This window comes from Abramis brama, assembly GCF_963993115.1.
Source record: "Abramis brama genome assembly, chromosome: 3".
NCBI lineage: Eukaryota > Metazoa > Chordata > Actinopteri > Cypriniformes > Leuciscidae > Abramis > Abramis brama.
This window is the reverse complement of record NC_139965.1, coordinates 4,770,097-4,832,620: the sequence shown is the minus strand read 5'-3', so window position 1 is coordinate 4,832,620 and position 62,524 is coordinate 4,770,097. Positions and strand designations below refer to the sequence as shown.

General features: G+C 38.7%; 1 long non-coding RNA gene and 1 pseudogene across 2 annotated transcripts; one reads left to right on the top strand and one right to left on the bottom strand.

Annotated features, from left to right (window-relative positions):
* Window positions 1–2,712: 2,712 nt before the first annotated feature.
* On the bottom strand, window positions 2,713–39,666 carry LOC311079863 (ATP-binding cassette sub-family C member 12-like; annotated as a pseudogene). Its single transcript has 29 exons — window positions 39,521–39,666; window positions 38,019–38,165; window positions 37,630–37,777; window positions 36,684–36,920; window positions 36,334–36,507; window positions 36,086–36,233; window positions 35,842–35,990; window positions 35,096–35,203; window positions 34,547–34,753; window positions 34,390–34,461; window positions 34,182–34,306; window positions 31,651–31,723; window positions 31,291–31,494; window positions 27,788–27,913; window positions 27,558–27,654; window positions 25,346–25,411; window positions 25,139–25,228; window positions 24,927–25,030; window positions 24,631–24,819; window positions 23,598–23,824; window positions 23,356–23,493; window positions 22,123–22,312; window positions 19,644–19,733; window positions 19,343–19,532; window positions 8,090–8,249; window positions 6,688–6,766; window positions 5,074–5,187; window positions 4,841–5,005; window positions 2,713–2,805 (listed from the first exon to the last, which is right to left on the bottom strand). The product of its transcript is annotated as an ATP-binding cassette sub-family C member 12-like (transcript).
* Window positions 14,589–18,864, top strand: LOC311079148. The gene is made up of 3 exons (XR_014605338.1): window positions 14,589–17,717; window positions 17,789–17,859; window positions 17,937–18,864. It is a non-coding gene; the product is annotated as an uncharacterized lncRNA (long non-coding RNA).
* Window positions 39,667–62,524: the final 22,858 nt, after the last annotated feature.

The window sequence follows — 62,524 nt, the reverse complement described above, 5'->3', positions numbered from 1 at the left end:
ATTTTATTTCCTGCTTGTGCTCGTCTATTTAATGGTTGTGAATAGTCGACCAGCATACATTTTTTTCAAAAAGACACAACGATATCATAGAATAATCCAGCCCGTTCTCATCCCAAGGCGTCATATACTGACGCTTTTGACATTTCGTCTACATCCAACGCACATGGCACCCTTTAGCGTCAATATGGCACCCTTTAGCTTTCCCTACGTTCAGTGAAGCGAATGTAGCCGGCAACTTCAACTCAAAGAAAAAGACTCTCTTGAAATTCCTGCGACCGCGTTCAGCTCCTCTTCCTTAAGGAAGCACGCCCGAGCACTTCGTCTGAGGGAATTTCTGGTTCCATGGCTCCTTAGGGAGCTCTCATCTCCGTTTTTCTTTTCTTTACTAAGTTTTATTTTCATATTCGCCTCTCCCTCCACAAGGGAGATGAACTCTTTTGTTTCGTTGGTAACTTCACGTTTGGTGAACCTTTAAATCTTCACGCGACCGCACTCGCCCGGAAGACACAAGAGAACTAGCTCCAAGAGAACGACACGCGCGCCTTCTTTCCTCAAGCAAATACAAAGAGAACCATACGCAAGTATTGATTTGATTTGATTGATGTGATTCCTTGTTGTCTCTCTCAAAGGTTATAGTGTCTGTGATTTTTGCCATACTGCGATCTCTGATCGCATATTTTGCTTTCACTTTCGCTCGCTCATCCTCTCTCCCTCTCTCTCATTCTTTCTCATATCTCTCATCCTCTGTTAATTCGTGTTCTGTTATCTTGTATTGTTTAACCGTATGTACATAGACATATAATCCGTGCATATTGTGTAGTTCGTATATATGCTGTAGTTTTGCATTTATTAAAACCCAATATTCCTGATTGATTCTGTCTGCCTGCTCATGTTACGAAGTCAATGAAAATGTTCGATCTTAAGCTACAAAGCTGATTTGTTACTTTTCAGTAACCTAAATTTTATAAGGACAGGAGAATGGTTTCATGGCCAGAAACTGTTCTTCCTGAAATTATAAGAAGTGATAACTTTATTGAGAAGTTGATAAGTTAATCTTACGGCCGTTTTGCTGGACAAACAACTGTTTGATAATTACATTAATTTCCATTAAGGGTTATCTCATAATCGATCTGAAATAAGATTATTGATATATGAATGAGGAATTATAATTCGTTGTGATTGATTATTCATACAATCGATCTATTTTCAACTTCGATAATTTAATGTAACTGTAATATGCAATATATTAATCATATTCATGATTAATTATTAAAATTCCCTATAGATCATTTGAGCTAATGTTAATGTACTACCCAGTGCGGCTACAGTAACTACTTTCTCAGGTGGTTTTCAGTTGCAATTACTAGACAATTATATAATTGCAAATATTGTTTACTGTATACAATATTATTATTTTCTGTAACATTTTGGATGCTTTGTTCTCCTTTTTTATGTAGCGTCTAATGAATGATTTTATTTTACTGATTCGTGTGTATGATCTGAAAGCATTGTTTGATTTTTAGTACAGCAATTGTTTGACTTTTTAAGGAGAGTCAATGGGTTTGTGAGTTTAGTTTGAAAATTTGGATTTGTGTTTACAGTTTGCTAAAACACTGAACCCAATTATCTGAACCAAATTCTCAATAGCCTAAACCAATTTTTATGTAAAAATACGTTCTTTTTTTTTTTTTGGCAGGGACAATGGACAGTAAGAAACTGTCCCAGAATTAGCCACAGAGCTAAATTTCACCTGCAGTCCCAGGGCAGAAAGTATCAAATCACATTACTGTAATGTGATATCAATATCAAGCTACTGGCCTAAATAAGTGTTTAGATAAGATGTTGCACCTCTTAAAATTATAAATACAACAACAACAACAACAACAACAACAAAACAACACTTTTTAAAATACAAGCGTCTTTGAAAGAAAGTCTCTGTTTTCAAAATGATGCATCTTTTGGGTGAATGAGCATCACTGCACAAGTTGAAGGACACAAGCATTAAAAACTCACTGATATCTGATTAATGTCTTTCACGCCGTCTCTTCACTAAGTTAAAATAATTCCCTCAATCCCTCATCAGTCTGAGATGCACACTGATGCTGAAATTTCAACATTTCATCAGTTAGTGTCTCCAGTGAGTAACCGTGGCCCAGTAAACTCTGGTGCTGGAGGAGGAGAGAGACAGCTGGCGTCCAAGATGAGAAACACACACGGACTCACCTTGAAAGTTCTTAAGCATACAAGCCTTATATACAGTACAAGACAGAAACGAGACTTTATTATGTGTGAAACAGATATAATATCAAAGCGCAATACATGCACAAACAATCAAATAAATATTTAAAATACATATCTGATGAATCTATGAAAACTGAGAACATTTAAAGCTTAGTCTGTAACTGTTGTGTCTAAATGACAAAATATGAAGATAGACATATAACGCACATGAACAAAAATGTGCAGAGCCCTCTGAATCTTTAAAAGATTCAGTTGACTGTAAAAAAAAAAGTGCAAATCCATGGGCTTTTAGGCTACCTGTAAATGTAATGTTAAAGAGAAGTGTGGCAGTGTGCTATGCTGTATTCTTCATATTAGTGATAGCTTATAAGGTCACACACACATTCTGCGAGATTCATGTACATATAGATGTGGTGAACCACTTCCGGTATCGATCAAATTCTGCATTCTGTGAGAATGTTTCTGAGCGCTTCACGAGTTGGCTCGATTAGCTGCTGCTAGAAGAGAGGCAAACAGAGAGTCCGGCCTCTGTACCAGGTCCTGCGGCGGGTCAAACTCCACCACCTGGAGAAAACACAACAGGGCTTATGTTCACCTCACTCTTAAAGCTCCAATATGTAATATTTTTTCACCACAAGAGGGCGCAGTTTCCAACAATAACAAAAGCGAAGCTTGATGACGCTATGAAGGAGGTCACGATGGGAGATGTCGTTTTTAATGCGTTTTCACCATCTAGCGATGTATCTAAATGGAATTAATGAATCATGATCACGGATGAGGTAATTTATTGGTTTTTGTATTACCTGTATGTCTGATCGAATTATTTTATGTCATCATAATTAATGAACTGCAAGGAATGTGAAATGTTATGCTATATTATCCCGTTACAACTTACAGCTATTTGTCATTAATTTATATCTATTAAAATCATCTTCACTGTAACTATTACGTTACTTGTACAATAAAAAAAAAAATTGATTTACACTATCAATACACTCGCGAGAGCAGAGTCTCTGTCAAGTCCAAGATTGTCGCGCAGCTCTCTCCATCTCGAAAACGCCTGGCCGATATTTATCCGGTTTTATTCCTCCGTTTGTCACACAGTCTGCGTGTATCCGATTATGGACGCTTTCGTTTTGTTGGCACTTCAATACTCGCCAAAGAGTAATCGTGATCCATAACAACAATAACCATACCGTCTATGGCTATAACGCTATAACCACCACTTCCGCATTTGACCATGTGATATTCCGGTGTGGTGGAATATCACATGGTCCACAGCGGAAAAAAAGGATAGTGCGGACATTGCGTCACTGAGAGGCAACATTTCTTTTCCGGGACGGACAGTTATTTAAAATCGGAATTTCTCTGAAATAAAAAAATCTTTGGAGACTTTTGAGATATTGTAAGTACACAACTGGAGGAAATATATCACACTGTGCAAGTTATTTTCGGAAATTTTATTACAAAATTGTTACATATTGGAGCTTTAATGTAAGAGCGATTGTGTCGAGGCTTTCCGTTCTCATCCACTTCCATTTAGTTTAGCTGCTGTACAAAAACTGCCTGTTATGCTGCAAACTATGGAAGATTGTTTCCGCCACTAAATAAAACATTTTAAAAGATCATTGCGACTTTTGATCTCACAATTGCGAGTTTAAATCTCACAATTCTGACTTTATTTCTTTTGAGAATTGCGAGATATAAAGTCAATTGTGTGAAATAAAGTCGCAATTGCATGTTATAAAGTCAGAATTCAGACTTTTTTTCCCGCATTTGCGAGTTTATATCACGCAATTCTGACTTTATAACACGTAATTGCAACTTTATATCGTGCAATTCTGACGTTATTTCTCAGAATTGCGACTTTATTTCTCACAATTCTGACTTCATATCTCGCAATTGTGAGAAAAAAAGTCAGAATTGTGAGATAAAAAGTCGCAACTACTATTATTTATTTATAGTGCTGGGAAAAAATTAATCGCGATTAATCGCATCCAAAATAAAAGTTTGTGTTTGCATAATATATATGTGTGTACTGTGTATAATTATTTTGTATATATAAATACACACATATGCATGTATTTATTTAAGAAATATTTGCATGTATATACTGTATATACATTTATACATAATTTATATTATATATAAATATAAATAATTTATATATAAATAAATAAAAATCTTAAATATATAAATGCATGTGTGTGTATTTATATATACAAAATAATTATACACAGTACACACATATATATTATGCAAACACAAACTTTTATTTTGGATGCGATTAATCGCGATTAATTTTTTCCCAGCCCTATTTATTTATTATTCAGTGGCGGAAACAAGCTTCCATAGCAAACTGATATTTGTCATCATATTATTTTAATTTATAATCATAATCATTTTACCATTTACATCATTCTGTTATTCTTCCGGTTATTAGCTGCGAATGAATCGGAAGTGCCCACAAAATCACAGAAAATAGCTTATGCGTTGCTACACAAGGGGAATAGAGGTCTTCAATAATGCTATCAGACAGTAATGTACTGTATTTAGTTGAATGTAATGTCAATTTATATATTAAAAAGTAGTGGATTACCTTGCCCTGCTCCATGACGAGTATGCGGTCACTCTCCAACACGGTGTTAATCCGGTGGGCGATTGTGAGCACTGTGCAGTGCTGGAAACCCTCTCTGATGGTGCGCTGGATCATGCTGTCAGTCTCGGAGTCTATAGACGCCGTCGCCTCATCCAATAGAATGATCTATGAACACGACTTGATCAGACCCATGTTAAGAGCAAGGGATTCTGGTGTGTGTTTTGTAGTCTTACTTTGGACTTACGGAGCAGTGCTCTGGCCATACACATGAGCTGCCGCTCTCCAACTGAGAAGTTCTCTCCGTTCTCCACTACTGGAGAGTGTAACTTGTCTGGCAGCTTAGCAATCTGCAAGAGAGAGAAAGAGAAGTGCGGATAACACCTGAATGCTTGAGTCTTTATTTTATATACTATGACCATTATATTCAATTACTGTTTCTCCTTTCTTTTTTATGTTACCGTGGACCAAAGTGTGAAAGGTACGGAGAAGAATTTAAGCAGATGTTACGTCTGTTTCATCACTATAGTGCAGCTCACAGTAACTTATTACTTTTACTACACACTCTTATATTGTGTGTTTCTTTCTTTTTTGCTCTCTCAATAAATTATATCCTCACATAAAAGGCTAGATTAACTTCATGGGCCAGTTGTTCAAAAAATTTAATCTGGATCAAAATGATCTGGATTTGGAAATCCCATGTTTTGCTATCCAGGATCAGGTAATCCATCTTACTTTTGTGCCGGTTTTTCAAAGCAAAATTGGATTGGATCGCCCTGATCTGGATGTAGACTTTTTCCGATTACCAAATCTGGATTACTGGTGATCTACAGAAGCCCCAAAGGGACATGGTCATGTAAAAAATATGAGATAGGGAAAAAATATATTTCAATGCTTTTGCGTTCTCTCAGAAAGGTTTTGTATAGCGTTCACCAAAAGAACTTTGTGTTAGCTTGCAAAGATCTTTTGACTGGTTCATCTCTTATGATTGTGCCAATGTAGTTTAGAAACAGTGATAAAACACTTTGAATTAAATATTATTTTTTTGTTTGATTTTTACAGCTGTTTGGGGACTATTTAATGGCGCCAAAATCTCTTTTTAACTTTACAGTAGGCTACCTAAAGTCTTTAGAAGTAGACATTAGGCTACATATTATGTAATACTTTAACAGTTAAGCTAATCAAAAGCAAAATAAAAATATAAGTGTGTATATTACATGATACAAATGTTGTATGTTTGACCAATTTTAAAGTTTTACTACATTTTATTCCTGGAATTGACTTGAAATCCTACCCCCTGTTGGGATCAGGATAATCCTGTTTTTTTGGATCAAAGTTATCCAAATCCTACTGACAAGTTTTGAACCACACAAACTGAAGGTTTGATCCAGATTAAAACTAGGATTGGATTCCATGATCTAATCTGATTTCAGATTCCTTCTTTCCCTTTTGAACAACCCATTTTCAAGATTTGATCCAATCCGATAACCAAAATCCGATCAGCTTACCTTTGAACAACTGGCCCCATGATGTTTGAGCTGCTCCTATTAGAAACCATGAGTGGTGAAATAATGAAACTATGGCACCCCGCTGATCACCTGAAAAGCTAACTTTATCATATACAGTGAAAGAAGTAGAAGTGCATCATTATTTAAAACAGGTAATGTTGATCAAGTCTGAAACCTGTAGCTGAAAAAGAGTGAGCATTCAGGCTGTGTTCTACTATTTGAAAAATGAGGAACATATTTGGAGAAGCCCTCTGACACAAGATCTAGAGAAGTACGTACTTGAAACATAATCAAAACTATATCCAGTATTGCTTGCGGGCCTTGTGTAGAGCGAGTCTTTACCGTGTCCTTCATGAAGGTCTTTTCTAACGCCAGCCAGAGCTCCTCATCTTTGTAGTTGTTAAACGGGTCCAGGTTATACCTACACACAGTAAATCACACACACACACACACACACACACACACACACACACTGAAGGCACAGTTCCTCAATCTGCACATTACAACATGTACAAGAATACAATACACAAAAATGTACACAAGATTGAGGGGTAACACTTTATAATAACTGCACACTATTAATCATTAGATAAGCATTAGTAAACAGTTAATTCGTCATTTATAACGCATTAATAGACATTAATAAGCAGTTTATAAATACAGTTATAAATGCTTTGTTCTTGATTTATAAACATATCTATAATGTGCTTAATAATTGTATTTTCATACTTTATTAATGATCAATTTATCATTTTCAAATGAAATGTTGCATTATTTACAAACCAGTTATTAAGGAGTTGTCAGTGGTTCATAAGATCACTTAGAAAGTGTAAGTAAAAGATTAATAAACTGTTTTAAAAACATTATAATTTCACACATACTGTATAGTAATAGTTACTTAGTGTGTTAATAAATGCTTTATTAACATGTATTTCTACTGTAATTCAGGGTTAATTCAGGTAGTTATAAAGCATTTATTAGTGGTCAGTTAACTATGTTTGTGAGCTCATCTAAAGTGAGGACTAGTTATGCCTTGTAAAGCATTTATAAAGGAGATTTAAAGACTGTTAAATATTTTTATGTTCTGTATCACTGTGTGTGTTTCTTTCTTTTTTTCTGTTTTGAAGAAAACTGAGCCTTTAAATCTCCTTTATAAATGCTTTACAAGGCATAACTTTAGATGAGCTCACAAACATAGTTAACTGACCACTACTAAACGCTTTATAACTGCCTGAATTTACTACATTTACTTACACTTTCTAAGTTATCTTATGAATCAATGAATCAATCAAACACCTAGTTTGTAAATAATGGTAAATAATGTAACTAGTTTGTAAACAATGCAATACTTCATTTAGAAATGTTAAATTGATCATTAATAAAGTATGAAAATACAATTAATAAACACATTATAGATATGTATAGCTGTATTTATAAACGCTTATTAATGTCTATTAATGCTTTATAAATGATGAATGAACTATTTAGTAATGCTTAACTAATGATTAATAGCGTGCAGTTATTATAAAGTGTTACCGATTGAGGTTATAAGTATCGAGGATAATTGCCATTTTATTTTTCGATATCACACAATGAATGTTGCCTTATTTCAGTTCAGGTCATTTCAATGAATAAGACTGCTAGAATAAGTACTTATTGTGAATTTAAAAAAAAAAGGAGTAAAGTAAATTGAATCATCGTGACGTAATGAATAGAAGTGTAGAGTTGGTCGGTGAGAGGTCACCTGACAGTGCCGATGAAGAGTACAGGATCCTGTGGGATGACGGACAGTTGGCTGCGAAGATCTTTCAGGCCCAGCTTGCAGATGTCCACATCATCTATCAGAATAGTGCCCTCAGCCGGCTCTGCCAAACGGAACAACGCCACACCCAGAGAGGACTTCCCTGAGTCAGAAAGAGAGCGAAACTATATGAGATGCAGAACATCCTCATTTATATTACATGACTTTACTTCTTCGGGGAATCTGAGATTTTACGACAGCGGACATGGAGGGTGGCTGGCACCGGAAGGAGGGTCCCAGCAAACACAGAACGTTGGCACAACGTAGCCAACTTTCTAACAACGTTTTAAAAACATGGCCAAAAGGTTGCTATAACTACGTTGTGTAGTGAAGGTTGTTACAGCGTTGTCACAATGTTGACATTAAACCACCATTCAGGGCCATTGCTTAAGGTTGTGTCAACGGTGTCTGGACAATCACTGGACTACATATGTACTCGTCACTGCCCTGAAGCGCGAAAATCAGCCTTTTAAATTCCAACCACCTGTTGTTGAGCTCATTGTGATCTCATTCATCATCGAGCAAGGATACGTGAGTATTGCGTTTAATTTAGCCTACCTCAGCTATCAAACACTAGCCTGGTTCTACCAGACTCTCGTACATTTCATTTGTACAGAGAGTCTGGCCTCTCTCCATTGAGAAACGTTTACTTCCTTGAAGGCGGGTTCTCTGTTGAAGTTCAAAACTATTGGATCTGCCCAGAGTCACTCAGGATCTGCCATAGCCAATCGCTAACGTGTGGTCGTCCGAATGATCAGAGGATTATGTTTAGAATAAGATGTCTGTCTTTTATAAAGTTTATAAAGCGACGAGAATACTTTTTGTGCGCAAAAACAAACAAAAATAACGACTTTATTCCACTATTCATTTCCTTCTCTCTGTTCCTCGAGTCTTGATAGAGCAGCGCGTCTGTGTTGTACGTCACACGTAGGCTCACTATTGGCCGACGCTAGTCATGTGTGTGATCACATCACCGTCATCGTTCTCAGCCACTCCCTCTATTCGCTGATTGGTCCTACAAAAAATTGATTTCTGGAAACCTAAGAATATACAGCAGTCCCAGATGTAGTACTGAAGGAAAATGAAATTGAGCGGAAGTACGTAGGAGGGCGGAGCCAGGCTAATCAAACACAACCTACAACTTTAATTTCTAATGTGATTAACGAAGCATCGCTCGCACTGTTTAGTTTTTCGTTTGATTTTTCCGCTATTTAGTCTCATTCGTTTCTTTGCTCCTCTGGATTTGTGGATGTTTCCCCGGTGACACCTGCTTTCGGCTACTGTCCGCCATACAGACCCGGTTTTGTTCATTAAATGTTCTGATCTGCCTTTGCTTTTTATATTTTATTTATTATACTTGAAATAAATTTGAATATTCGTTTATTTCTTTTTTTCACAAATGTATGACTTTTGGAAGTGCAATTTGATTATATGCAGTTTAATTAACGAAACCTTCTGTCATTTTTACTCTTCAAAGTGTAGGTTACACTTGCAGGTGTTGATAGCCCCATTAAATAATATAGATAAACAATAAATGATAAAAAGTATATAATTATCTAACAAAATACACCATATAAAAATATTGTCAGAACGTCGTCTCTCAGTTGCTGAATGTCGCTGTCACGTCTTAAAATTATACGTTGTTACAATGTTGCGAGCACGTAGACAGCGACGTTGCCATAGCAGAAATGCAACGTGCCACAGACGTTGCCACAACGTAAATGTGTTTGCTGGGGTGTGTTGGACGGCAGGTGTGTGGTAACGGAGTCAGAGGAGAAGTTGGAACAACAAGCCGGCAAGCACGTGGAGATCGCCTTTCTGTGGGAGCAACAGTGGACGGCTCAGTAGAACCCCGGCGGGGGAAAGTTTCGTTACCATCGGACAGGCTGTGCCAACCAGTGTTGCCAACTTAGCGCCTTTGTCGCTATTTTTAGCGACTTTTCAGACCCCTTTAGCGACAATTTTTCAAAAAAGCGACTAGCGACTAATCTAGCTACTTTTTGAACAAACCTCAGTAACCTCCAAATGTTGCCAGCATGAGTCCTGCGAGCGCGAGATTTGCTTTCTCCTTGCCGTCACACACCTCTCTCTGCATCTACCCTGTTCTGTGAATGGCTGAGGGCAGCAGCACGGCAGCTGACAGACGTGAATGAGCAGTGTTGTTTCCGCGGACGGACTTATCACTTATCTTTTGTTTTATATTTAAAGAATTTAGTTTGACCATTTTATTTTCCTTTCTTTTCTTGTGCTTATTACTTGTAATACTCACTATCACAGTGCTTTAGTTCACCCAGTTCCCGAACTCTCTCAGTTCAGATAATTTTACACATATAAAAAATAGTCATTCAATAGCTACTCGTATTGTCTGACAAAAAAATATAGTAAATGAGAACAGCTTTATTGGACATTCGGCTATATAGCCTATTATATTATGTTATGTTATGTTATGTTATGTTATGTTATGTTATGTTATGTTATATTAAAATACAGTATGTAGGCATGATTTTAATGAGAAAAAGCATTAGGCAGGCAGAACGCAAGTACGCCAAGATGACGTCATGAATATGCTAATTGATGTATGACGTCATCTAGCGACATTTAGCGACTTTTAGGGGAGGCGTTAGCTACTTTCCTTTGAAAATAGTTGGCAACACTGGTGCCAACGGAATGGTCAGCAGAAGCTGGCGGCAGGGGACACACAGAAAGGTCTGCACAAACTCATACTGACGCTTCCGTGGTAGAAAAGCTACAAGCAGAGTCTCCGTTCCTGGACTTCAGTTTCACCAAAGGTCTACACATTATGCACCTCAATGTTCGCAGTCTTTTTTCCAAATTAGATGAGATAAGATTGATGATGTGTAATAGTAAAGTTGGGATTGTGTGCTTTTCAGAGACTGAAATTGAAATTGAAAATTATGTTGTTTTAAGAAAAGATAGAAATCAGAATGGGGGTGGAGTATGTGTTTATATTAGGGCTGATATTTGTTTTAATGGCAGAATGGATTTAAATCACGATCTTATTGAAGCTGTGTGGTTTGATGTACGGTTAACTAAAAGTAAGCCTATATTAATTGGGGCTCTGTATAGACCTCCTGATCAGAATAATTTCTATCAGTTGTTGGAAGAATCTTTTGTCCCCTGTAGTGATTTTAAGGATGAGGTTATAATGATAGGTGATTTTAATACTGATGTCTCTAACAAGGAGCATGGGATGTACAAAGCCTTAAATAGGTTTTGCCAGGTTTTCGATTTACAGCAATTAATTCAAGAGCCCACACGTGTGGCTAAAATGAGTCAAACGGTCATTGATCTCATTTTGGTATCTGAGCAATCTATGATTTCTCAGAGTGGGGTTGTAAATTGTACTATGAGTGACCACTCATTTTATTGTACAAGGAAAAAGTATAAAGTTGTATTGAAGAAACAAAACACAATTAAGGTCAGGTCATTGAGAAAATATAGTCGTGAGGTCTTTATTGAGTGTTTGAATTCACTGAATTGGCCTTTAGTGTTATGTTCGGATGTTGATGAAGCATGGGGGCAGTAGATAAAGTTGCTCTGATAAAAACTATTAGAGTAAAACTGAGGTCAGAGCCATGGATGAATGGTGATATTTTAGAAGCAATTAGTAAGAGAAATAAAGCCTTTTCTGTATTTAGGAAGAGTAAAGAGCGGGATGACTTGGGTAATTATAAGAAGTTAAGAAATATAGTGCAAAAGATGATTAAAACGTGTAAAAGGGACTTTGTTCGTGATAAATTAACTGAGCATAAAGTTATCCCAAAGAAACTTTGGCAGTCATTGAAACAAATTGGGTACAGTAATAGGCTTAAGACAAAGACAAAAAAATATTTGCCTTAACATCAATGGGGAGCTCTCTTCTAATCAATTAAAGGTTGCGGATAAATTTAACTCCTTTTTTTACTTGAAAAGTAAAAGCTACCAAGAAAACCTGGGTTATATGATGGTGAGGTCATGTTTAATTATTATTCTAAGCTTGGAGTGGTAGCAGACTCTTTTGGCCTTTCTATGGTTTCACAGGACGAGGTATTAAAGTTATTGAACGAACTTAAGTGTTCGAAGGCAATTGGTCTAGATGAAATTTCTGCCAGATTTTTAAAAGATGCTGCAGAATATATTTCTCCATATCTCACTCATATTTTTAATCTTTCAATTATGTCAGGTAGAATTCCGAAAGATCTGAAGCTTGCTAGGGTTGTTCTGCTATATAAAAAAGGGAGCAAATTAGAAGAGGGTAATTATAGACCAGTTTCGATTTTGGGGGTTGTATCAAAAGTTCTGGAGAGAATAATCAGGGATGCAAACAGCGCACTTTTTTTTCACATCAGTTTGGGTGACTTTGGGTGACAAAGTCATCTGAAGCCATTCTATAGCTTAATGTGAGGGACAGAAGTCTATTTACATCATTAAAGTGTACGGAAACTCGTTTTCCCTCATTCTCCATTCAGTAAAGTTATTCAAACAGCGCGGGCGCCTCTTCCGGTTACAGCAGGATTTTTTTTATATACCTAGCCTGCTCAATACATTTAAAATAAGCATAATTTAATTGTGTATTATTTCTGTGTAGTGTAACGTAGGCTATATAAATATATACACTTCTAAATTCTTGACATTAATGTATAAATCTAAAATTGAGAAATGATTGCCTGATTGAATTTTATAAGAGTACTAATAGCAATTTGTTTTTATTAACATGTTTAGATTTTATACAATTACTGTGCAGATTTTTTTCAAGAATTACTTTTTGTTTAATAGTTAAGTTTAATAAAAATACATAATAATATATTTATGTAATATTTAAAGGTGTTAACCGTAATCTTACACTGCAAAATGATAACTTACAAAGGATTAAATTCATCACAATTATATAAGTATCTGGATATTTGCCGCGGGGCTAGGGCTTCGATAACCTCTCTCTCTTTTTTGACCATACACGTGTTTGCATCCCTGAATAATACAAGAGCAAATAAATAATTACATTAGTAATTCTGATTTGTTTTATGAATTGCAATCTGGTTTCAGAACATCTTATTCTACGGATACGTGTTTATTATATTTGACAGATTATTTAAGAAGAGAGATCGACTTGGGTAAACTTTGTGGCATGGTATTGTTAGACCTCCAGAAAGCATTTGATACCGTTGACCATCAGATCTTGCTGATTAAACTAAAAGCCCTAGGTTTTAACAGTATGGCATGTGAATGGATTTGATCATACTTGACTGAGAGGTATCAAAGAGTTGATATTAACAGCACTCTGTCTGAGGCTAGAGAAATAACGTGTGGGGTGCCTCAGGGTAGTGTCCTGGGTCCATTGTTGTTTCTCTTGTATATAAATGATATGAAATCTGTTTGCAATTGTAATCTTTTTCTCTACGTGGATGATTCAGCCTTGGTGTTCTCCCATAAGGACAAAGAATTATTGAGAACCATTTAAGTGATGAGTTAAAGAACATAATCTGGGGAAAACTGAATCTATTCTATTTGGTTCAAAAATAAGGTTGAGTAGGACTCCTGAGCTCAAAATGTCTGTGGGTGGCACCCAGATTGAAGTTAAAAATTGTGTAAAATATTTAGGCTGTGATTTGGATAGTCAAAGGGTTATTATAAAAGTGAACCAAATAATTAAATTCCTGGCACGTAAGGCTCAGTTTCTAAATAAAGAAACTTTAAAAATGTAAGCAAATGCTTTAATTCAGCCACACTTCGATTATGCCCCCAAGAGGATAAAAGTTCAACTCCAAACGGCACAGAATAAATTAGTCAGGTTGATTTTAAACCTCAACAATAGGAACCATGTCGGCTCTCCCGAACGCAAGAAATTAAAATGGTTGACAGTTGAAAACAGGGTGAGACAGTTGAAACTGAGATTAACATGAAATATTTTGTATAGGAATGAGCCAATGTATTTTAAAGATTATTTTAAGCTTATTAGGAACTCTCATAGCTACTCAACTAGAGGTAGTGCCACAGACATAGTCCCTTGTAGATTTAAGAGCTGTTCTGGGCAAAACACCTTTTTGTACACGGCAGCAATGGAATGGAACAAACTTGTAGATCATTCTGGTGAATGATCGTGTTTGCATACTGTATGGACACTATGAGTCACCGTACTGGAGGAAGCGCACATGCGCATTAGTTCTGCCCGCGCTCTTTGCATTCCCCTGCGGAGTTGAAGTTGCTAGTTTAGCATGTTGCCTGTGGCCGTATAAGTTGATTTTATGCAACAGAGGTTTATATAATAAACATATCTTGCTTGGATTCATGGACTCCTCACTCATTTCTACAAAACTCCCAGTTGAGATTAAGTTAAGCCAGTCAGATCGTTGTTTTAATAGAGCATGTGGTGAATGGTTGCTAAATGCTAATTAGATTACATTTTTTATGTGATCTTAAGGAATATTTATTATTGCAGTTGTAGCAGGGTGAAGTGTATCTGTGTTGATTATTGGCCAGTGTCATGTGAAACCATTGAACCTATCAACAGTCTGGTGTCATGGTATAAAATGGGGAGGTTGTTTGTCACTTGGGATGCGTCGTCGACACCCGTACCGCCCCTTTACGGAGGCCGCCATTTATGAATGGAGAGTATGAAGTGCTGTCTCGGCTCTGTGCGGCCGTGCACAGTCTGCCCCGGGCTTTGAGGTTGGTAACCTACGTCTGTTTTGAGGATTTTCATCAATGGAATGTGTATTTACTATTTTGAGTCTGTGTAGTTCATTGACGAGCAACCGGCGGTATGTTGAGGCCAGCGAACACGCATAGTGCTGCGCTGAGAACGTTTCCGGTATGTATGAGAGCCATTCGCGTGGTTTGTCCCTTTTATTGTTTTATTAGTAATTTTTTCTGTTTCATGTTCGACAGATTTGAGTGACGAGAGCAAGGGTTTCACCTCTATATTGCGGGAAGAGATGCGCGTCTGTTGACGTAACGCACTGCTGTCTTGCCTGGGCTTAGTTTTGTCGTCTTTTCGTTGGAGCGAACTTGAACTTGCATAACAGCGAGCTGGGACGATTCCTCGCCGCAGTGTGCGAATTAACGTGGAAGCGCGGCTGTTTCCTCGCTGACTTGTTCTGCTCTTTGAGTGTGTGTGCGGCCGATCGTGGCATGTTTGTTTTATTTTGATGTGTCTTTTGGTTTGTTTCGAATTTTAATTTAGATTTCTTTATTTTTGTCTTGTGCTCATTTTTGCGTATTTTGTATGTAATTTATTTTTCTTTGTTTAAGTTTAATTAGTTTATGTTTTGTTTGTGTATTTTTATTTATTTAATGTTTGTGAACTGACGGTGTCCTTTCTTTTTTTTCTCGTAAACAACGTGACGAAGAAAGTGTATTGAGGAGGGGTTTATAGCTGCTGTTTAACGGGGTTTACATTGAGTGCTGTGTTTGAGTGACCTGACTTCACCAGAGCGGGTGTGTGTGGATATTAAGTGTGTTGTGTGAATTGAGGGTCACAGCAGGCCATCTCCCTCCTAATTAAGCTTTCTTGTGTATTTGTATTTTTGTATTTATTTCTTTATTTTGAAGTTTTGTAAAGTGGTGTTTGTTTCTCTTTTCTTTTTGACATGTGAATATTGAGCCCTTGTTAATGTATTGATGGTTTTAAATTTTGTATTTGAATAAAGCTGCCTCATCATTGATATTCCCTGGCCTATGTCTCTCTGCTTACCCATTTCTTTTGGTAACGAACCTGTGCGCTCCCTGATTTGGGGCTGATAGTTCCCGGTATATACCGGGTGGCGTAGTCGAACGTTATATAATAGTTTCATACAGTTCCCTCAAGTACCTGACGCCACTGGCTACATTTGGCGTAGTCGGCAGGATTTCCATATTTTGGGTGAGCTTATTTTGAGAAGTGGGTCTGGGAGTAGGCTACTTGAGGCAATATTTTATATATTTTTTTACTGTTGGTACATTGTATGTTTGAAGTTTAATTTCTTTTTGTTTTTCTTTTTTTTCTCTTTTTTTCCTTGTTTTCTCTTTTCTTTTTTTTCTAAAGGCAAGGCAGCAGTGTGTTTGTAAGTCCCCTCTGTTGGTGACTCCCTCTGCATGTGGTAAGTGTGTAGCAATGGAAGCATGGGAAGAGATTAGGCTTCGCCCTAGTGTTGAACGGGGGGATTGCACTAGTTATATTTGCATTGCGGGAATTATTTGGCTGTTCTCAGTCATATGTAGCCGTCATGGCAGAGCACTGTAATCAGTGTCTCGTGTTTCCCGTTGTGTGGCCGTCATGGCAGAGCACTGTAACCAGTGTCCCGTGTTTCTCGTTGTGTAGCTGTCATAGCTGAGAACTTGTGTATCACTTGTTCCTCATCGTATAGCCGTCATGGCAGAGCACTGTAACCAGTGTCTCGTGTTTCCCGTTGTGTGGCCGTCATGGCAGAGCACTAACCAGTGTCTCGTGTTTCCCGTTGTGTAGCTGTCATAGCTGAGAACTTGTGTATCACTTGTTCCTCGTCGTATAGCCGTCATGGCAGAGCACTGTAACCAGTGTCTCGTGTTTCCCGTTGTGTAGCTGTCATAGCTGAGAACTTGTGTATCACTTGTTCCTCATCGTATAGCCGTCATGGCAGAGCACTGTAACCAGTGTCTCGTGTTTCCCGTTGTGTAGCTGTCATAGCTGAGAACTTGTGTATCACTTGTTCCTCATCGTATAGCCGTCATGGCAGAGCACTGTAACCAGTGTCTCGTGTTTCCCGTTGTGTGGCCGTCATGGCAGAGCACTAACCAGTGTCTCGTGTTTCCCGTTGTGTAGCTGTCATAGCTGAGAACTTGTGTATCACTTGTTCCTCGTCGTATAGCCGTCATGGCAGAGCACTGTAACCAGTGTCTCGTGTTTCCCGTTGTGTGGCCGTCATGGCAGAGCACTAACCAGTGTCTCGTGTTTCCCGTTGTGTAGCTGTCATAGCTGAGAACTTGTGTATCACTTGTTCCTCGTCGTATAGCCGCCATGGCAGAGTACTTGTAACAAGTATCTCATTCGTGTTTCTTGTGTAGCTGTCATAGCTGAGAACTTGTGTATCACTTGTTCCTCGTCGTATAGCCGCCATGGCAGAGTACTTGTAACAAGTATCTCATTCGTGTTTCTTGTGTAGCTGTCGTAGCTGAGAACTTGTGTATCACTTGTTCCTCGTCGTGTGGCCGTCATGGCAGAGTACTTGTAACAAGTATCTCATTTGTGTTTTTCGTTGTATAGCCGTCATGGCAAGAAGACTCATAATAAGGTTCCCCCTTAGTGTTTGCTGGGACCCACGGCAGAGGTGAGTCTCTTGGGGCTGGGGACTAATCGTCGGGGCGACGATTCATAATGTGGGGGTGGAATGTAGCAGGGTGAAGTGTATCTGTGTTGATTATTGGCCAGTGTCATGTGAAACCATTGAACCTATCAACAGTCTGGTGTCATGGTATAAAATGGGGAGGTTGTTTGTCACTTGGGATGCGTCGTCGACACCCGTACCGCCCCTTTACGGAGGCCGCCATTTATGAATGGAGAGTATGAAGTGCTGTCTCGGCTCTGTGCGGCCGTGCACAGTCTGCCCCGGGCTTTGAGGTTGGTAACCTACGTCTGTTTTGAGGATTTTCATCAATGGAATGTGTATTTACTATTTTGAGTCTGTGTAGTTCATTGACGAGCAACCGGCGGTATGTTGAGGCCAGCGAACACGCATAGTGCTGCGCTGAGAACGTTTCCGGTATGTATGAGAGCCATTCGCGTGGTTTGTCCCTTTTATTGTTTTATTAGTAATTTTTTCTGTTTCATGTTCGACAGATTTGAGTGACGAGAGCAAGGGTTTCACCTCTATATTGCGGGAAGAGATGCGCGTCTGTTGACGTAACGCACTGCTGTCTTGCCTGGGCTTAGTTTTGTCGTCTTTTCGTTGGAGCGAACTTGAACTTGCATAACAGCGAGCTGGGACGATTCCTCGCCGCAGTGTGCGAATTAACGTGGAAGCGCGGCTGTTTCCTCGCTGACTTGTTCTGCTCTTTGAGTGTGTGTGCGGCCGATCGTGGCATGTTTGTTTTATTTTGATGTGTCTTTTGGTTTGTTTCGAATTTTAATTTAGATTTCTTTATTTTTGTCTTGTGCTCATTTTTGCGTATTTTGTATGTAATTTATTTTTCTTTGTTTAAGTTTAATTAGTTTATGTTTTGTTTGTGTATTTTTATTTATTTAATGTTTGTGAACTGACGGTGTCCTTTCTTTTTTTTCTCGTAAACAACGTGACGAAGAAAGTGTATTGAGGAGGGGTTTATAGCTGCTGTTTAACGGGGTTTACATTGAGTGCTGTGTTTGAGTGACCTGACTTCACCAGAGCGGGTGTGTGTGGATATTAAGTGTGTTGTGTGAATTGAGGGTCACAGCAGGCCATCTCCCTCCTAATTAAGCTTTCTTGTGTATTTGTATTTTTGTATTTATTTCTTTATTTTGAAGTTTTGTAAAGTGGTGTTTGTTTCTCTTTTCTTTTTGACATGTGAATATTGAGCCCTTGTTAATGTATTGATGGTTTTAAATTTTGTATTTGAATAAAGCTGCCTCATCATTGATATTCCCTGGCCTATGTCTCTCTGCTTACCCATTTCTTTTGGTAACGAACCTGTGCGCTCCCTGATTTGGGGCTGATAGTTCCCGGTATATACCGGGTGGCGTAGTCGAACGTTATATAATAGTTTCATACAGTTCCCTCAAGTACCTGACGCCACTGGCTACACAGTGTATGTATTTGTTTATTTTATTTTTATTTGGATGTGGCTGAATGTACAAGGTACCTTTTAGTCATCTGTAACTTGCCTGGCCATCTTTATCAGACTACAACGAGGACCACAATGGAAATAAGTTTGTAACTTCCTTGTGTTATCCTCGACAGTTCTGATTAATGTATAATGTCACTGTGATGACTTCTTGTTATGCATTTTTTGTTACTGTCTAATAAATCAAATAAAAATAAATAAATAATAATAATACTGAAATCCACTAGCTACTTTATGCATTTTTATGATGGCAGCCACATTTGGTCATAAAGTCGAATGACGACTTTAACATTGATTCCCCCCATCTCTTAATTTAATCCATTATGCATTACTACATCAATCTGAACTCATAACAACAAGCGGAAATGATTCGTAACATTTAAAAAACATAAAATTAAGCTTTGAATAGAACATGTTCTCTCTCACCAGAGCCAGTACGTCCCACAATGCCAAGCTTTTCCCCTGGATTAATATGAACGTGGAGATTACTGAGGACCATGGGCGTGTTGTCCCTGTATCTCATACTGTAGTTTTTAAAGGTAATGGCGCCCTCCTGTGGCCAGCCGGCGGGGACGTGAGCACCTTTGACACTTCGTGGACCCTCTGATACACAACTCTGCAGCACACAATGAAGCAGTGATAAAACCATGTTCATGATTATCTGAACTGGCTAAACTGAATATGAATGCATGATGACCCGAAGGTTGACCTAATGTTCGTCTCTTACCGTAATATACTCCAGCAGTCTCTCTACACTGGTGAACTTCGCCTCCAGCTCAGTGGACAATCTCACCACAAACTGAAGGACTCCAGTCAGCTGAAACGGCATGAACACAAAGTGCTCAGATATCCTTCAGTTGTTCGCCTACTGTTTTAGGGGCCGTTTACACCTGGCCACTTCATGTGTTTCCTCAGATCGGATCTGATTTAACGCACATCTGTAATCAGTCACTGATTACACCTCTAACGCACATCTGTAATCAGTCACTAAATGGTTGTGTTCCCAAGAAAATGAAAATTGCAAAAGTTATTCCACTGTTCAAAATGGAAATAAACATAATTTTACCAATTATAGACCAATCTCAGTGCTTCCTCAATTTTCAAAAATTCTAGAAAAAAATATTTAATACTCGATTAGAATTTTTTTTTGAAAAATATAAACTGATTAATGAAAGTCAATATGGATTTAGAAGCAAAAGATCTACATCCACGGCTATAATTGATGCTACAGAAGAATTATCAAATGCATTGGATAATAAAAAAATTACCATTGGAATATTATTGATTTGAAAAAAGCCTTCGACACTATCAATCATGCAATATTACTCAAGAAACTAAAGGATACGAGGGGTGGCTGGAAACTGGGTAAAAAGCTATTTGAGTGACAGAACGCAATATGTGCAGATGGGTGAGTCCTCTTCTGACTGTCGTGTAATTTATTGTGGTGTCCCCCAAGGGTCAGTATTGGGCCCTAAACTATTCAACTTATACATCAATTATATATTTCATGTTTCTAAATTACTCAAGGGATTCGTTTGCAGATGATAACAACATTTTCTATTGTAATGACAATTATGATAAGGTAAATACGGAACTAAGGAATATAAAAAAATGGATGGATAGTAATAAATTATCTTTAAATTTAGATAAAACTAAAGCTATATTATTTGGCAACGGATAAGATGATTGAGATAGATGAAAAACTTGGAAAACTCGCATCAGACACATAAAAACCAAAGTCTCCAAAAGCCTTGCGATAATAAATAAAGCCAAACAGGTTCTTGATGAGAATACACTCCGTATATTGTATTGTTCCCTAATTCTACCGTACTTAACTTACTGTGTTGAAGTATGGGGAAATAATTATAATAACTTAATACAATCACTATTTTACAAAAAAGGGCTTTACGTACCATACACAAGGCTGAATATCTTGAACACACAAATCCACTTTTTCTTAAATCGAAATTATTAAAAATATGGGACCTAGTTAAATTTAATACAGCACAATTTTTATTCAAAGCATTTCATAACCTATTACCTGCTAACATACAAAAATTATTCACACAGAGAGAGCAGTTGTATAGTTTGAGGAGTTATGGGAACTTTTTAATACCAACGATCAGAACTAGGAGGAGTTTTTGTGTGTCTGTATGCGGGGTTAAACTATGGAATAGTCTGGGACTGTTACCTGCAGTAATATATGGATTATATATCTTAAATATTGAAGATATTTTTGTGTTGTTTTTTTTTTTTTGTCATTTTCTTTTTCATGTTTTTTTCTCATACGTATTTATATATACAATTAATTGAGTGTTATGATAATGTTAATAATTAAGGAAGCAACTACCTTTGTTTTTGTTTTTTGTTTTTTCCTGTTAATTGTAACCGGGGTGGGTTTAAATAAGTTTGACTTCTACCCACTCCGTTTCGAGCAATATATGGAATTATGTTGTTAAATTATGATCAATTTAACTTGTTGTATAGATTAATCAAAATGCTTCTTTATTGCCTTTGTTAGGTGTCATTATATATTGCTCGAAATAAATACATTAATTCAATTCAATTAATTCAAATTTATCAAAACGATTCCATTTACACCTGATCACATAAATGTGTTTTTGCAAAGCGGATTTAAATCCGATCTTCAATTCCCGCACGATATGAAGTTTTAATGGAGTGCACGTCACCGAAATCAACAGATATGCTTTTATTGATCATCAGCTAAAATTTCAAAATCAAAGACCGCAATAAGAGAGAGCGGCAACAGCCCTGGTAAGATCATTTCATTTCTCTACTTTTAATGAAGATGATTGTGTTAAGCGTCTGCGACTTACTTTCACTGTGATTTGCGATAGTTTGCACGTTGGCTTAATGAATAAAGTTGAGCGTGTTCCAGTAGCATCGTCATATTTGTCGATAACATATAGCCTATAACACGCTCTCACACGTTTATTTTTTTAAGCATTTTTGGGAGGAGCACAATTTCCATATGTGGTTTCAACAACCAGATGCATTTACACTTGTCCAGTTTCGTCTGGAATGCGTCTCAGATCTCCTCCTGAAGTGGTTTGAGCGATCGGATTCAAATCCGTCTCGAATGCGTTTTGGAGGGCATTTACACCTGGTCTTAGTGCTATCCGATCTGAGAAAACGCATGAAGTGGCCAGGTGTAAACAGCCCCTTAGTCTAGCTGTGAGAGTTACCTGTATCGTGTAAGATAAGGCCAGGCCCTTTAGAGAAGGGTTTATGGCCTCATTGGGGCTGAGCACTACGAACAGTGCCACCATTAGAGTCACAGTAGCGGACAGGAAGCCTAGCCAAAACGACAGCCAGCGAGTCCCACAGTTAAACAGCAGGAAGTGGTTTGAGTTGATGTCACTCAGCGTCTTAAACCTGTTATTGGAAACACAAACAATTTGAGGCTTTGAATTCATTGGATGTTTGCTACATTTGTGGGGGCAACGCAGGCTCTGAGCTTATTAGTGTTGGCTTTGCGTGAAGAGAAAAAAATATTTCGTACGAGTTCTCTTAAAGGAACACTCCACCGTTTTTTCATATTAAACTATGTTATTCCCTTAACTAAGACGAGCTGATACATACCTCTCTCATCTCAGTGTGTGCACTCAATCGCGCGGCGACACTTTGCTAGCACTTAGCTTAGCCCAGTTCATTCATTAGGGATCAAACAGAGATGAAGTTAGAAGCGACCAAACACATCAATGTTTTCCCTATTTAAAAACAGTTACACGAGTAGTTACACGACCAAGTATGGTGACACAAAATAAAACGTGGCGCTTTTCTAAGCGGGTTAAAAAGGATAACTATAATGCATGGCGGAATAGCACTTGGAGCACTTCGACTCGGCGCAGTAATAAGTCACGTTGGTTCTAATGACAGAAGTGAGAGGGAGAGGATTTTTCAGGAGTGATGATATTACTGCGTCGAGTCGAAGCGCTCCCGAGTCCCAAGTGCTATTCCGCCATATATTATAGCCACAGTTCGCATGGCCTAAATGTAATTTAAAACGATACAACAGTTAGTTCTGATCCTTGTTTGGCAGTATACGGTACACTGGGACTCTTTTTGCAGGTTACAACATTACATCAGGAGTGATTCAACTGATTCAGTCAAAAGTAGTTTCATTCAGGAATTTGGTGGAGTTTCATTGGTGGAGGAAAACAAAGAATTGTGTTTTATTGTGTTGCCATTCAATTTCAGTTTCAATATTAACTTTGTGTTTATTAGACTGTTGCATAGAAGCAATATCACACTCGTAATCGTATTGTTGGTTTAAATATTAACACTTCTGCTTGTGTGTTATAGCTTAGGATAATTACTGGGGAATGATTCATGAGGGTCACTCATTTCAAGTGCAACATGTAATGTCTTTCTTAAATATATTCTAATATAAAATTGTATTGTCAGTAATATCTTACCGTTCAATGTACTGCTTTCTTTTGTCATAGGCATGGATGGTGCCGAGTCCCTGTATGGTAGAGGTGGTGAGAGAGATCCAGGGAGAACGGCTCACATTCTCCATCCTCTTCATCTGACGAATGCTCCTTTGGAAAACACTAGGGCAAAAGAAAACGCCATGAATCTGTGATTGAAATCTTTATATTCCACTTCTGATCAAAAACACATCTTATGATGTTAAGGTGCGATGTTCGTGTCTTACTATAGGATTGAGGCGAAGATGAGTCCGAGAACTACCACGGCGATCAGGAGGAATGGGAATACTGCGCAGATGATGAGAACGGTGAAGGTCACGATCAGACAGAACTGCAGAAAGTTCTCCATGTTGTACGGCAAGACTGTGTCGACCTCATCTTGGTCTTTACTGAAGCGGTTCACCAGGCGGCCGGTTGGAGTCGTGTCGAAAAAACTCATTGGGCTGCCAAGGATCTGATGAAAAATATAGTCAAATGGTATCACAATTCTTCTCAAATGGTTTTCATTTTACTGAACAAATATTAGCACAATGCTCACTAAACAAACTCTGTCCTATTAAACGTCATCACTTGCATTCAAAAAGGAGTTTGTGTCAACCATGAGGCTGCAGGATGAATAAAAATTATTTAAGTTAATAAATTATTATTAATAAAGAAAAACAATCTCTCTCTAATCTAAATTAAAATAAAAAAAAACAGTTCAGTTTTTTAAACTTCTGGAATCACAAAATGAATCATGGTTAATCTAATATATCACTAATATATTATTATTATTATTATTATTATTAATAATAATACTACTAATAATAATAAAATAAACATTAAAATAAACATTAAAAAATTCACCATGTACATATCTGAAAAAAAGAATATATAAAATAAATAAATAAAATTATATATGTGTGTCAAATGTTTAAAACAGATTATTTAATCAATTTTTTTCTGTAATTAATTATTATCGAGATTATTCATACCTAACATTGCAGATTTTATTTTTATTTTTTTATATTGTAATACTTTCACATTGAATCTCCAAAATAATGTAGAAAAAATAAAGATGGTTTATTTTAAATATTTGTTTTAATGGCATCTTTTTACAATGCACTATGAATGATTACTGATCAGTAGTGATACTGATGTCTACTAAATATATATATTTTTTCTTATTTTAGACATTTGCGTGGGCCTTCGGGTCAAAAAGGTTGTGAATAATATGATCTAAAAGCTAAAATTCAGGGAGTGTAAATCTGCTAATCTTACCTGTCTGAACATTGTGTCGTGGAGTTCGGAAGAGGCACGCAGTGTGACTTTAGTGAAGGTGTAGCCCTTGGCAACACTCAGCAGGACCATGACAACAATAATAATGCCATAAATCATTTGGTAGAATGGCAGGTCTGGATTCTCTGAGATATCACCGCTGTTTGCTGTTAGATTAGGACTGGAATTGTTCTACAAGAACACAGAGAGAAAACAGTTTGAAAAGGGATGGTAAGGTCTTGATGAGTGTGTGTGTGTGTGTGTGTGTGTGTGTGTGTGTGTGTGTGTGTGTGTGTTACCCCTGATCCCTGTTCTAACCAGTAACTGAGCCACCAATTGCTGAAAGCAGTCGATCCCACATGAAGAGTGAAGACAAGTATAACAACTGCCAGCAGTGTATACCCTACAGAGATAGAAGTAAAGAGAAAGACAGAATGTGAAACAGTGTTACAGCGTTTATAACGTACGGACAGAGAGACCGAGATGGAGAGAGACAGCAAAGAACAGAAACCTCCAGCAGCTTTGCAGTATTGGTGGTAAGTCCTCCACGTAACTGAACCTTCAAGGGACACTTCTTGTGTTACCAACTGATCCTCTTTCCCTGAATCAATCAATCAATCAATCACACACACCTATAAATCAGATTAAACTGAACACACTGAGTGAACATAATGGACTTATTCATAATTATATATTGTGAAGATGTTTATACATCTACCTCTTGTTTCTGTGGAGTCTTTGGGTAATTCATTTGTTACATGTTTCTCATCAGACATTTCAAAAGCTAGAAAGATAAAAGAAAGATAGATGTATGTTAGCAGATGTTTGTCTCACCAAAAGTGCACACACTGTAAAAAATCCAACTTACGTTTTGTATGACAAATTCAGTTTTTAAAGTTTATTCAACTATTTAACATGAAAAAAGTTGAGATAACTCAAACACGTAAGTTGAGAAAACTCAAAAATGTCCTGCAGCTGGTTGCCTTAAACTTTTAAGGTTTCTCAACTTTTTTTTTTTTTTACAGTAAGAGGATGAATTGCTTATGAATGCAATTCGATCAATGTGATGCGATCAATTACGAGAGTGATTAGGGGCGGATACGGTGCGTTCAGTGAGTATAAAAGGAGATGAGATTGACATCTCATTAAGCGCATCTTTCTGGTTCCTGGGAAGTGACGTCATTTCTGGCGCACCGTGTTTATGTCCAGGAGTGTTTGGCTGAGGAGTATGTTAGACATGTCAAACAACTATTTGTCAATATGAGGCCACAATTTGCACGCCATCGAGTGCACTGGGCGGTATGAGTTACCAGACGCAGTGACACGGGGGCCAGGAGGTGTTGCAGCAGGCTTCGTGGGCGCTGTTAGGCTTTATGTGACCCATTGTTGGTCCTGTGAATCAGGATTGCCTGCAGCTGGAAGTCATTATTCGAACTGGAGGCTTCGGAACGGAGTTGTATTCTCCTCTGCAAGCAGTCTTCGACCATTCCTTTGCCTTCTACTGGAACGACGCATTTACTGCCGATCTGTACTTTTACTCTAATTACTCGACGATCTCATTTCAGTGAACGAGGGTCTCCCTGACGAATGGAACGATAGTGCGTTAACAGCCTGTAGTGACGCATCTAAATTTAGTCTTTTCCAGAATTGACATTAAGACTTGAGTAACTTACAGTGGCGAGAAGCTACTGGTTTTTTTTTGTCACTACTATTGTGTTTTATTGTGAATATTATGTCTCTTTGAATGTTGGTTGTTTGTGAATGTGCTTTTGAGTATTCTATTGTATTGCAGTCTGAGAATATATTTTTATAGGACGGCCGCTGGGCTGACAGAGTTAACTAGTATCAGCCAGTGAACGATTGCGTTATTTTGACAAACTGATTATTTCTGGTAGCACGTGACAAGTGTAATTGATAGACCATTTGGCTACATGGAATTTGTTTGTATTATATTGTCTTCTCTTCCACTCAGAATTGGGGTTCCAGATTAGCCAGAGTCCTGTGTGTGTCCTATCGATCTGCAGTGTTCACAGCGGGTGAATTTGGTGTTGTGTGAGAGCACGAGTAGTTGCTGTGTTTATTGGATAGGCAAGATGAACTCCCCGTGTGTGTGTGTGTGTGTGTGTGTGTGTGTGTGATGCTCCATGACTGATGCATTCTCCTTTCTTTAATGTTTCTATATTCAAAAGATATCAGTTTGTATTTTATTGTTTGTATTGAATAAAATCTGTGAATCGTGTCTGACTCAGCCACTGCAAATCTGTGTGCTTTACAGTTTATGTAACTGTGGGTCCCCGGCCCATTTCCGGGGTGGCGTAGTCAGTTTAGTGCCATAATTGGCACTGTAGTAAACACTTGAAACCCAGATTGCCACAAATGCATGATCATTACATTTAATATTTGGAAGATGTAGGGATTGCATATGTAAACTGTAATTCCTCCAAAGGCTATCAAGTTAGGTGAAAACAAATTTGGCTCACATCTGTAACACAAAATGATGTGCTTAAAATGTTCACGCTAAACGTAAAGGTGTTTATAGAAACTTCTATGGAAGCCTTCATGCTTTGCTTTGATAAACCTTAGCCGTCTGTGCTTTGATAAACCTTTCTTTTATAATTCAATTATTATTAATTATGTTATTTAATTATATTAAATAATTGTGATATTGCAAAAATGTATAAATAAATTACATATTTGCATAGTGAAGAATTTAGTCTTTTTTAATTTATTACAAAATAAAATAATGTCAGGAAAAGTCACTGCAGTTAATAATGAAAACATCATATATTTTTAAATCATTTAAAAAAATATATATATTTGAAAAATAATAATTTATTTAAAAGGACTGCTTGAAAAAGTTTACACTTGGTCAGCTCCTAAAGAGATCCAAAATGAGATAACACCCTGAGATAACACTTTCATCCACTAACCTGGGTTTTCTATGCCGTTGACTTTGGGCTCATCTGCATTGGTCTGTTTAGAGTCATTGTGTTTAGTGTGTGTGTTGGAATCAGCTTCTGTATTTTCCTATATGATACAAAAGTGAAAAATAAGAGGAAATGTGTAGTTTAGTATTGGAAGCCAATACATGTCAACGGAGTAAATGAGTTGTAGTGTTTGAATGGCTCATGTCATGTGTAAACTAATCGAGAGTGGTTACGTTGCTCTGGATGTTGTTAATGAGATGAGCGTAGTGGCCTTTAGCTTTCATCAGATCACTGTGAGTGCCTGCCTCCATTATCTCCCCATTATCCAACAACACCTCCTCATCACAAAACTCCAAATACTGCAAACACAACAGAGCGGAGCAGCTGAGGACACATACACATCTATAGCTGCCAACTTTTGAGTAAAAATTTTAAAAATTAAATAAAACAATTTTGCATCACAATAAGTGTATTATGATTGTCAAAACATTTTAGTAACTAAACTGAATTTTATTAGGTTTAGTGACAACAATGTTATAATGTTTACATGGTACAATTACATGGTACATGGTCCCGAGCGCCGAGGTCGCGATCAGCCATGGTCTCGTTCACTCCGGCTCCAACACGCCACCACGAAGCCTGGATGGTTCCGCAGCGGAAGACGCGAGTCAGGTCTAGACCAAGAAGACTCTCTCCGCCCCTCCCGGTTTTCGAGTTATCCACACAAAACCGCTTCTCCCCTCTTCGCGAAACCGAACGCGATGCTGTGATCATCGGCGATTCCATTGTTCGGCACGTACACGCTACGTTAGGTAAAAGTAAGGTGCACAGTCACTGCTTTCCTGGTGCTCTTGTTTCTGAAATTGCTGCTCGCGTTCCCGAGATTCTGAATGATGCCGAGCGCGTCGGAACTGTGGTCTTGCACACGGGAGTGAACGACATCAGGCTGCGCCAGACAGAGGTTCTGAAGAAAGACTTCAGGAATCTGATCGATACGGTACGCAGCACATCGCCTGATATAACGATCATTGTGTCAGGACCGCTTCCCACGTACCGACTAGGACATGAAAAGTTTAGTAGACTATTCGCGCTAAATGAATGGTTAATGTCATGGTGCAATGAGCAGAAACTGCTCTTTGTAAATAATTGGAATCTGTTTTGGGAGCGTCCCGTGCCGATGGCTTACACCCAAGCAGATTCGGATCGGATCTTCTGTCAGATAACATCTCCAAAATGTTAAATACCATTAAATGACTAGTAACCAAAAGTCCAAATCATAGTCTCTCCTGCACCAATTTAAATGATATAAATACTAGTGTAGAACATTGCATAGAAACTGTGTCTATTCCTCGTTTAGTGAGATCAAATAATAAATCTACTGCAGGATCTAGGAAAAATCTAATTGTTATTAAAACAGAAAATGTTGCTATTAGTAAACAAAAACAATTTCTAAAGCTAGGTCTTCTAAACATTAGATCACTCACACCTAAGGCAGTTATTGTAAATGAAATAGTCACAGATAATAGCTTCGATGTACTTTGCCTTACTGAAACCTGGCTTAAACCAAATGATTATTTCGGTCTAAATGAGTCTACTCCATCTGGATACTCCTATAAGCATGAGCCCCGTCTGATTGGTTGTGGCGGCGGTGTTGCAACAATCTATAGAGATATTCTCAATGTTACTCAGAAAACGGGTTATAAGTTTATTTCGTTTGAAGTACTTGTACTAAATGTTACGCTCTTAGATGTTAGAAAAAAATCCATATTATCTCTAGCCTTGGGTATATAGACCGCCTGGGCCTTACGCTGATTTCCTAAAAGAGTTTGCAGATTTTCTCTCAGATCTATTGGTCAATGTAGATAAAGCATTAATTGTTGGAGATTTTAACATACACGTAGATAATTCAAATTATGCGTTAGGGGCTGCGTTTATAGATTTATTCAATTCCTTTGGGGTCAAGCAAAACGTCATCGGACCAACTCATCGTCTTAATCACACACTCGATTTAATTATATCATATGGAACCGATCCAACCGATATAGATATCATTCCACAAAGTGATGATGTCACTGACCATTACTTGGTAACTTGCATATTACGTACTGCTGTAATATGTCATGCTGCGGAACAATCCTTCCATCCACCATAGATAATTTCTCAAATTGCTTATCTAATCTGTCTCAGCTGCTGCCTGAACCCAAACAAACATATGAACTAGAGGAATTAACTAGCACTATGAGCACCATTCTCTCTAGAACATTGGATGTTGTTGCACCCATTAAATTAAAAAAGGTCACAGAGAAAATTAAAGCACCATGGTACAATAATACTACGCATGTTCTAAAGAGAGAAACCCGTAATTTAGAGCGTAAATGGAAACAAACTAATTTAGAGGTCTTTGGAATCGCGTGGAAAGACAGTATGTCACGTTATAAAAAGGCCCTAAAAGTGGCCAGGACTGAGCACCTCCGCAAACTAATAGAAAACAACCAAAACAATCCTAGGTTTTTATTTAACACCGTGGCTAGACTAACAAATAAACAGACGTCACCCGAACAAAATATCCCGTTACAGTTTAGTAGTAATGAACTTCTTCACTGAGAAAATAGAAAACATCAGAACCACAATTGTAAATGTTCAATCCTCAATCGCGCCTTATAATTCAGCCTCAATTATCCCCCCGCAAGAACAATTACAGTGCTTTACAACTATAGAACAAAAAGAGTTAAATAAACTTATCACTTCATCTAAAACAACAACATGTTTATTAGATCCTATACCAACTAAACTACTGAAGGAAGTGTTACCTGTAGTGGAAGTTCCAAGAACATTTAAACTGGCAGTTATAAAACCTCTCATTAAGAAACCACAATTAGATCATAATAATCTAGCAAATTATAGACCCATTTCAAATCTTCCATTTATGTCTAAAATACTAGAAAAAGTTGTGTCCACTCAACTGGGCTCTTTCTTGCAAGAAAATGATATCTATGAAAAGTTTCAGTCAGGATTCAGGCCGCATCATAGCACTGAAACTGCGCTCGTTAAAATCACAAATGATTTACTTTTAGCATCTGACCAAGGCTGTATCTCAATACTAGTTTTACTTGATCTTAGTGCTGCATTCGATACTATAGATCACACAATACTCTTAGATCGACTACAAAATTATACTGGTGTTCAAGGACAAGCATTAAGCTGGTTTAGATCATACTTATCTGACCGCTACCATTTTGTCTATTTAAATGGAGAAAAATCGATCATAACTCCAGTAAACTATGGAGTGCTGCAGTAGCGATCTCGGGACCAGACCCGCTCAGTAGCGATCTCGTGACCAGACCGCGCAGTAGCGATCTCGGGACCAGACCGCGCAGTAGCGATCTCGGGACCAGACCGCGCAGTAGCGATCTCGGGACCAGACCGCGCAGTAGCGATCTCGGGACCAGACCGCGCAGTAGCGATCTCGGGACCAGGGGCGCTTGGTCGATATTATGTATGAGGAATATACATTTCGGTAAGTTGTACTGTATCTTTCAACAGTGTTCATTCGTGTTTATTTACTATTAGCTAGAGATGATCGGTTCACATGCCGCTAGAGATCTGTCACGTCACATTTACAAACGCCAAAACGGTATTTATTGTTTGAATGTCATACAAAAATTGACACAATCTGAGACAGAAATCCTGCAAAGCAAATGATTGACATTATGGATTATGTTGTGAGAGAGATTACCTGCAGCTGATGAGTGACCAGAATGACGGATTTGCCCTTCAGCTCTTTCTTGATGCATTCCTCAAAAATGTGCTTCCCAACGTGCGCATCGACAGCAGACAGAGGATCATCCAAAAGGAAAATGTCTCTGTTAGAATACACCGCCCTGGCTAAACTGACTCTCTGCTTCTGCCCACCTGAAAGATTAATACCTCGCTCGCCAATCTTGACACACACACACAAGCAATATTATTATCCCCATACGTTATATGTATTCCTTTCAACTGTACTCCTTAGTATTATAAACATTTAATGGTTAAATAAAATAAAAAACAAATAGTAGTATCCAATCAGAGTGTTGGTGAGTATGTGGAAACGGACCTCTGTCTGGTCCCCATATGGAAGTATTGCCAGATCAGGTTTCAGACAGCAGGCATGAATAACACGGTCATATCTAAAACACAGCAAACACATAACCGCTTTTCTTTGGGATGCAGCAGTTCATCTCAGTACAAAGGATCAATGTTCAACAATTTGACAGATTATAAAGCAGCTGAGACTGTGACCAGAGCCAGAAATTTACCCCATTACAAGCAATTAAAAAACACACCATAAAGCGGTTCACTGTCTTCATGGCTATAAAACAGGATCTGGCAGATTACATGTGTTTGAAAGGTGAGGGGCAGCTTCATAGGAGCATAGTAGGACTGACACTGAGGTTAATTAAAACTTGCCATTTCAAGACGAATGGGTTAGTGGTGTCTAAAGAGTCCTTGCTCACTAAATTCACACTTACCATGGGGAAATAATGTCAAGTTTCATACAAAACTACTCTTTTACACTCTAATATGACATTGATCTGCTTACTATTTAGATAATATTTACATCTATCAGAGAGGCTATTTACGACAGTGCAAGTATTCCACAGCGACTCTAGGGGTCGCTGTTTGACAAAAACACAATTTCTACATAGTGTGCCTTTAATGAATAATCCAGCAAACTCACTCTCCCAACAAAGGCCTGTGAAACTTCCCCCACAACTAACATCACAAATGAAGCTAACACACTGGCAGGACGCGGTGTCTTGTTACAGGACACATTGAGACTGATAAGAGTTTTACGACCCAAAGGAATTTCCAGAGAACCGCGACTCTCACTTAATTCTTGCCGAGGAAGAGAAATAAACCCTGTTAATCCTATATATTCTATATATAACCACTTGAGAAATGTGTAAACATGTATCTAATTTTCCCATCTCATGATTTTCCTTTTATGTGGTTTGGCTTTTGTATTCTTGTAAACTCTATTGGGTTAATGTTTCAGACTTTGCATATTATGGTTAACCACAATCATATGTGTGGCATGTTTGGTATCTATAAAATCCAATCTTCGTTTCCCATTTGTTAATTTACATTACATTTTCCTAACTAACTTTGTGCTACGCATTAGTATTATAAGCATCTTAAAGATTATTGGGTTAAACCTCCAATCAAATTACATATTCAAATGCCCTGCTTGAACAATAGGTCGTAAAAATTCCCCCCCAAAGGGAAATCTTCTCATTGGCTCTGACACTCCTCCATAGGGTGATACTTCTTCACATTTTAAAAACCCAAGATCAGCTCTTAGCTCTTTCTTACTCTTTTCTGGAATCCTGACGTGAAGATGATGCTGAACTAGGAGTTTCTAAGGACCACCAAACTTGTGCCAGGCTGCGGCCTTGTCTTTCCATTCACCAAAGATACTCTGACTACCACTGGTTCTCTCTCATCAAGACCACATTCAGCAAAGATCAACTGGAGCCTCAACAAATTGCATCAGGACAGTTTAATTCAAATGGGCGAGACATGCAAGTATCAAACTTAGTCTCATTATTTGATACATTAAGTATCCTTACCCCTTTTAAGGAAGGGCGTGTTGGAACTAAACTGATGGTTTGCTCAAGGCTGTTGATCTGCTGAATTTCAAACAATGCTATAACTTCTTGCTTTCCTGTATTCTGCTTCAGTTCTCTTTCCCTTGGTAAACTGTATGCATGTATGTGTGTGTATGTTAGAGTAGTTTAAGTGTTCAGACTAGTTAATAAAATCTTGTTCATGTCACACGTAAAGTTGTCCGTGTCTCAAGCTCATAACTGGAGTCACTAATCATTTAGATTGTTGCTACTGCTCTTAGTAGTACTGTAAATTAAGAAAGACATTTCCCATGCCCCGGAAATGTACATTTCTTAGTAATCTCTCAATAATTAATCCTGAGTGTTCACGGGACAAACAGGTAAATTGATTGTAATATTAATTTACGACAGTAAGTTAATTATATTAACTGATCCAAATATTCATAATCAATTATAACCAGTTATTATTGATTATTAATATTTAATATGGCTCATTTGCTACACCTCACTAACTGTGAGATATATTTATTCATCAGCTCAATTTGTGTTACACATGAGATTTGATTTTTAAATCACTATATCTTCATGAAAGTTTTCCTTTTACCTTTTTACGTAGGTCAGGCTGTAGAAGATTTATCAAGATCTATTGTAGCTAAACAAAAATGTCATGTGTAATTTCATTGCTTTAGCACATGACTGTACGTTTTCGTCTTTGTTCAGTTTAGTGCCATTTATCACTCTAAATCATCCACTGTTCTCCATTAAGCTCTCCTCTTTTGGCCAATAAAGATGATAATATGATAGACGTTGTGTTGGCATTTGGCCTCCAGTAAAATGTTATACTGTAACGTCAGATGTTGGTTTAAAAGTAAAACTCTGGCAACCGCAGTGCCCGTTTTTGATTGTACATTTTGGAAATCATTTTACTGTGCAGAAGTGAACTCTCCCGACGCTTTTCAACAGAATGTTCAAAGAATGTGCTTTGACCAGTTTTGTTTTTGGTGTTCTCTAGTTTTACCTGGTTTGGTCAAATGGTTCTTCCATGAGGATATTGTCCCTTACAGTCCCGTGGAATATCCAGGCTTGCTGGGAAACATATGCAAATGTTCCATTAGCTGATACAGACCCACTCACAAGATGCATCTGCAGGAATAAACAATTATACTGTCAGTCACACCTCATCACATCATGTGTCTTGGACGTAGAAAAGACAGGAGGTGCCACACCTGCTCAAGAATACTTGATATCAAAGAGGTTTTTCCACTTCCAACACTGCCACACACTCCAAGCAGACTTCCCTATGATTGAAAAGAGAGAATCATTAGTCTCTTGTAGTGTCAGGACACATATAGTGCCTCACATTATAATATATTCATATCACACCTTTGAAAGAGTGAAGCTGATGCTTCTGATTGAAGGTTGGGAGTGTGACTGGTGTGTGGCGCTTTGACAGGGATCTTGTGGTCTTTCAGTGGTGTTCATGTCATCTGGCAGGCTCCAAGAGAATGAGGCCTTTTCCATGACCAGTGCCAAATCCATATTTTTATTCTGGGTAAGATAACCTTTGGGGTTCTGTACCAACATAAGTTTCTGTAGAGATGCATTATCATTAAATATTCTGTTATTTGCATCGTACCGCAGAGGCAAACCAGGAATTCAATGTAAAAGACGTGACTGACGCATTTTAGAGCATCAAGTTACAGCATGTGTAAAATACAGCACATGAAAATATATTTTCCACACACTTATCTTTATTTATAAATTACACATATGAACAATATTTACATCTATCGCAATATGTCCTAAACCAATGCCTAATTAGAGCAGATATTGGGGCCAAAGGTACAAATTCGTAGAGAAAAGGAGGAACTCTTTAAATGAGAGAAAAGTATCTTTGATTTTGATTGAGAGAAACCCGTGAATGAGTCCAACCTTGAGTCTCGCAAGAGCCACTTTAGCCTCAGCAACAGCTTTAACAGAGAAAGGCAACAAGCCCATAGATATCTTCATGCAGTTAAATACAGAGATGATAGTGTACGCCTGTGGGGAAACAGAAAACTCACCTCTTTCATCAAAGTTTCAAGTACATCAGAGTCATTTGCCAGTTTACGTGATGTAGGGAATTACAACAGTTAAGCCAGTTAGGACAGAACAGTGCTTTGAACAGAATTATTCAAATACAAAATAAAAACAATAAATCGATCAATCAATGTATAAGTAATGAAGTTTTACACATGTACACTACCATTCAAAAATTTTGGGTTAGATTTTTATTGGATTTGAAAGAAGTCACTTATGCTAACAAGGGCTGCATTTAAACAATGATATTGTGAAATATTACTACAAATTAAAATAGCTTTTTTTGTTTTAGTACATTTTCAAATGTAATTTATTGTTGTGATGGCAAAGCGGTTTCAGAAATCATTCTAATGAGCTGATTTGGTGCTCAAGAAACATTTCTTATTATCATCAGTGTTGAAAACCGTTATACTGCTTAATATTTCTGTAGACATTTTTTTTTAGGATTCATTGATGAATAGAAAGTTCCAAAGAAAAGCATTTATTTGAAAAAAGAAAAAAAGTAATAAAAGTTCATTTCTTTTTGATCCCTAACTTTTGAACGGTAGTGTAAACTTATCCATTTTAAAGCAAATTATAAGCCTTTTTTTTGCACTCACAGTAGAAGGTTGAAGAGGCAGATTCAGTGCAATGTGGACAATGAAGGTGAGGACGGTTGCCAGTGTGGGGGCTATCGTTGTTAAGACTCTGTTTAAACTCTGAACATAACCAGCCTTTTGTAATAGCAACTTCTCATTTTTCCTAATATCTATAGCCGAAAAAAAAAAGAAACAAGGAAAGAATGGGTAAGAGAAAACGCAGCATTTCACAGAGTCATGAGTAAAATACGGACGGACGGACAACCTGTGATTGTTTTCTCAAAAGACTCCTCCCACGCATACATCTTAATGAGCTTGATGCAGGTCAGAACCTCATTCATTGTGCGAACACGTCTGTCTGTCACAGATACAGTCCGCCTTCTGAACACACCAATCAGCCTGGCAATTGATAACTATAGCGCGCACATACAAACAGACAGGGAAAATACTAAATATTACCGAGACGGGTGGATCTCGAAGATGTGTTACACAAAACAGAAAAGACCATCACACCTGTATTGGGAGGAACACCAGGTAGACCAAAATTCCAATTAGTGCCGTGTATCCCAGAATAAAGCAGGCATATATGACACATATGATCAGCAGAAAAGGAACAAACAGCAGAAATGTTCCAAACAGGACCGCCTCAAACATCCGATGACCATCACTCGTCAACACGTTTATAGTCTGAAACAAAACACAGAAATAATGCACACAACAATTTATGACAAACACTATTTGTATTATATATAATTTAGGTAATTAAAAAGTGGTTGGAGTACTAGAGTAAATAAATACTAATTACTTAGAGTACCAGTAAAAAGATTCAGCAGACAGTAAAGTGGCAGTGTTCATTGGTTTACCTCTCCTACACTGATGCTGGTGTGATTCCTGAGAGAGATGATCTTCTTGAAAGCAAGCATGTTGAATGCTCCCTTCACTCTCACAGCGGTACGCAAATTCACAGCCCACATGAGTGACACAAAAAATGCCTTGCTGAATTCAGACGCGAACAGAGCCACGCACACGCCAACGCCGTGCAACAGTGTGTGTGTCTCAGGCTGTTCCACGTAGTTCAGGATTTCATACACTAGAACTGACTAGAAGACAAACCAAATGTAAAAATAACATTCAAAACAGACCCATGATGTGAGGCAGGAACAAAAACAGCACTGAATGCAAGTTCAAATTTAATTGGAACTATTTTATTCTACTTGACAATATAAATGATTTAATTAAGGAAATAGCATGCCTTTATAATTTCATGCTTCATATTTTTCTCATGGTTATTTATACATGAAAATACGAAATATTACCGAGAAGGGTAGATCTCGAAGATGTGTTACTATTTTATTCTACTTGACAATATAAATGATTTAATTAAGGAAATAGCATGGTTATTTATACATGAAAATATACAGATGCTACTATATTTTTACAAGTGGGTCCCTCAAAAGGGGATTGACTTTATAAACTAGAAAGCACTTTAAAGCATTAGTTCACCCAAATTTTCCATTCATATCAGTTATTAACCTGGATCCGTATGGATTACTTTTATGATGGGTGGATGTGCTTTTTGGGGCTCAGTTACCATTCACTCCCATTATAAAGCTTGGAAGAGCCATGATATTTTTTGAATATAACTCTGATTGTGTTTGGCTGAAAGAAAAAGAGACACATACACCCAGGATGGCTTGAGGGTGAGTAAATTATGGAATAATTTTCATTTTTGGGTGAACTAACCCTTTAAGGAAAATAAAACAATATGTTTTATTGATTATTCAACTGAATGATACAAATTTTACATACCGGCCCAATAAATACAGCAAAAGTAAATAGGATTGAAGCCAAGAATGACACTATTAATCTTGTCTTCTGAAAACGAATGACCACAGCAGGAAGAGATGCCTTCTCCAGGCCCACACGGGCAACTTCTTCATCCCACAGTCTCTGGAACCTGAACACAACAGAAATCACAACATCTTTTCAATTTTTTGAAGATAGTTGTTTTTTTGCCCACAAATACTGTACATTCTCCAAGACTCATCCTGGATTCAGAAAAACATCCTTAGACCTCAGACAACAAGTTAACGTGTGACCAGTGTTTTTTGGTTCGCCAAGTGCTACACTGCAGCAACTCATTCTGTCGAGACTTCCTGAACTAAGCTAAGATTTAAATGAAAGATTATGAAGAATACCTCTCTCCATTGATGTGGGCTCCATCATGAGGCGAGAGCGAGGGGAAGTCCTCATTTAACCGATTCCTAAAGAGCCTCCACATCATGGGTGTCATCCATGCAAATGTTGTGAAGGAGAAGAAACCAGCGTCATCAACTGGGTGTGAGCTGTGCAAAGTTAGAAAATGTACATTTGACATTACATTATGAATTTATCAGACATATATATTCAGACATGAATAACAGACTTGTTGAGAAAAACAGAAAAAAACTGAGCATTAGCAATCATGAAAACAAAGGATCTTTTGTTTTTTCTCAGATCTCTTGATGAAATGGACAGATCACTTTCATTACTGAAATCAAAAATATATGCTTATAATATGTAAAGACCACCCATTGGCCCAACAGTGTGGACGAAGGTATAATGCGTGTGTGTCTTTTCAGCGCTCCAGTGAAGTTCACTTAATTTATTGGAATTTAGTTTCAATATTTCTTTAGCTCTGCATTTAATCTGACTCCATTCAAATGATAATCAAATTTAGATCGTGTTTCTTATTAGAAAATATTCATAAATATTGATTATGAAGTAATTTAGATCTTTGATTATTCTGAGTATCCCATATTTTCAATTATTCATTCGTGCCTAATGCTCTGTTCATATGCACCTTTAGTTTGACCTATCCTGGACACAGAGCTGCGGTGGCACCAGCCTCCTCATAATCTACTAAAATAATGAGTTCAGAAAACTTCAGAATAAATCAAGATGTAACATTTATTTGTCAGGTAAAAATGTGTCATGCCAATTACACAAGTAAATGATTAAAAGCCAATTCAGAAATAATAAATGCATGACATCACTCGCTCAAATATTACTCCAAGAGTAAGAAATGCATTCCTGACAGAGACACACAGTGGTGTGTGAGTGTGGAAGACACGGACACAGCACTGCATGGGGTTTTCCTGGTTACAGGTTCCCCAAGACTGCTCTGCCACTTCCCCTTATATACCCAGACCAGAACAGAAGGGTTATGCAAATTTGTTTTTGTTTTTTAGAGTTTGTTTTGGGTCAATTCATGTTCCCCAGGGGGTAACACCTGGTTTCGGGGGAGGGGGAGATATCACCCAGAGAGGAGAACAAGATTCTCCTAAGTTCTCAATCTTTCTCATAATACCAATGACTGCAATGAAATTAAGACCATTTTACCAATCGCACTGAGACACTTAAAATGATACCAAACATGAAAAGGAAAAAACAATAGATTCACAAGATACACCATATGTGATATATAGACAATCTCAGTGAACTTTTGGTGACTTGACTCAGGTGGAAAGGAAGGAGGAGGGAGAGGGGGATGCAGAGATAAGGAAGGAGAAAAGTTTGGACAAGACAATGTCCTGTGCTCTTACCTTGTGATCTCCTGTCCAGGGTACATTTTGTTGCTTTATTGCAGGGTGAGTTTTATCTCAGTTTTTGTCTTAGCAGGAAATTCAAGTCTTACAAATATGTTGAGAATCTGTCTTACTGTGAGCCAAAAAGGAACGGAATGAGGGCTTTCAAGCTTTGCTGCTACATGTGCTTCTTAGGGGGAGGTTCTGGTTCCCTGTAATCTAGAACTGGAGGATCTTCAGGAAAGGCACTCGTGACTGAAGATGATGCTGGTGCCCCCATAGCACGGTCTCTTCTTTGTTTCTGCACAATAATATAGATATGGAAAAACAAAGAGATAAATATCATAAAATAAAAGGAACTGTGAGATAATAGAAAATGAGTCATATATCTCATAACAGGACAAATGTTGTGACAGTGTGAGATGGCCATGATGGCCACACAATTCTTATATATTCATCTTTGCATTTGATCAATAAATAAAAAGGACATTACTATATTGGTTTGGTTTAAGATCTGTATTTGTCATTGTACTGAGTCAGTGCACAGGCTAAGTTATTTGGCTTAAGGTTAAAACATTAAAACCAGTTAAAATTCCTCTTTGGCTAAAATGTGATTTATAAAAACATAGCTCAAACTGTTAAAGTTCATTTTGTAATTAAGATGACTTGAAATGTTTAGTACCTGGTGTGTTGTGGGAGTGGACCAGCCGAGTGACAAAGAGATCCAAACAGGAAGTTGATCTGTTTATGGGAATTCTAAAGGAAATGAGACTGTACCAACTTTGATGTCTTAGAGGGGACATAGGGAAACGGGATGTCTTGATCAATGTGATAAAATTCTTTTGCATTAACTAAAATGTATCCATGGCTCTAAATTTAGTTAAATGTATTGTGTTCATTCCAGGGTTTGTGTTGTTATTGTTGTGAAAATTTGTATGGTTTTGTTTCCCCTTTTTTGTTTTCATGGTGCTGGTGAGAATGGTTACTTATTGTACTTATTACTTATTGTTACTTATTACACCTCCTACAATTTCAGTCTAGTGAGAATGGTTGTACTCTGTGAACGGTGGTGCTGAATTTTGTTCTCTGTTAGTTTGAGAGGCTCAAGCCCAATTATGTCCTTTTTGAATACTGGATTTTTCCTGTGATGGAATACAATTTTTTGCATTTTTCCTCTCTAATGAGGCTTGATCACTTTCTATCTTGCATAAGCAAGATTTAATAAACTGTCACAATTGAAGACCTCTTTGCTCCCTGTTTTTGTGGCGGTGGACTCGTTTTTTTCGTTGTGATTTGCTAAGGCTCATGGCAGATCCATCACAGACAGAAGAAAAGTCAAATATGCAGTCAGCATCTCACTTAAGAAACAAACTCCTTTCACATTCTGTTTTTCTGTGGAGGATGACAAGTTTTCAGCAGCATTTTTTCAGCAGTTCCTGTAAGTTATGAATAAGATCTTCACATGAACATGAATCATTAAATATAAAATTTAAAATAAATAAATGAATAAACAAATCAATAAAAATAGTAGCCTTCAGGTTGTAAATGGTAACAATAGTGAGATGTTAATTAATCACATAATTACCTCACTAAGTTTAACAATAGCCGCGTTTCCACCCTTCAAATTTTGCAAATTGAAATTGCGAATTGAAAATACGCCCAATGGAAACACGTCATTTTCGCAAAAAAGTTTTTCCGCTCGCATGAGGAGGTTTTTCAGGCAATTCGCAAAAGAAATATTTAGCAAAACTGCAATGGAAACAGTTTTTGCGCATTTACAGGTCACTTGACGTAGATGACACGTGTGTGTTTGGACAGAATACGAGACAGAGTTCTTTATTAAATTCATAAAAGACAAAATAATTACAGGAATAATGGATTCTAAACCTCAAAAAGCCTCTCACAAGTATAAAGGGTTTTTCCTTACCATTAATGCTTGGAAAACACACATACGTCTCCTTCGATTAATAATAATGGCCAGTGCAGTGACAGACATAAACCTACCAACGTCCATCGATTTTTGGAATTACTTAATTATCGCGAGAGGAAAAAGTTTTAGTCATATAACATTGGTTCATGGAAACGCTGTCATTTCGCAATAGTTTTTTCTCGACATTTAGAAAAAAACGCAAAACTTTTGCGCAAATCTGTAATGGAAACGCACCTACTGATTTAAAGTTACTTCAACACTCTGTATAGTGGGACATAGGCTATGTACTTTTGCTGTGTATAATAATCAGTTAAGTGTTCTCTTTAAAAAGAGGCCAAACTTAAGTCTGTTCTTTAAAGTATTCAATATTTGGTAACACTTTAGAATACCATTCCTTCATTAATGAATAACTACACAGGAACAAATGAGTAATGCATTAGTAACACTCTAGTAACTACTATTAACTAACAAGAAACTCTGATTAACGAATTAATAAGTAATAGTGCACAGTCGAATGTGGTAGTTCACTATTAGCTACTATATACAGGTTCATGATTAATATTAATAATGCACAATGTTTAATATAAGGTAATGGTAATATGACGCAGCGCCTGAAAGTAGGTCTAATAGGTTAGACAAACTTAGTCTCGGTCACGTTGGAAGTTACTGAGCTGGGGACTATTTCAGGTGCTGCGTCATATCATTACGCCTGCTGGACTCATGGTATGGCAGCAAAGTATCTTGATTATTACGCAGGAATGAGAGTATAGTTCCTAGCCATATCAGCCTAGAAAATCGCAACTTTTCATTTTCTGTCGGTCTTAGTACACGATGTAACTACAGAAGAGTCAAGTTTTAAATAGGAAAAATATCGAAACTCTTTGGTCATTTTTTTTGAGAGAGATGCTAATGGTCTTGTCCGATTCAGTGATCTATGCTAAGCTATGCTAAAAGTATTTCAATGTATGCGAAAAGATTAAGTAGCATTTTCAGAAAAAGCCAATAAATTAAGTACAATCAATGTCAAAAATATCAGCATATTATACACATTAGACTTAATTAAAATAGGTCACATTTAAATGAAAAAATACTAGTTAATGTCCTCTGATTTATTAATTTTGACCAATTTGCCCTTTCTTTGTTTTGGAAGTGTAAACAGCTTCAAGTAATGAGTTGCTATTATGTCAATTTCCAACATTTATTAAATCATTGTTATATCCAAACAGTAGCAATGAGCTGGACAGTATAAACACTCAATAACATCTGTATTCATGCATTAAAGTAAGCATGCCCTCAGCTAATAAAGTGCAGGTTAGTGGAACACCTTCACAGTGCCGTTTATCACTGTGTACACACAGTACATAATGTTTAAAATTAAGTCAACAGGCACTTTTGTAACAATTCACAAGCCACACTGTAAAAATAAAAGGTGCCTGAATGAACCTTTTGGGGTTCTTCACTTCGCCACACCGGCGGAACCGTCTGTAGATCCTCTAGGACCCTTTAAAAAGGGTCGGTTCTCTGAGGAACCACACAGGTTTCCTGAGGAACTCAGGACTCTCAGGACACACTCTCACTAGCCGCTTTCCGACCGGAGGAACCTTTTCACAGTTCCTAGAACTATTGGCTAAAGTACCCGGATGTCGGCGTGTTCGCACCGCAGGAACTAGGAACGATTTTAGTTCTAGGAACTCCATTTGGAGGAACTAATTTAGCACTATAGGAACACTATAGGAACTACCCGTGACGTTAGTGTTCGCTGATTGACCGAATGCACGCGGAGCACCAGCACCTGCCATTTTTAAAACGGCTAGAATGTAAACACACAGATTATAGCCTATATATTTACTCCATAAACTAACTATACAAACATGGAAAACAGTGATAGATGGGTCTCTAAACCTTTATGCTGAAGAGAAAATCCAATGCAACTTTGAGGGGACCAAGTCAAACATGATTATGTTTATCTGCCCAGCTAGCAACACTGGACATCAACCACACGGCATAGGCTAATAACCTTTTTTTCATATACTGTCTACTTTCTATAACAGTTCTATCTAATAAGATATTAAACAGTACTGTTAGACAGATCGCTAACTAATAAACACAGAGAATGTGAGCATTGTTTGCTCTGGCGTTCTCAGCGCCGCCAAAATAAAGGTTCGTCGCGCCGTCAAAATAAAAGTCACCGTGCTTGCGTCACTCCCTTACCCCTCCTACCAGTTCCTATGGCCACTTGGCCAGTGCGAACGCAAACAGCAAAACCGAGTTTGGGGGAGAGTAGTTCTTAGAACTGTTTAGAAGTGGACAGTTCCTAAAACTAAGTTCCTGTAACTACTTGGTCGGAAAGCGGCTACTGTGTGGAACCGCTTTGGGTGCCTCCAGGAACCAAAAATTATTATTTTAAATGATTAATTTCATGTTGTTACTATGGTTACCATTATCTTCTATTATAATAAACAAACTGAACCAAATACAAAATAAGAATTGTTTACATATTTTAGATCTCCTGTGTGAACGTGAAATGACCCATGCACAGAAGAGTACTCAACGGTCAACGACGTCACTTGTTGTTTGCGGAAGTAGCTAAACATGGATGTCAACAGTGGAGCTCGTTTAGCGATATTAAAGTTATTTTCCCAACGGAGCCAGCACAATTACAATCTTCTCGTTTTAAGAAGAAAATTAAAAAGAAGGAGGAGAGCAAGTGTGGCAAGGTGGGCTAGATTCCGCCCTGTGATTTGTGTTGAGTGACGGGGGTGACAGCCTATCGGCAGCCACCCCTGGCTTACTTAAGGCGGAGTTCAGGCCACCTGGTATACGTCATCGTCACGGACGTTGTTGTGGGTGCGTGCGCAGTTCCGTGGGAGCCAGGTTACTGTTCAAATCAATGCGACGTTGCTTTTGGGTGCAGGCTGTCCCTATCCGAGCGCGGCTAATGTGTTTGAGCAGATGCAACATCTCTGTACACTTGCGGGTTGCCTATTGTGAACGAGACTGCGTGTGAGTAACTGAATCTTCTGTGGGCCTAGCGATCTACCATTGGTGCATTAAACCACTTGTGAGCGGTTCATCACTGTGGACCGGGGGCAAAATGCTCCATTGACAACGCCGCTAAGACGGCACTGTTTTGTTCTGCTGCCATTTAATATCACTGTGACCATTGTGATTCATTATTTGTTTCCGTTAGTTTATATTGCATCTGCATATGGTGGTAAACGCTGGTGGTATTAGTGTGTGGCTAGTTTCCGAGCTGCCCGTCCATGCATGACGTAGCTACATGTGATGGTATAATTTAGCCCCACTTAATGTATATCACCACCAGCTGTTTGGTCATCCTTGAGCTCTTCGCCCTGTGCGTTCCTCAAAGACTGTGAAGGGAGCAACATTTTCTCTTTTTTTGTAATTTCTTGTTTTTGTAATCCTGGATTCGATTCTTTTGTGATTTAATGTTTAATTGTATTTTTTTTGTGGTTCATTTTACTCTTGTTCATAGCCTTTGGCGGTTGTAACGTGGCCATATTGTGAACCTTTTAGGTCGCCATCAGCCAGGTTAACTATTGTGCTCCGTAATTTGCAGAGTTTTGATTTTGTTGAAGTTGGTTTATTATAATTTTATACGTTTGCAGCCAACTGTGAAAGTATATTATATTGTTTTTTTGTTTCTTTCAGGAGCTGAAGGCCCGCCCCGTGCAGGGAAGCTAGCTGTCTGTCCTCTTTTGGTGGTGGTTCCTTCACAGAGTGTTTTGCCGTTGGCACCTGTGTGTCTTTCACCTAGTGAGTGTGAGTGTTGTGTGGAGTGGAATTGGATGAGTGGTGTGATTTCAGGACACTCACTGTCCAGCTAGCTCCCTGCTGGCAAGCCTCAGCCCAAAAGTGTTTTTGTGTTCTTTATTGTTTTTTTCTTTATTTCTGGTCTGGTGCACACTTAACAGTGCAAAACTTTTGTCCACCTCAAAGTTTTTATATATTAAATTATTGTTGATAAAATAAAAAAAGTATTTTTGTATTCTGATCCACGTCTCTTGTCATCTGTGGTCACGAACCAGCGTGTCTTGTATAAATTTCTCCGTTTAGTGAAACGGGGTGGCGTAGTCTGCTCTCCATTTAGTTATACTTTTCCTCATAAGTGTAACTGTAATTTACCCGATCCATCACCTCGCCACATTCTGGCGTATAGTCGGCAGGGTTTCCACTTTGAGACAGAGACGTGGGTTAATTGTACAATTGTTTGTTGTTGTTTGTTTTTTTGTTTGTCTGTTCTTTTTCTCTTTTTTTGTTTTTGTATTATAGGATTGATTTTTTTTTCTTGGAGTGGCAGCAGAACAGCAGTGCACGTCTTGTGTATTAATTCTAGCCCTTATTGTGGGCTTATTCTTCTTTCATTGGTAAGTGACTTTGTAGTTAAAATATGGAAGAGGAATTACAACAATTGAGGGAAATGATTGATCAGCTTAAAGTAGACAACGAGAGGTTGCGTCAGGAGCGTGTTCCTGTGCCTCCAGGTCCTGTTGATGCACCACCTTCTTTACCTGGGCCTTCTGTTCCTTTGCAACACGGTAATGTTGATGTCACCCGACCAGAACGATTTGTTTTTGTACCACGAGACAGAAAGTGTCCAAAATTTAATGGCAGGGTTGGCATTGGCATTGAAGAGTGGGTTGAGGAGGCCCAGGCTTGTATGCGCGTTCGTCACCTTTCTGAAACCGATAAGGCGTTTTATTTGTTTGACCACTTAGAAGGGGAGGCAAGGGAAGAGATTAAGTACCGCCCAGAGGTGGAGCGTAAGGACCCAGGGAGGATTATTTCAGCTTTGCGAGAATTGTATGGTTGCTCACAGTCATATGTTTCATTGCAGGAGGCCTTTTTCTCGAGAAAGCAACAGGAAGGGGAGAGCTTGTTGGAGTTCTCCCTTGTCCTGATGGGTCTCCTTGAGCAAGTGAAACAACAGTCTCCTCACGGTATGCCAAATTCACATATTTTACTGCGAGACCAATTTGTCGAACATGTTTTTGATAGCGCCCTCCGTCGCGAATTAAAACAGTTGATACGTCAGCAACCTACGTTAACTTTGTTGGAGATTCGTAGCGAAGCCCTTAGATGGGAGAGGGAGGGTATGCCAGGAAGCACAAGGGCCCGAAGTCACTCTGTTCCCTCTGCTCATGGGATCCAATATGGGGTGCAAGGGAATCCTTTTGTTGGCATCCGTAGTTCACCGGGGAGTTCGGAGATGGCTGAATTGAGGGATATGCTTAAAAGCCAACAAGAGCAGTTAACTAAACTTACACAAAGTTTTGCCCGGTTGCAGAACCCCCAGTCACGGAGTCAACCTCCCCGACAGGGACCTGTAATATGTAGAAGGTGTCAAAAACCTGGTCATTATGCTAGGGATTGTGACGGGGAACGTGCTCCTTCTCGCGCTCAATTTCCCTCACGCTCAGTCGCGTCAGTAGCTGGAAGAGGACAGCCTGGCCCATCTGCAACGTCGGAAAACTAGTTCCCACCGTGATTCAGGGCCATAACACGGATGGGGAATTAACTGGCTCAAAAGTTTTAAATATGTCGCATTTAATGTCATCCTGCCCGCATCTTGACGTATTGATTGGCGGAGTTCGAGTGCCCTGTCTGGTGGATACTGGCTCCATGGTAACTACGATCACTGAGAGTTGTTTTCAGAAACATTTTGAACCATGGGGTCAGGATCGACTTAAATCGTGCCAGTGGTTACAGCTTCGAGCTGCTAATGGTCTTTCGATTCCCTATATTGGTTATGTGGAATTGGACATAGAATTGTGCGGCCAGTTAATTTCGGGATGTGGCGTGCTTGTTGTACGGGACCCTCCTGGTGGCTTGTGCACTCGGGTCCCAGGCGTTCTGGGAATGAATGTGCTCAGCCGATGCTACCAGGAGCTTTTTGGACAACATGGCCCGGCCCTTTTCGAATTGCCTCCGACCATTGAGGTTCCAAATTCTGTTCTACAAGTGCTGCAACATTGTCGTCTAGTTGACAACCAGCCTCCTGAGGTAAGTTCAGGAAGGGTCAGAGTGCGAGGGAGGAGACCATGGCGTATCCCAGGCGGCATGATGAAGTTTGTGGCAGCTACTTGTTCTGAGCAATATGTCAATAACACTGTTCTTTTTGAGCCTCCAGAGTCTGGGTTACCAGCTGGTTTGTTGGCTTCCCCTGCATTAGTGCAGGTTACGCGAGGTACTGTTTATTTACCCGTGGTAAATGTGGGAACCATCGACGTGTTGCTCTATGCTAACACTGTCCTTGGTACACTAAATAATGTTTGTGTGGTTAGCTTGCCATCAGGAATTAGTGAGGTCAGGTCTGTAGCGGCAATGGTGGGTTCTATAGTCCCTGAAGCGAGCCCTCTTGTTCAGGAACAAATTGAAGCACTTGATCTGTCTGTTTTATCGGAAGTAGAACAGGGTCAGGTAAGGGATCTGCTTTACAGATTCCAGTCTGTGTTTTCTATGCACGAGGGTGACTTGGGATGTACAGGTTTGATTTCTCACGACATTCCCCTGTTAGACACCGTTCCTGTCCGGCAACGTTACAGGCGTATACCTCCGTCAGAATATGAGGTGGTGAAGTCTCACATCAATCAGCTTTTGGAGGCGGAAGTTATAAGGGAGAGTTGTAGCCCGTACGCGTCACCAATTGTCCTTGTTAAAAAGAAAGACGGTAGTCTATGCATGTGCGTCGACTACCGTCAGCTAAACTCAAAGACCCGAAAGGATGCGTTCCCTCTGCCTCGCATTGAGGAATCGTTGGACTCCTTGACCGGGGCTTGCTGGTTTTCCACTATGGATTTGGCAAGTGGATACAACCAGGTTCCGGTCACTGAGAGAGATAGACCCAAGACCGCATTCTGCACCCCTTTTGGGTTGTTTGAATGGAATCGCATGCCCTTTGGGCTTTGCAATGCCCCAAGCACCTTCCAGCGTTTAATGGAACGGATGTTTGGGGACCAGCAGTGTAGGTCTTTACTTCTGTACCTTGATGACATCATAGTATTCTCCTCCTCGGTACCTCAGCAGTTAGAGCGGTTGGAGGTGGTTCTAAGTCGTTTAGAGCATGAGGGCTTGAAGGCTAAATTGAGTAAATGTGCATTTTTCCAACGTGAGGTAAAGTATCTGGGACATGTTATTTCAGCACAGGGAGTGTCAACCGATCCCGGTAAAATTGAGGCAGTGGCTAATTGGCCACGCCCCACTAATGCCTCAGAGCTGCGTTCATTTCTAGGCTTTGCAAGCTACTATCGCCGTTTTGTTGAGGGGTTTGCAAAATTGGCAGCCCCTCTTCATAAAATGGTTGCCGCATGGGCTGCTATTAAGCCTAGGACTCGAGCAGGGCAGGGTTTTTCTAGTGCCTGGACTGAACAGTGCCAGCAGAGTTTTGATGAGCTGAAGAGTAGGTTTACCAGCGCCCCAGTACTCGCCTATGCCGACTTTTCCTTGCCTTTTATCCTGGAGGTAGATGCTAGCCATGGCGGTCTAGGAGCTGTCCTTTCACAGGAACAAGGAGGTAAAGTACGGCCAATTTCATATGCGAGCCGCAGTCTTAGGCCCACTGAGCGCAATATGTCCAACTACAGCTCCATGAAGTTGGAGTTTTTGGCGCTCAAGTGGGCCTTGACTGAGAAATTTAGGGAGTACTTGTTAGGGCAGCAGTGTATTGTGTACACTGACAATAACCCTCTCAGCCATCTGACCACTGCAAAGCTCGGGGCTACCGAGCAGCGCTGGGCTGCGCAGCTTGCAGCATTTAATTTTGAGATCCGGTATCGGTCAGGAAGGAGTAACCGGAATGCTGATGCACTTTCCAGACAGGACCCTGCTAGCCATGGGGCAGTGAGAGAGTTGTTACTGGGGACCGAGGTTCCACAGGAAGTGACGGAAGCATCAGGGGTAGATCTGGGTGTACAAGCTACCCAGGCTGTAGTTTCTGTTTTGCCTAGTTTGGTGGGCAACATGAGGGAGTTACAGGAAGCCGATTCGGTGATTGAGGAGGGTTTGGTGTTCTGGAGACTGGGAACACGGCCCACTTTTGAGGAGCGTCGACAGTTGTCCAAGACTGCCCGGGTCCTGTTAGGTCAGTGGGACCGGCTACTAGAGAAAGAAGGGGTTTTGCATCGTCGTGTGTTCCGTTCTAATGGCGGTGAAGAGATTTTCCAGGTAGTTCTCCCTGCGGCCTTGCATAAGGAAGTGTTGACACAAATGCATCAGGGGCATGGGCATCAGGGGATCGAGCGGACCACCGAGCTTGTGCGGCAGCGCTTCTACTGGCCAGGCTTGACATCTGATGTAGCCCAGTGGTGTCGGGAGTGCGAAAGGTGTCAGGTCGCCAAGGATACGCAGCCAGTTGCCCGCAGCTTTATGGGTCATTTGTTGGCCTCCAGGCCAAATGAGATCCTGGCCATTGATTTTACGCTGCTGGAACCCTCTCGCTCGGGGCTGGAAAGTGTCCTGGTGATGACTGATGTCTTTACCAAGTACACTCTTGCAGTCCCTACTCGAGACCAACGAGCTGAGACTGTGGCCCGCATGCTGGTGGTGGAGTGGTTTTATAAATTTGGTGTACCTGGTCGCATTCATTCTGACCAGGGCCGCAGCTTTGAGTCCTCCCTAATACAACAGCTTTGTCATCTGTATCAGGTTGAGAAGTCCCGCACTACACCGTATCACCCGGCTGGCAACGGGCAGTGCGAACGTTTTAACAGGACTCTGCATAATCTTCTGCGCACCCTACCCCTCTCCCGAAAGGCAGATTGGGTTTCCGCGCTCCCTCAGGTGCTTTTCTGTTATAATACTACCCCGCATCAAGCGACTGGTGAGTCACCTTACTTCCTGATGTTTGGCCAAGAGCCCAGACTCCCTATTGATTTTCTTTTGGGTAAAAGCCAAGAGATGGCATCCGGAAAGGTGAATGAGTGGGTGGTGGAGCACCAAACCAGGTTGTTGGTGGCCTTCGAAGGGGCCCGAGAACATTTAAAGGTAGCGGCAGATCGTCGTAAGAAGCAGCACGACCCACATGTTCGAGATGCACCATTGGGGGAGGGTCAATTGGTTTACCTTCGGGATTATGGCGTGAGAGGGCGCCATAAGATCCAGGACCTGTGGAGCCCAGTGGTGTATCAGGTGGTGAGAGCACCGCAGACAGGTGGGTCCGTGTATACAATTGCGCCGGTGGATGACTTGAGTAGTGTAAAACGGGTCCACCGCTCCCTGTTGAAGACCCGTGTACGAAGGGACTCTCCTGTTGAAGTTTCTACAGTTGGCCCTTTGGTGGTCGAGTCACCACCATCGGAGGGATCTCCATCTGAGGAGGTTGATCTGTGGGTTTTGGTACCTGAAACCCCACAGGCTGTTAGTGGGCTGGCTCCTCGATGTCTAACCGAGAACGTTAGCCCTACAGCTTTAGTGACCCCTAGACAGCTTGGTGTGGTAGCTCCAGAACCAGCATTGGTAATGGAACCCTTACCTGTGGACCAACCTGGTACTGGTGAGATTACCTTGTGACGGACGGGGCGAGCTAATGCTGGTCATCATTCGAATCGACACCACCTCCCTCGGGCACCGGAAGTTGGGAGGGATGACGACTCTAGGGTGGCCGCTGTGTCTAATGCTGTCTCTGCCCTCTTTAGGCCCTGGTACTAGGAGTTGCTTAGTGGTAGTGTGACTAGGTCCATCGTCGGGGCGACAATGCAAAAGCTGGGGGTAGATTGTGGCAAGGTGGGCTAGATTCCGCCCTGTGATTTGTGTTGAGTGACGGGGGTGACAGCCTATCGGCAGCCACCCCTGGCTTACTTAAGGCGGAGTTCAGGCCACCTGGTATACGTCATCGTCACGGACGTTGTTGTGGGTGCGTGCGCAGTTCCGTGGGAGCCAGGTTACTGTTCAAATCAATGCGACGTTGCTTTTGGGTGCAGGCTGTCCCTATCCGAGCGCGGCTAATGTGTTTGAGCAGATGCAACATCTCTGTACACTTGCGGGTTGCCTATTGTGAACGAGACTGCGTGTGAGTAACTGAATCTTCTGTGGGCCTAGCGATCTACCATTGGTGCATTAAACCACTTGTGAGCGGTTCATCACTGTGGACCGGGGGCAAAATGCTCCATTGACAACGCCGCTAAGACGGCACTGTTTTGTTCTGCTGCCATTTAATATCACTGTGACCATTGTGATTCATTATTTGTTTCCGTTAGTTTATATTGCATCTGCATATGGTGGTAAACGCTGGTGGTATTAGTGTGTGGCTAGTTTCCGAGCTGCCCGTCCATGCATGACGTAGCTACATGTGATGGTATAATTTAGCCCCACTTAATGTATATCACCACCAGCTGTTTGGTCATCCTTGAGCTCTTCGCCCTGTGCGTTCCTCAAAGACTGTGAAGGGAGCAACATTTTCTCTTTTTTTGTAATTTCTTGTTTTTGTAATCCTGGATTCGATTCTTTTGTGATTTAATGTTTAATTGTATTTTTTTTGTGGTTCATTTTACTCTTGTTCATAGCCTTTGGCGGTTGTAACGTGGCCATATTGTGAACCTTTTAGGTCGCCATCAGCCAGGTTAACTATTGTGCTCCGTAATTTGCAGAGTATTGATTTTGTTGAAGTTGGTTTATTATAATTTTATACGTTTGCAGCCAACTGTGAAAGTATATTATATTGTTTTTTTGTTTCTTTCAGGAGCTGAAGGCCCGCCCCGTGCAGGGAAGCTAGCTGTCTGTCCTCTTTTGGTGGTGGTTCCTTCACAGAGTGTTTTGCCGTTGGCACCTGTGTGTCTTTCACCTAGTGAGTGTGAGTGTTGTGTGGAGTGGAATTGGATGAGTGGTGTGATTTCAGGACACTCACTGTCCAGCTAGCTCCCTGCTGGCAAGCCTCAGCCCAAAAGTGTTTTTGTGTTCTTTATTGTTTTTTTCTTTATTTCTGGTCTGGTGCACACTTAACAGTGCAAAACTTTTGTCCACCTCAAAGTTTTTATATATTAAATTATTGTTGATAAAATAAAAAAAGTATTTTTGTATTCTGATCCACGTCTCTTGTCATCTGTGGTCACGAACCAGCGTGTCTTGTATAAATTTCTCCGTTTAGTGAAACGGGGTGGCGTAGTCTGCTCTCCATTTAGTTATACTTTTCCTCATAAGTGTAACTGTAATTTACCCGATCCATCACCTCGCCACACAAGGTTTTTGGCCATGGCGTTTTGTGGAGCAGTGGTAGCAACGTCGGTACAGAGAAACGTGTGGGTGTATCAATGACGTGCGGGTCGGATACATGCGACCTGGCCGTTCAGACTGAAGTCGCATTTCAAAAGATCGGATACGTATCGGATTTGGACCACATACCCAAGTGGCCTGGGTCGCATTTGAAAAGATCGGATCTGTGTCGTTCAGACTGTCATGAAAAGATCAGATGCAGGTCGCATAGGGGCAAAAAAATCATAATTGGGTCATTTCAGCCTGCAGTGTGAACGTAGCCATAGATGCTCATATTCTTCATTTCCAGGTCCTCATAAACAGTGGTCTCTGCAGCCCCCTTTAAGATAAAAGATAAAGTATTTAAGACAAACAATCTCATTTGTTGATGAAAAACAAATCCTCCAGCACTACAGATGGTGCCCAACCAGAATGAGACTTTTACCGCCGCCGTTCCCGCGGCGGTAAAATTGGGATGTGTATTTGCTGCCTTTTACCGCTGAGTGGCGCTGTAATCACAGACTTTGAAAAGTGTCAGTTTATTCTCTTTATGACGTAATCTGCCGCGGCAGTAATCTGAGCTGAGGTCACAGATAAATTCAAGATAAATATTGTGGTTAAACGAATTCAAATTCATTAAATTTAAACAAAGTAGACACACGTTAACATTGTGTGCCCAGTTTTTCTATAATTTAGAAAGGCTATGTCAATAGGTTACTTGTCATTTACTTCGTGTTATTTTAATGTGTTTGTAGATTTATTCACTGAAACATAACAGTGAAATAAATTAAAATAATTTACCGTAAAATTAAAACATTTTCAGGACTTGCAGTTACTAACCGATGTTAGTCGGTTTAAGCATTCTTTGTTATATTCAGAATTAAATAGGCTTACATGTTGTTATGATTATCAATTGAATTCTTTAATAAATAATCAACCACAATGCCTATTACTGCCGCAGCAAAAATAAACCAGTCGAATTTCAAAGTCGTTCGCGAAATGACTAGGCTAAACAAAACAGCAGCAACTGCGGCATTTTAAAAGGTAAGTTTCCTATATGTTTATTTTTTTAAAAATAATAAAAAAAACATGACGCAAAAACGTTTTTCATTATTTGAACAAAAATGAGACTGATTGAATATGTAAAAATATAAACAAACAAAGCAGAGAATAAAACAAACTTTTAGGGAAAAAATATAGGCCTATTATGCTACAACAGAATTGGTTAACATTAACGAAAGCAAAATATGTAAAAATACATTTCAAACAAACTAAAACAAAACAAATTCGTGGCCGAGTGGTAGGCTATAACTTACGTTTCAATAATTCAGATGACACGGGTTCTAATCCCGAACAAACATGGGCTACTTTTTTATTATTAATGCAGAGAGATTTGATAGTTCTAAAATATTGCTACACCATATTGTTTTTTTCTCCTATAGCCTATATTAAATATTTTATATTTATAAAATAAAATTACCATTCATTTCCATTTTACATTAGGGACAATTTTTATCCAACAGAATGGCTGAATTAACATCTGCATAATAATAATAATAATAAATAAATAAATAAACAGCACAAGGTCTTGTAAAAACACTTTTTTTATAATTTTTTCGACACATAATTTCGAGACAGTAAATTGCCAATGTTAAAAAACATAAGCAAATAAAAAAAGAATATAACAAACTTTTAAAACAGAGAAAATAGTAGACCTAGGCTATTCAGACGATAGCTCTGTGGTCAATGCATTAACAATAGCCTCTCGGAGCTTCAAACTATCTGAGATCGAATCTCAGTGTAGCCGACAGTGTTTATGTTTTTCCATTCTTGATGCTTAAATATGCATCTGTTTGTTAAAGTCAATCATCTTGTTTAATTATCAATTTACAAAATAAATTTGCTACATTCCAGTTGAGCCGCTGCAAAGACGACACATCTGATGAAGGAAGACTGTCAGCCGATTGCACCAGAAAATTAAGATGATGAAGCACTCTTTAATCTGCTAAATTATTTTTTTTGTGTGTGTGAATCATTCACAAGATTGAGATGACTGACAGTGATACCCGGCCATAGCAACGGAAGACATTTTTCAAAACAGATCGAACAAATCAGAAAAATACTTTCAATACAGTATTGCTTTCAATTAAAAAATAAACAATGAAAATGTAAAAGAAAAAGAAAATTAATTAAGTTTGAAAACCCATCGCACATTTCAAGGTATGAATAAAGTGTCGGAACAGTTTATTTATTTAAACAGGGTTGCATCGATAGAGTTTATTCCCTTTGTGATGCAAAATAAGAAACACAATCTTATTCTTGCAACATTTTAAATTTCTATTGTCAAAGAAATTGCAGCTAAATTAAAAAATTAAAACGGTACAAAACGAAAAAAGTTCAAAGCAACATAAATTAAGAACAGGCGTTTTTCTTTGTCTCTCTCTCTCGCGCTGGATATTTTTTTAGTAAGTTTGGTCTCCCTCACTGCGCGCGGCGGGTCTTTCTCGAAATTAAGCATTTCAGCGTAAAAAAACACCAGCTGATAATACTGTATATGTCGCTGTGTGTCATCCACACAAATCACGAAAGAAAAAACTGTAACAAATAGCTTTTGTTCCTTCAAAGATACAACATGCCTTGCTGAATTCACCTTACAATAAAACGAGGTGGGTCGCGAATTAAAGAGCTCTGTATCTGCTAAATTGAAATTGTGTGTGGAAAACCTTTAAATACAATCAATAAAACTACAATATATAATTTAATAAGATATAGGGCCTACTGTACATAGACTATGGACTTTTGGAGATTTTGAGATTAATCCTTAAAAGAACTTTGCCTTTGCCTGCTCATCAGGCTGGCTCCGACACTCTCCATATGAAAGACGGAACATTAACACCTCTGTCCTGCACCCCCACGATAAAGCAACTATTGCTTTCTCCAAACCCCCCACAGACTAGCTGAGTTTGCAAAACAAAACAAAGAGTTTGCCACTCGTCGTGGTGTGCCAAAACACTTCATTATAAACTTCAATATTTCATTCAAAACAATCTCAAAACGCTTTGTGACATTTTGAAAAGCCGCAGATGCATTACTGCCACTGGAACCATGAACGCAAATACTGGTTCTGATTTTATTGTTTGTCGTTTAAACGTCATACATATATTTTAACAGAACTGCTTTTGAAATTACGATTGGAATTTTTATAGGCTACAGAAGTAAAGTCATTGTATAATATAATATTTTTAATATTTGGCTATAAGCAAAAAACTATGTTTTAGAACTAGACAAATCTCTCTGCATCAACAATAGACTATAAAATGCATTAATAGGCTAATATAAAAATATCAGTAGTCCAAGTTAGTTCGGGATTCGAACCCGTGTCATCTAAATGATCGTAACGTAAGTTCAACCACTCGGCCACGATTCACTCGTTGCGACATGGCCTAATGTCCCAGTGTGTGTTCGCTCACAAGAGCGAGAAGCGCTCTTCATTCAAATGAACGATCCGCCGCGTTTGTCGAACACTATCAACATGCCAGAATAAAACCTGGCTTTAGAACAATGCATAGCGTGAGACATAAGGTGTCTCAACTGTACACAGTCTACCCTATACAGTGTGAATTCGTTACAAGGTTTCATTTAATTAAATTAATGTGCAGCAATTTGTACAAATAGAGTCTATAGGCCTACTATACTGTTGTAGCCATTAAATAATCTCATTAAGTATCATATTTGTTAAAATATTATAATGTTATTTTGTTCCATCTATGTTGAATATGAAAAGTGAACAGCACGAGTAAGATAGGATGCATTATATCGAGAGATGGATATGGAGTGGGTCAGACATGATTTTGACCACTTCATTAAGTTTTGTTTAGTAGAAAACCTTTCTTTAAAGTGAATTTCGTTTTCTATAAATTGTATCTTAATTTTAATAAATTTTTCATCAACCAATTGCCTGTATTTAATAAGTAAGAGAAGCAAATATAACAGACACTAATCATGGAGGCGCCCGCGCGGTCACTTGCATTGCATGTCAGCTGGAGCGCATCTCATCCTCCTAACTTAACGAAACTCAGCGTATGCCTCACACAGACATGAGAAATACATCAAATACACAAAGCTTGAAATGTCTTCAAACGAAATAATTCAAAACGAAAATAAAAAGGCTACTCTCTGATTATGTCTTTGTGCATTTCTCTCTAGGTGCGTTCACTACAAATATGGCGATCGTCAACTTCATCTTTGCAGTCGACACTGTCAGAAAACACTAGTTTATTGATAAAAATCAATGCACGCATCACCGGATTTACAAATACACATCTTGCTTGTTGCACGCACACATATTATGTCGAAAAAACGAAATATTATGTTGAAATAACATTATTATTAATAATACATCTTTTAGAATATTTGATTAAATGCTGATGGTTGCGCTTGTTCAATTTAATAAAATTAAAACTTTAATTGTGATAATTAAAATAATTGAAAATTAAATATTTAGTGGCCAAGTTTTGCTAATTTATTATATAGGCTATTATATGCCTATTGCCTATATTAAGTAGGTCATATTAAGACAAGGCATATATTAAGTTATTTTAGCTGTTATGAGAAAAATAAATCTAACGAAATCTAAAATCTAAATCTAATAAATCAAAAAAAAAAATCTAACGCCAATTTAACATGCCAGAATAAAACCTGATTTTTGAACAATGTGTAACGCCACTCGGCCTGGTGTGCCAAAACACTACATTTTAAACTTCAATGTTTAATTCAAAACAATCTCAAAACGCGTTGTGACATTTTTTTAAAGCAGTAGCCTAGCCAATATAGATTAAGGGCATTGAAACCAGGATCTTAACTAAAACGCGTTCCGCGTATTATGCCACACACTACTCCATGTATTTTTTTTTTTAAGGACTGCTTTTGAAATCACTATAAATTACTATCCGATTGTATCGCTCACGAGAGCTCTTCATTTATCTAATTCCTCAATAGAATAGTAAAAATATTCAGCGTCATTGCTTAATATCTTCTCTATTTTTAACTTTTGATTCTATTTTTTCAGTTCTAAAATTGATTCTATCTTTGGTTCTATTCTGTTGTAGCCTTATAGGCCTATTTATATATATGAAAAATATGCCTATTAGGCTTAGGGTTTTATATTCAACCCACTTACATTTTAAAATACGGCAATTGCTGCTGATTTGCACAATGTCCCTTTGCGCCACCTGGCGGTCATTTCGGGAACGACTTTGAAATGCGGCTGGTTTATTTTCGCCGCGGTGATTTCGCCGCGGCGGCTGGCGCGGCGGTAATAGGCATTCTGGTTGGGCACCATCTGTACCTGCCAAATGCTGGTTCAGTCAGTTCACATTAACAGTCAGCACAATTTAAACCTGTTCACCAGACCGACCCAGTAATCAGAGATGAGCTCCTGTCCACTCTCTCCCATACACTCAAAGAGGCGTCTCGTCTCAGAGGGACATCTCTCTTCTTCACTGCACTGGCACTTGGGTCCTAGTTAATACAACAATAATGAATACATTATTTGTGTTGGTAAATTCACTCCAACCCTGTAATGCCATCATTACTGTAGGTCTGTATTAGTTTATCTTTATTAGTCATTATAATATAATAATAGTAATAACAATTGAGACTATTGAGTCTAATTAACAAAAAAAAAAAAAAAAAAAAAAAAAAAAACAGATAAGCAAGATAACTGAAAACAAAACTACTCAATTGATTCATATTGTACCTTTTAACTTTGTAACCACTTTTGCCCCACCTGTAACAGTTCCATCAACGAGTTATTGATGCGTTGACCAGTGTCTCCTCTTGGCCCTCAAGAGCTCGAGGAGCTTTGGGCTGTGCTTGTCCAGCTGGGACATAAACGTCCAGGGGAACCGCAGTACATCTCCAGAACTCCTCGTTCACCTGTAGGACAGCAAATGTTTGACTGTTATTTAAGGGGGTTTAAAGATTAGCAACATTTTCTTAATAATCTAACATCTTCACGTCCTGTGTGGAGAATGGATCCTCGACTTGTCGATGATCCTAAATTTCACGATTTCATGCTTGCACAATTGGAAATATTTTTTGAGAAAAATGACACCCCCGAAGTTTCACCAGGATTACTTTGGGAAACACTGAAAGCATTTTTAAGAGGATGTGTTATATCGTATCAGGGGTCCAGAAATAAACTGCATAAAGCAAAACTTTTAGAGTTAGGGAAACAAATTCATCAATTAGATAAGGAAAATGCACAAACTCCCTCATTAAAAACTTACAATAAAATTCTACAGTTAAGATATGAGTACAATAAAATTGTTTCAGATAAGTTAAGTAAATCATTCCTCTTCATTAAACAGAAATATTTTGAATTCGGAGAAAAGCCACATAAATTGCTTGCAAGGCAGTTACGTAAATTAGAAAGTGACAAGACAATTCATAAGATCAAGACAAAGCATGGAGTACAATGTGTTTCATCTAAGGATATAAACAATTGCTTTAAGGAATTCTATTCAACTTTATATTCCTCAGACCCTTGTACAGACTTAGAAGCTATGGATAAGTTTCTAAATAATTGTAACCTTCCCTCTCTTACTCAGGATGAGCGTGATTCCCTTAATAAGGATATATCTTTAGGAGAGTTAAAAGGCACAATAAACTCCTTAAAGAATGGTAAAACTCCAGGCCCAGATGGCTTGCCCTCTGAATTATATAAAAAATTTAGTGACACCCTCTCCCCCTACCTGCTCAGAACATTTGAGGAGGCATCAGTAAATGGACTCCCATCAAGATTCAATGAAGCAATCATAACTGTTATTCCCAAAAAAGGTAAAAATTCAGAGGAGGTCGAAGGATACAGACCGATTTCTCTTCTTAATGTCGATCAGAAGATACTGTCAAAAACACTCGCAAATAGACTTGGTAGATTAATTAGTGGTCTAATTCATCCCGATCAGAACGGATTTATTCCTGGCAGAAATGTCTCACAAAATACTAGGCGTCTTTTCAATATAATGCACCACTCCAAAACTACTCAAGATAATCTGGTAATAATCTCTCTCGATGCTGAAAAGGCCTTCGACCGAGTGGAATGGCACTATCTTTTCGCAGTGTTAAGAAAATTTGATATGGGTGATAAATTTATAGACTGGATTAAGATTTTGTATAAAAGTCCCACAGCACAGGTATTAACCAATAATACCTTGTCTGGCCCCTTTAATCTTCATAGAGGGACAAGGCAAGGTTGTCCCCTTTCTCCTCTCTTATTTGCATTGACCGTGGAGCCTCTCGCTCAATCCATTCGTTCTGATCCTTCTATTCATGGCTTTAACACCTTAAATGCAGCCAATAAAATATCTTTATATGCAGATGATATCCTGCTATATATTACCAATCCCCATTTGAGTCTGCCAGTTGTTCTGGACACTATAAATGTTTTTGGGATTTTTTCGGGCTTTAAAGTTAATTTAAATAAAAGTGAGCTTATGCCCATCGGACTAAAAGATTTGTCTGCGATACAATCTTCTCCATTTAAAGTTTCAATGGAAAGATTTACTTATCTTGGAATTGTTGTTACCATTAAATATTCTTCACTTTTAAAGGCCAACTTTACCCCTTTAATTTCCAAATTGCAAGCAAATATTCAATTTTGGAGAGCACTTCCGATTTCTCTGTATGGCAGAGTAAATGCAATCAAAATGATATTTTTACCACAAATATTATATCTTTTCCAGAATGTTCCTATCTTTTTACCTAAATCTTTCTTTAGGCAGTTGGATTCGATTATTCTTCCTTTTTTGTGGGGATACAAAAATCACAGAGTTAAGAAGGCACATCTCTGTAAACCTAAACAAGGTGGCACTCCCAGACTTTCGTCTTTATTACTGGGCTTCTCACATCAGACAAATTTCAATGTGGTTGGATGATAAAAGTGTTCGTCCAGTTTGGCTCCAAATAATTTGTGATCAGTGTTATCCCTACAATCCAGGAGCGGTGATTCTCTCTCCTGTAACTCTAAATCATTATATCTTTAATAGTAATATCATAATAAGGAGTACATGCCGGATCTGGAAACAGATAAAAGAACATTTCAAGATAAAATCCCTTTCATTTCTAACTCCTATTACTAAGAATCCATCATTTACACCATCAAGATTAGATGGGACCTTTATGCAATGGGAAGAACTGGGTATACGTACTATAGGAGACCTTTTCTTTGATGGGGTTCTAGCATCCTTTAGTCAACTGCAGCAGAAATTTAAACTTCCACAGAGTCATTTTTTTAGATTTCTGCAGATTAGGAACTATATACGTGCTCATACACCTTCATTAGACACTACATCACCCTCAATCATTGATAAATGTCTTGATCAGTGTCAAGGAAGTAAAAAGGCATTATCAATAATATATAACCTGCTGCAATCCTTTCATTCTCCCTCTACAAAATTTCTCAAGGAGGACTGGGAGAAAGAACTAGGAGTAGAAATTTCTGAGGAATCTTGGCTGAAGAGTTTAAAAGATATTAATGAACATTCTATCAGTTCCAGACATTGCCTTATTCAGTTTAAGGTCATTCACAGATTGCACTATTCAAAAAAGAAACTGCATAGAATTTTTCAAAGTGTTTCGCCTCTTTGTGACAAATGTAGTTCAGTAGATGCTGATTTGTCTCATAGTTTTGTTTTTTGCTCCAAGATTCAGAGTTATTGGAATGGAATTTTTGATGTGCTTTCAGAAATTTTTAAGGTGCAAATGCAGCCAGACCCGACACTCATCATTCTGGGACTCTCTGAACATATGCACCCATTGTCAGGAATACAGCACAAATTGCTTGCATATAGTTTAATTACGGCCAAGAAGTTACTCCTGTTGTTCTGGAAGAAAAAAGAGGTTCCTACTGTCAAGTTATGGCTTGGAGAGATGTCTTCTACTTTACATTTGGAACAAATCAGATACTGTTTGAAGGGAAAATATGAGCAGTTTGATAAAATATGGCGCCCTTTTAGCTGTTATCTAGATGGAAACCTTGTGGATTAATGTATCTTTGCTAATTTAATGTTTTAACATTCCTTCATCATACCTTTTCAAGTCAATGTAAACAGGTCGGGTATGGGTTGGTTTGTTTATTTATTTTCTAATTTTTTTATTTTATTTTATTTTTATTTTTTATTATTGGTAAAGAGACATCTGTAAGATTGTAAGATTGTAAAATCCTTAATTGTCTTACAATAAAACTTATTTGACAAAAAAAGATTAGCAACATTTGAACTTTATGCAAAGCAAAAAAGTGAATCTACTATCTCATGTCCAAGTCACAATTTCAAAAAAGTTCTCAGAAGTGAGTAGTGTCAGGAAAAACTGAATGATAAGTCACTTACCTGGAATGGGAATGGTAATGGCCATCTTTCCTTAAATTCTGCCACACCAGGAGACTTGGCAACACTTCCTTCAGTGGCACATTAAACTCCAACCGCCGATAATCACTCAGCTAGCTGTGGCTTCGTGTGTGTCCGTGCGTCTGTGTGTCCGTGAGTCCACTGCCAAACTATGTTGAAGCCAAGACAATGTTTTTGAAGAAGTTACAAACACCTCTGAAACACTGAACTATCACACAAAGACTGCATTACTTATACAACGCACACACACGTAGATTTATACAGTGTGTGGCTCAAGTTAACAAACTGTTTGAGATTGAGCACATTCGAAGTTGGCGGAAAGTTTGTAGGAAACAGAGCAATGCTTTTGCAGATTGCACAACACAAACACGTTAATTAGGGTAAAATTTAACCTTTAAATTGTACATTTTTACTGGAAAACTCTGTTCAAATAAACTCCTGGAACAGACGAGAGTGAAGGATTTGCCCGGCCTTGTTCTTCCGTTGCTGCAGGTGGGCCGGCCGTGTCTTTTTACGTCTGACACGTCTGATATAAACTTTTAAAATGAGTTTTGTAAAATCAATTTAAATTAATTTTATTTTAAAAGCCGCTTTTG